This window comes from Mustela erminea, chromosome 19 (assembly GCF_009829155.1).
Source record: "Mustela erminea isolate mMusErm1 chromosome 19, mMusErm1.Pri, whole genome shotgun sequence".
NCBI lineage: Eukaryota > Metazoa > Chordata > Mammalia > Carnivora > Mustelidae > Mustela > Mustela erminea.
In genome coordinates this window covers 28993566-29065446 of record NC_045632.1, presented here as the reverse complement: position 1 = coordinate 29065446, position 71881 = coordinate 28993566, and the positions used below count along the sequence as shown (strand labels likewise).

General features: G+C 46.3%; 1 long non-coding RNA gene across 7 annotated transcripts; it reads left to right on the top strand.

The window, feature by feature from the left end:
• Window positions 1-23273: 23273 nt before the first annotated feature.
• LOC116579794 lies at window positions 23274-41793 on the top strand. Of its 7 annotated transcripts, none has more exons than XR_004281421.1 (8): window positions 23274-23360; window positions 26063-26186; window positions 35972-36033; window positions 36845-36948; window positions 39172-39250; window positions 39444-39707; window positions 40782-40885; window positions 41518-41793. It is a non-coding gene; the product is annotated as an uncharacterized LOC116579794 (long non-coding RNA). The 7 variants fall into 7 exon arrangements; XR_004281420.1 differs by having other exon boundaries at window positions 39158-39250; XR_004281424.1 differs by lacking the exon at window positions 23274-23360 and adding an exon at window positions 25248-25311 and having other exon boundaries at window positions 39158-39250.
• Window positions 41794-71881: the final 30088 nt, after the last annotated feature.

Below are 71881 nucleotides of genomic sequence, written 5' to 3'. Positions count from 1 at the left end.
AGAGCTTCTATTTTCAGAAGTCAGTTCTGAGGATGAACTTTGTGGTCCGGGCGTTGGTCCTCGTTTGGGTCCTTACTCTCCTGTAGGTGCTGAGGACCAGAGAGTAGACAGTCCCAGGCTGATCGATGGGCTCAGTAGAAAACATTTTCTAAGGAAGAGAAGGAATTTGGCTAATCTAGAAAGAGTTACTTAGTTTCATGTGGATCTTCGGAATCCGCTTCTCTGAGCCTTTCCCTGAATGAAGGTTTTTCTCCTTTGCAGCTTTTGGAACATGTGCACTTGCGGAGGAATTCCACATTTAGTAAGCCAAATCCCTGAAACCGCCCCCACTTCCCTTCTGTTGAGAAATGCGTACGTCCCTTTCATCCCGATTGCGATCTTTGGGACTTTACCCGACCTTCACAGGGACAATTGGGGTAGAGACAATTTGTTATGACACATCACAGATGATCCAACTGCCATCGGTTCAATGCAGAACAAAGGGAATGTTTGCTGCTCCTTTTCCTCGGCCCACATTCTTTCTGGGGTTTACTGTGAATGGGAGAGAGGTCTCACTTGGAAATGTTTGGAATTGTGGCTCGGATATCCCAAAGATTAAACAGAAAAAAACCTTCCCAAGCAGGGGCTCGGTAAGAGATACTCAGGAATCACTTTCTGAACCGTAACAATGGAAATGCGATCTTTAGTTAACACGGACTCAGAATTTAGAGCGGGCGAGCAGAGACCAAGGTCAGTGGTTCGCGCCTGGAGATCGATGCGCGCGACGGACCGAGATCATTTCCGTGTGCTGCGCTTGTTGGTAACTTTGCCTCCTGCAGTAATTTATGTGACTCATCTGCGGAGCCTCAGAGCTGCGGAGAGGGGGACAGGGGAGTTTCACTTGCCGGCAACTCATCTTCCAGGAGGAAGACATCTTCCCTCCTCTTCTCTGCGCGGCGTTGGCTACAAGACATGCAGCAGCTCCGGGCTCTAAATCGGCTACATCAGCCAGACTGTATCATTTGGGAGGCCTGGGAGAAGGGACGGGGTGGGGGGGGATAGGAAAGACAGAGCCTGGAGACTGGAAGACAGTTTAAAATAAGCAATCATGGGCTGGAGGAGACGTTGTTGGCTATAAAAGAAGTACAGGAATAAAAGAGATGGATGGGAAGTCAATTCTCGGGTCTCTCTGTTGTAGGTGATGTACGGTCTTTCATTTTTCTGCTCTTGGTCGGCAACCTGTGGTTTCCGACTACTCATTTTCTTTGTAATCTGCCATTAAAATATTGCTTCGACTGCTGAAAGTGATACAGCCGCTGTTTTCCAGATTCACAGGCTGTGGAAGGACACTCCAGGCTGGCAAGAGATACACACCTGCAGACACAAATGCACCCAAACACGCACGTGGCGACACAGAACGCGCATCCACACTCATGTGCCATGGAGACGCATGTAAACACAGGCGATGCGGCAAAGGGGATGTGTTCATCCTCAGCTGAACCCAGGGTTCAAAGCCTTCGGATTGGAATGGGTCTCGGAGCAGGGAGTGGAGGGAGGGGTAGTCAGATGGGAGGGGGAAAGGAATGAACTTCACCTCCTACTGCACAATCCCTACCAATATTTTTCAACTCAAGTCAAAGCCCTCAGGTCAGGTCTTGACTGATATTTCCAACAGTTACATCTTTGAGTGAGCCAACACTTCGGCAGCATCTGTCCGCCTGCTGGAAACCACAGCAATAGCCATGAATAGAATACCGGAGTTGCCCTCCAGAATTAGAATCCTGGTGGGTTCTTACCAGGATCTTACCCAGAGTGGTAGCCTAAGTTATCATGCCTGGGTTCAAACTGACCTTTCCTTTTTTTTTCTTTTCTTTTCTTTTTTTTCCTTCTTTTTTAAAAAATTAATTCATTCATTTCGAGAAGGCTCTACGTTCAAAACGGGGCTTGAATTCACAATCCCCAAATCAAGAGTCACATGCTCTACTGATTGAACCAGCAGGCACCCCTGGCTTTTCAGTTCTAGGTAAGAGTATTGGAATTGGCACCTAAGATTTCTTTCAAGTAATTCCTGTCAGTGCAACCGGGCCTCCCAATGGACTGTGGGTGACACTGTTTTATTACATGGACCATGAGACCTGTGAGTTGGATTCTTCATTAAAGCGAAGGGAGCCTCCTTATCCGCAGAGTTGATGATACTACAATTCTAGCCTTTTTAACCCCAGAATAATTTTGCTTGATACTATAAGTAAACCAAGGGCAAGCGATGCAAACAAGGACCCACAGAGCTCATTATTTGAAAGAGCTGGGAGTGGAACACAGGGACGGACATTTTTTGCCCATTTTCTAGGTTCTTCCTGCAATAGCACATTTTATTCACGCCCAGGAAATAAGTAAAACCAGGATTTTTCACTGTATTAGGTGTATGAGCCTAAGACTGTGTTTGGATCTGGGCAGGAGAGCTGGAAGAGGCTTCCATTAAGATCAACAGTGGAAGGCAGCTGGCAAAATGCCCACTATGTGACAGCTCTGGGACACAGAAGGCCCCCTCATCGCCGTCATGCTCCGTGTCTTATCATTGTATTCTATGCCAACCCCTACTTCGAAAACTGGTAAATTCACTTTTCAAAAAGATTCCACACCTTACAAAGCCATCTTCAATAGTATTCATTTAAATGTTGGGTGCCTGGGTGGCTCAGTGGGTTAAAGCCTCTGCCTTCAGCTCAGGTCATGATCTCAGGGTCCTGGGATCGGGTCCCCCGTCGGGCTCTCTGCTCAGCGGGGAGTCTGCTTCCCCTTCTTTCTCTGCCTACTTGTGATCTCTTGCTGTCAAAATAAATAAAATATTAAAAAAAAAATAAATAAATGTTGACCTGCCCTTCAAAAAATTTACACGCATGGAGTACATTATTATGTAAAGAAGGATCTATTCACCTTTAAGTGGAACACATATTTGCATCACTTAAGAAATATTAAGTAGCTTCTCATTTGTACTGTCTACCAGACAGTGATGATAAAGGATATGGACGGTGATGTCTATAAAGTCTGGAAATAGAGTTACTAGTTCTTGACCACATTATTTATATCCACCTATGTTTCCAGACATTATGGACATCCTGTAGATCATAAACATAGTAAGCAAGAATAAATTGCTTGACATTTTGGAGAAACTCCTAATGTCTGGCATGCTTGGCTTAAAAAAAAAAAAAAAGTACATTTTACGGTGGAATCTCTGTGTTTATAAACAAAGCCCCCAAAAAATGTCCAGAGAAAGAAATCATTTTGACGTTCTTACTCAACATTGGTTTCATAAACCATGACGGAATTATGGCAAATCCTAACTTAAAGGATGATTGAGTTATTTTGTTTAAGTGAGTTTAATATGTTTGGGACTGGGCAATTCTGTTGTTGTTCTCCCTAAATTTCATCCTTCTCTGAAGTTTGACAATTCAGTCATCTGGGTTAATTTCTCTTAGGCATTTCTGAGCCTGACAATATGGAAAATTTTGTTATGCAGGATTTTTCTTTTTTAGTCTCGTTCCCCAGGCACGTCCTGGAAGCGAAAACAATTTAATTTTCAAAAACATTTTTTTTTAACCTGAAAACTACAGAACAGATTACTTTTTAGTGTGGTTCTTTAAATTAGCAGATTCTCTGTGGCTATCAGGCGAACTAGAAAATACGAGGCCACTTCCTAGTTCGCTGTACCCAAATGAAACTGGTTTTTAGTTTCTGCGATGACAAAAATCATAGCCTGGGTGACCATCTGTCTAGTCAATAAGTGGCCAGTGGTGGCCTGAGTCAGCTAATTGTGCATAATTGGGATTATGTAGTAGAGATGACACTCCCCCTCTCCAAACAAAGAAAATCACATTTGTGCTGTTTCATGTGACCACTGATCTCTTCTGGCCAGCAAAAGCAGAAATTTGGGTCAATGTAAAGTCTGTGTCTACAAATGGCCAAGATGGTCAGAATGATCAATTCTGGGATAAGCACGAGACAATAGGCAGTGGGGGAGGGGAAAAAAGGAAACAGGGACAGGGGAATCAGATCAAATGGGGGGAGGTGGGATTTTGTGGGGAAAATTATTGTCACCCATCTTTTAGATTCTGAAATGTAGGCTCATTCAGTGTCGAAGACCAAAAACAGTTATCCAAGTAGCTTCCGAGGTCAGGTGTGTTGTGGGATCCGTGGTGGGGACAAGGGGAGGGGACTTGTGTGGGAGGAGGTGTTGGAGGTTTGGGGAGGGGTGTGAGGAGTGTGTTGGGTATGCATGGTTGGCGGGTGTGGAGAGCAGAAACGATGCCACTGATTTCAAGATTGATGATTTGTTGGTTAAGCCCTTCTGATGGGTCAGGTACCTTGGAAGCCAGGCAGGAGCTGAGACAGCCCACCTTCTGTGAGAGGGTGAATGGTTGGTGTGTTGGAAGAAGTCAGAAGGAGATCTTGTTCTCCAGGGACCCTGGAGCAAAGGCCCAGAGCTATAGCAGCACTGCAGACAATGGCAGTCAGTGGTTGCGGAGTGGGTGGCTGGAATGAAGCCCTGTTTCCGAGCCATGATATCAAGAGAGGGGCATGGGCTCTCACGCTCCCTATCCCCCTTCTCCTAGAGAGAGTGGCAAAGGCACTGTGATTGAAACAGTGCCAGCAGCACTGTTAATTCTAGCCAGAAGGCCTTGGTGCAGGCTTAGTCCAGAATTTCTCAGCCTTGGCCCCTGGTCATTTGGAGTTGGACAATCCTGTGTCATGGGGCTGTCCTGTGCCTTATGGAATGTTTAGCAGCAGCCCAACTTCTACCTACTAGAAGCCACAGCATCACTTGTTCCCTGCCCTCCTATCCTCTCCTCTCCCCAGGTCATAACGACCAAACATGCTTTCAAGATGGTGCCAAGTGTCCCCTGGTTGGAGGGACAGCATATCGCCGCTCTGAGCCCTTAGGCTCTGCTCTGCTAGTATCTCCTGAGGCAGGGTCTTTCCCAAAACTCAGATCCTCTGAGGAGTTGTGCCTTCATAATCCGGCCGAGTGTGTACATTGGTTCAGGTGTGAAGCTTTGCATCTGTGCCTGCGGATACATTTACATGGGGCCGTCCATGTTTTACTGACCACTTGAGAATGCTCTGGGAGTCAACAAGCCCTTGTTGGAACGTGGGTCCAAATTCCAAATGCCCGGCGCGAGGGGCACGGGGCAACCTCAGGGAGGAGGAGACTGAGACAGGAGCCCGCCGCTCCATGGCGGACCCCACAGGGCAGACCACTTCCGGATCCCCCTATTCACAGGGCCCCTGTTACGTACCAGGCTCTGTGCTCTGAAGACACAGAGGGAAGAAAGTCAGGCAAGGCCAGAGTCCTGGGGCGGGGGGGGGGGGGGGGGGGGGGGGGGGGGGGGGGGGGGGGTACTTACGTTCCAGAAGGTGGAGGCAGCGTGGAAATGCGAGGGTCAGATGATTTCAGGGCCCTGGCTTTCCTCTGGGTCAGACTCTTCCAGAAGCTTCGACGCTTCAGTTAGGGGCTCCCACCTCTCAGGCCTCTCCAAGTCCAGAAGGGGCCTTGGCAACGCGTTCACCTATTTCTATAAAATGGGCAAAAAGTTAAGAGAGCTTTTCTCCACAAGGGCCCTCAGGTTGCACAAACCTCAGACCCCCGGAAAACTGGGATCTGTCCCTGATTTTTTGCTTCCATACATCACAGAATCAGGTCCTCTTTTCCCAAAATGTATCCGGAAGGAGAAGGAGAAAAATGCATCCAGTTTTAATTCACCGACAGCAGGGCAAGAAAGAAAACAACATCCCTCGGGAAAAACTAAGCAGCGACAAAAGAATCAGATCGCTCATGGGGGTGGTTGCTGGGGTGCTCCCTTCAGAGACAGGGGTCCTCAGATTGGCACACACCAGGGTGGAGTTTGGATCCAGGATCCTTCTCCCGGGCGCCCCCCGCCCCAGCCCGAGGCTGGGGAGGGAAGCTGCCATTTCTGGCCTGGCTAGCCGGAGCAGCTGGCCAAACCCTAGCTAGAAGCCCGCCATGGGGCTCCGGGCAGGAGCCCCCGGCGCTCTCCCGGCCATTGTGAGCCCGTATTGATCAGGCAGGGCCACAGGGCTGCAGCAGCTGAAGCTCTGGGGTGGGCAGCATTGATCCTCTCCCCTGGTTATTTATAGGATGCGCCGGCCTGGCAAGTAACCGGGGGAGAGCCTGTTTAACGAGGGTTCAGGGCGCTCTTCGCTAGCTGGTTAACTTTAAGTATTGGAAATGGGATTGATGCGCACATAATAATATTATGATTCATACAAACCACTTCTCAGGCAACTCAATATATTTCATTACCTCCTTTCTAGCAAATGTATTGATTTCTGTTTTGCGGTCTTATAACACAATTTCAAGGCTGTTGTGGGCTTAATGAGCCGTGTTCTTATGATGTTTAAAAAGATTTGAAGCTATTGTTGAAATAAATATTATGGATCACCCCCTCCCGAGGTCCATCCCCCTCCCTCTCTCCCTGCCCCCGCCCTCCTCCTTGCCCCCACCCCCACCCCCAGCCCGCCCCTCCCCTGCCCGGGCGGTGCCGCCAGCAGAAAGCAGGGGGCTGCAGCTCTGAGGCCCTTTGTGGCCCAGATCAAAGGACCCGAGCGTCACAAAGGCCGCCCCACTCAGGCCCGCGCGGCCACACACAGCCGCACCTGCAGCGCGGCCAAATGTCATTGTCGCTTCTGCGGGGCGAGCGCGGGGGACGCACCTCCGAGGCGACAGATGACTCTAATAACGCTTGATGAGAATTGATGGGGAAGGAGGCGCGCGGTGTCCAGGGCATTTTATTAGCTGCCCCGACTGCCCGAGCCCGAGCCCGAGCGCCTGCACCTGTGGACCCCCTTCCTCTCAGCCTTTATGGAAGTTGACAGATTTTATTAACTTTAAGGAAGAACTTTCCAGCGTGCGGAGGGCCGCAGTTTATTTTGTATTCATGCGAAACGGAAACCGAAAAAGCCATGTTTACATATTTACCGGCCCCGGTGACTTCCCTCTGGGGCTCCATAAGTCACGTTCCAAATTAATTTTGTCATAAAATTGACTAGTGCGCTAAGGGATCTTGGGAGTTTGGGGTCTGTCCTTGGATGTGTGATTTTTTTTTTTCAATGGGAGAAAGCTATATTCAATTATCTAATATCTCAAAGGAACCCCCAAAGACTTCCCAAATCATGCAGAAATTGGAATTCTTTTTAAAAGCGTTTGCTCCTGGGGAGAGAGCATTTGCAGGAACTCAAGAAGCTTTTGCTCACAGCAAGGCTTCCCCAGTCTTCTGGATAAACTAGAAACAAAGACAAGGACCAGAAGCATCTTCAGACTTTGTGAGAGTGGCTCTCCCTGGGGGTTTTGGGTTGAGGAGCTCATGCAGGTGTCTGTGCTCAGACTTTGGAGGCTAAGTCCCAACACATTTTGAAGGAACAAATTTTAGTTTTGGTAAAATGATATGATTGTTGGACAAACTATTGTTTCATAATCCAACGTGCTTTTACAGAACTTCTCCACTCTATTAGAAAGGTCCTCACTGGAGGGAACAAAGTAGTAGGATTTTGCCTTATACTCCTAGTTGTCCACTGCTCTCACGATATTTTTAGAGTTTACGTCTCATGATGGGTGGACGTCTCCGACTATGAAAATTCATGTTCTATTAATGGCCCAGTGTTGAAAATTCAGCCACAGAGTCAGCTGGGTATATTGCTTATTAGCTTAAAAGCATAAAGCCTTCTAGAGCTTCCTTTTGTGTGCCAAATAAACTTCAAATGAACCGAGGATCATTTCGCAGGAAACTCTTAAGTTGAGCGGTAATAGAAAGTAGTTAGTAGAATATTACACTTTTCATTTGGGCAAACAGATGGGATGCCTGCTTTTAGATTTAATCAGGGGCTGACAGACAGGTAGGACGCCGGCATATTTTAGTTGGAGTCTCTTTCTTTCCAGGAAAGAATGAAACTACTTAATATGCAGTATATCCAGCCCCCATCTATTGCACTATGCCCCGTGATCTCGAATGCTTAACTTTTTCTCATTTCTGATGACATTTACAAAGGGCATCTAACTGCAAGTGAATCCGTTTATTAACACATCTTTTAGTCTAGTCTTCCCTTGCACAAAAAAGTTATGAGTGTGTGGTGTGTGTGTGTGTGTGTGTGTGTACACAGTTAAAAAATGAAACAAAGGCTGTTTAAATCACCAAGAGCACACCCAAGTCTCCATTTACATAGACACAGACGTAAATAAATGATTTAACAATTTGGGAGTCATGAGTCTCTGACCTCATGCTTTCTCAACTAACCTTTTTAAAAGATTTTGATATCAATTGTTTCTCTTTTTTCCCCAGAAGCACATAATACACGGTAACCTTAGCATGCACAATCTGTTTAAACAGAAGCATAACAGACAAGTGCAGCCAATGGTGGATTTTAATATCGTGGTAGAGGTTCTATTACCTTGCTGGAAACCCAATCTCCCCCCACCTCCTTCAAATGCAAGTCCCTGGATACCCCCCCCCACCCCGCATCAGAGATCATTTGTTATGCAGAGTTTTGTGAGGCAATCAAAATTAATTCACAGCGATCTTTTCACCCAGAACCTCCAGCCTCTAATAATGGCCTTTCTCAACAGGTGTTCACTGTGGCGATCTGACTTCAAATTGCCAGACTAAAGGTTTTATTCTTTCGTCATTTCTTTTTTAATCTCAAACTTGTAATTTACTAATCTGTAGCAGCTGCCAAGGAAGGCCCAGCTGCTTACTACCAAGAGGGGAAGGGTACCTCCTAGGAGGCCGGGGCAGGAGAACCTCACCTCTGGACAACCAGGAGGGAAAACTTGAGATCCACAACCTGGGCGGGACCGGGACGGACATAGTCCCCGGGGCCTCTTCCTCCAAGGCTGACCCCAAATTGGTGATATCTGACTGGTGATAGCAGACCCCTCCAGAAGGGCTTCAGAAACGTCCTGGGTTCGGCACAAGGGAGTAGAGATGGGACAGTGGTGGCAGCGACACCAATCGCCAGAAAAATACCATGCAGAAGAGTTTTTAAAAAACCGGCCTCTTTCACCTCTGCCAGTTGAACTCGCCCAGGCTAATGTACTGTCCATCGGCTCTCAGATCTGCCTCCTTTTAAGGGAAAACTAGAGTGGGAAAGCAGGAATTAAGTTTTACTGCCGAGATTCTTAGCCTTCATGGCTCATCAGAAGCAAGTTGGCTGAGTGTGTGTGAGAGAACAAGGGACCAGACTTGCCATTTCCAGATTGCCAGAACTCTAAGTGCCTGGGTTCCGGCCCTAGACAGTCTGATGTAGTAGGCTGGCATGGGGCCTGGGATTAGATGTTTTAACAAGTATCACAGGGACCTGATGTGAGGAGCCTTGAATCCCTTCCATCAGGGCTAGTTGTTCCACTGCCTCAGTAATCTGATCTCTATAATGGGTCCCCCTCTTCAGTCTCCACAATCACATGGTTCCCAACATAGACTCATATCGTTCCTCCTTTGAGCGGGTATCCCTGGGAAGCCACTTGACTGGCTGACAGGTGGTTTTCTTCCTACGGAGATGACGTCATGGAAAGACATAGACATTGTTGTTAAGAGGTAACCAACTTTGCCAGGTAGTAATCCTTGGCCTCCTGGTTTTGTGGGTAAATGATGCCTGCAGCTTGTTTATTACCTCTGGCTTGATGTCTGAAAGGAGGCATCCTAGGCTGAGGTGGGGACTTTGTGCAAAGACTGGAACTAGAGACAAATCCCCCCGGACATGGGGGGACCAGAGGCTCCCCGAGGGTTAGGAAGACATTGGAAGATGTCTGTGACAGGCCTTGACTTTGTCCTAAGCTGGGAGCCAGCGTTCTGCAAGGGGTCAGAAAGGAGGCAGGGTGACGTGTCTGGCCTGACTTACTGGGAAGAGGATTTGGATTCCTTTGGTCTGTGCTGGAAGGAGCAGACATAGAACCAGGCAGCTTCAGAGAGGCAAACCGGAAGTCTTAGGTGAATCCAAAATAATGATAGAGAATCTGGAAATGTCAGACCATCAATGATGTATTGAGGATCCCATTGTCTTGGTGGCCCCCCTCCCTAAGGCCACTCCTCTGCAGACTAATCCCGCCTTGGGAGGCAGGAGAAACCTTCCCATCCCCTTCCCAGAGACCATTGCCCCTTACCATTTTAGCTTGGTTGTTTCCTTGTGAAGGCTCCCCTGGATCCATTCAAAACTTAATTATGGCTATAAAAACCATGCCAGGGCAGAGTGGGGATGTGCATGTGCACAGCTGCTCCTCCAACACACTCTTCCACGCATGGGGCCATGTAGGGGCTCAGAACGCTGATGGGCGTTGATTTTGTAATACACTAATGACTCTGTTCTGCGCTTGCAAGACTCTTACATTTCATGGGGGAGTGGAAAGCTGTCTTGGGCCCCAGATGCCAAGGAGCACCCCCTCACCAGCAACCTATCTATGTACGAAAAATCCTATCTAAGACCCTCATTTCATTTCTATGTTGCACAAAGCACACACACCCCACCCCCCGTAAGGGAGGGGAGACGTTCAATAGCCTCTTTAGGAAAATGTGCTTTATTCTCCCCCCCTTGACCTTGCTGTAGGTCCAGCAGACGTGGCTGAAAGGCACCCCAAAGAGTTTTCTAAGCAGGAACCGCCATCTCGGTTTGACAACAGACTCGTCCAGAGCTGGTGGCTGCTGTCAGCCTGGAGAAGGACGCCTATGGATGGTATTACACGCTTAAGAGCCTGCGTAACATAAGGCTTTTATATACTTTATAAATACATAAACGTATATGTCTATGGAGCCACAGCCCACCTATGGAGGGTCCTGAAAAAGATTACCTTCATTTGGCAGATGAGAATGTCAAGAACCAGAGAGGGGAAGACTCTCGCTCAAGGTCACACAGCAGGTTTGGTAGGAATCTTTTGACCAGCCTTTCAGAGATTTTGAGCTCTACACCCTTGGTAGAGTTGTTATTTTTTTTGTTTTGTTTTGTTTTGTTTTGTTGTTGTTGTTTTGTCTAATGTTTCCCAAGTGCTTATATTTATGTTATTGTATGTTCATTGGAATCATCCCTTCTTTCATTCGTTCAACAAATATTGAGCATCTAAGATACGTCGGAGCTGGGGATACAGTGGTGAGCCAGGCAGACATGGTTAGGGTCCTCATGGAACTTTTGGTCCCATGGGAGAAACAGACATGAAACAGATAATTACACATAAGTAAGTGATCAGAAGGGGAGAGTTTGTGATGTCCTGCAGAGACCTGACCACGTGTGGCAGTGAGGCTGGGTGTGTCTGCCTAGTCTGGGTTGTCCTGCTGCAGAACAAATAGCCCCCAGATGCCAGGGGTTAATTACGGGACCTATCTGTCTCTCTCGTGCAGGCCTGCTCCTTGGGCTCAATCAGGAACTGAGTCACAGAGGCGCTATCTCAGCCCAGCCTGCCATCTCAGGAGAAGGGAATGCGTTTCAGTGTTTCTTCCTGGAGGCGGCCATGTCACTTCTGCTCCTATTTCATTGGCCCATTGAGGTCATACGGCCACGGGGGCCCTAGAAGGGGGTGGGAGGGGCATCCTCCTCCAGGCGCCCAGAGAATGATCCAGAATGGCTACCGCGCAGGCATTGGAGGTGGCTTCTCTGGTTTCGGCAGGAATCTGAACCGTGTGTGACTGTTAAGCAGGGACAGGTTAGCACATTGGAAGTGTGGGGAGCAGCTGTGACTACCAGTGGCCTGTGCTCAGGTCCTGAGGTAGGAAGGATCATAGCCCATGTGAACAACAGAAAGAAGTAGCTAGAACCCAGTGAGCCAGGGGAACGTGGCTCTCATGCACACAGGTCATGTGGGGACTTAGACCCCACCTCCCAATGGGAGATGGTTAGTCAATACCGCAGAGAGAGGGGAGTGGCCAAAGCTTCTCCCTTGAACTTGAATGCTACCTGGTCCCCCACAGCCCACAAGGGCCTCCACCTGTCATGGGAAGAGCATATAGCCCATCTTCCCTCAGCACCTTGGAGGGCAGCTCCTCTGTTTCCCAAGCCTCACAGTTTACTGAACAGAATTTCTGGTCAAAGCGGTACTCTGATGTTCCTGTTTCCAATTGCTAAGAGGCTCCTCTGTGTCAGGCTTCTGAGAAAACTTCCAAAAGGCGATATTTGCCTATCAACCAGGGTGACATGTTGGGGGCATCAAAGAGGTGGTTTCAGAAATGGCTGCAGGGAGAAGCAGGGAAGTCTTTTCCATGCTGGGCCCCCATCTCCCAATTAGCATACAAAAACATTTTTAAAGGAATAACCTTTCCTAATAAAGTCTTATAATCTCAATAAGACATTTCAGCAGGGGAATTATTAGATATTAATTCATGCCTAGTTGCACTGACAGCTCTCGGCCGTCCATGCAGTCCTAATAGCACGCTAGGTGAGAATTAATATACCATAATTCACGCTCTGTCATGCATTATTGCTTAAATAAGATACATGAAGAATAACCTATTCTGTCGAAATAACTGGGATGCTCAGAGTTCTCCCGGCCAAGTTATAAATAGTTACGTTAGGATCCAGAATTTTTTTGTATTACTAAATTTGAAATAAATTGCATATATGTATCCTCATCTGTAATTACTGTGAACATTTTTCTTAAGTACTAACATTAAGTTCAGTCATATTCCATGTTTTAAAATTGAACTTAAGCAAAATCACATAATTTTCTTGAGACCAAAATAGAAATTTCTTTCCTCTGTATATAATTGTATCTGGTGCGATGGCATGCTAGAGGGTATCCGGACAAATGCTCAGGAAAGATGAAATGGGTATGACCCAGAGGGGGACGACATAGAAGCAGGGGGATGTCAGGGGGCCCTAGAGGATACTCTGTTTATGTTTATTAAGAGTTTGAGTCTCACTGGACTCATGAGCTTGACTCATGATTCCTGTTTCCCTAGCAATGGAGTGCAGTAGGAGGCAGTCCCCGTCCTCCAGAAGCTTCTAGCCTCCTGAGAAAGACAGTATTGATGTAGGTGATAAACTAACCATGTCCGTATTGGGTAATTCTGAAGAAAATGCCAAGGTGTGATGAGGAAGACCATGGAGTCCTTTGGAAGAGCTCTGCCGGCAGAGCCATAGGCTCCCAGAGTAATAAGATGAATAGCTGATAAATCAGTTATGTGTTTATCATATCGTTGTTGGGCACCTTATTCTGTGCCTGTCTCGGATGGGCACTGAGCATAGGAAGAATTTGGTGGTCTGATGAGGGAGTGGGCACTTACAGATAGAGATAATCACGATGCCATGTGGCAACAGCCAAAAACCAGGATAACGCAAAGTCTCAGAAGGGAGCAGTGCCTCTCTCAGCCTGGTCGTGGGGAATCTAATCAAGGAAAACTTCATGGAGGAGGTGACCCCTGAGATGGGTCTTCCAAGAAAGGAATTAGCCAGATAACATATTGAGAGTGAGGTCAAGGGTAGGCAGAAAGGAGATGGTGGTAGGAAAGGCCGAGGAGGTCAAAGGGTGGGACAGGTGGCCAAGTGTGGAGAAGAGCTCATGTGTTGTCCTGATGTGACTAGATTTACTTTGAAGTCCCACCATCGGAGTGATCAGTGAAGTCTGTATCCAGGAAGAAAAGGGGGGGAAGCAAGGAGAGCAGGTAGGAAGCTGTTGCTTGTGTCCAGGAGAGGGGGCGGATGCCAGGACTAGCCCAGAGGGGCAGTGGAGGTGGGACAAGGAGGAAGCAGAGTGACAACATGGAGAGATGAACAGGAGAAAGGATGAGTTAAATCAGGGATGTGCTGTGTTCTAGGCCTTGAGCTCGTTAGGAGAAAAGTCTGGGCTGCGGGTCAGGTCTTGGGGACCCCCCCATTCACAAACCTGGAACACCAGAGTTGAGAGAGCCCCTGGAGATCATCTACCCATCCCACCACCCATTTCAAAGACAGGGAAACTGCGTTCCAGAAAGTGGGGGGACCTTGTCAGGTGCACAACAAATCTCTGAATCCTTTTCCAGACTGATGACTTCCTTTCAACCGAATGTTTTCCACTTTAATTGCCAAATTAGAGAACTAACTGGGGGCTGAGGGAGACAGAAATCCTAAGTGGAATGATGGCTTATAACAGCGTTCCCTAAACTCAGGTGGCTCTCAAATGGCACTTGTAAATTTCACCATGGTCGGTTACCTTGTATTTTAATTAACTCCATTTTTTTTTTTTTTTTTTTGCTTTAATGATCTTTTTCAAAAGAGAAAGCTTATATCACATCCATACATGGACGCTGACTTTTCTCTTCCTAGGAAAAAAAAAAAAAAAAAAGTAAATCTGAAAATTAACTCCATGAAAATAAAGCAATCATAAAGTGTTAGCCAGATACTATTTTCTGCCTGAAGCCTACTCTCTCTTCGTGAGAGAGAGAGAGAGATTGAGAGATTACTGGATTTTGGAGAGGGGTGAAAGACCTAGTGGCACCAAACTGAGCCTTTTTGCTTGTCTCTGTGGAATTAGAAGAATATTGAAAAGAGAAGTTTTGTCTTGCTGTGTGGTTCAAGGTTCTGAAGAGGTATGGCCCTATACTTCCTAAAGCATGCCACACCTTGAGAAATACTGCGATAGTTAAAAAAACAACTACAAAAAAAACCCCAAACAACAACAACAACAAAGTATCACTTCCACATATCCCAAAGTTGGGCTGTTTTATTGATCTATCAAAGCAAAAGAATGAGAAGCACCAAGTTGGCATGCGTCTGTTGAATGACTATCAAAGATGCCATCAAACCTCTTTCAAAGAACTCTTCTTGAGAATGCTTTTGGTTTTGCCATTTCGGTTCAAAGGAGGATGATTCCCTGTCTTGCCCCTACCTCCTGGTGTAGTCATAGCTCAATGAGAATTTACCTCCAAGGATTGTGCTGGGTAACACAGTCGGTTAAGCGTTTGCCTTTGGCTCAGGTTGTATCCTTGGGGTCCTGGAATCAAGCCCTACACTGGGCTACCTACTCAAAGGGAAGCCTGCTTCTCCCTCTCCCTCTGCTGCTCCCCCACCCCCACTCCGCTTGTACTCTCTGTCACTTTCTGTCAAATAAACTAATTTTTAAAAAGAGAGAGAGAGTTGTGCTTGTGCCGATGAACTGTCTGTCAAGATGTCTAGATCATTCCTTGAGGCTACCCCCAACCGCCAAAAGGAAGCAAGGGCATGATGTTGGAATAACACCTCCTGGGGAATTAAGTCTTCACCCACTAGGGGTAGGGGTATGCCGAGGACACAGCACACAACCTGGCTTAGTCTGGAGCAAACTAGGCATCTGTTGCTTTGCAAATGTATGTCCTGGCTGCGCTCTGTATCTTTTGTCTCTCATGCTTCCTAAGTTTGGATTCTCCCAAAAGCAGAGCCTGAGAAAAGGACTTGGGTGCAGATAGCTAATTTGAAAAAATGTCCCAGAAGGCAGGAGTTGAAGGAGCAGGGACAGTGACAGAAGAAAGGAATAGAAGCCAGAAAGCATGGTGGGGCTGGTTACTGCTACGGGACTGGCTGGGGACCAGACACGTGGACATTGGATGGAGAAATGTCTACCATGCCCGTGCCAAGATCAACTGGGCCACCGGGATGTGGCTTGGGCCCCAGAAAGGCTGTGTTCACCACGTCCTCCCCTGCTCCCAGAAACGTGGGTAGTGTGGAAGCTGCCGGTAAGAGGCATCCCGAAGAGTGCCATTTCTTCTCTGTATCTTTCCTCCCGAGGCGGTGGGAGAGAAGGGGGCTGTGGAGGAGGGCAGAGTCCTGCCTCGAATCCCTCTCACCTCTCCCCACCCACCCCACCTTTCTCAAGGGAGATGCCTCACCTTGTCTTCTGGGACACGTTCCAGGGGGAGAAACCCTGCTTTGGCCTCCCTCCCAGAGCTCCACTGTCTGTTTCAAGTTGACCTTGATTTTCCGTTTCCTTTGCTGTACTGCTGGCTGGAGGGGGCTTCTCAGGGCCCCTGGTTTTCAGGACCCAGCAGCCTCTTCACAGGTGTGATGTGCAGTTTGAGCAAGCTGGTCTGGCTGGGAGGAGGAAGAGAAGCAGGAGGGGGAGCAGCAAGAACCATTCTCTGGACTCAAGGAGGAGCTGCGCCTACATCAACCTCAGAGCCCCGTGCCTTTGACCCTCCCCCAGACCATGGCCGGTGACCTGTCCCCCTTGCCAGAATGGAGGCACAGGTGGAATCTGCAGTTGTGGAGGGTGAACTCCCCTCCCCAGCCTCCCTGCCCGCCCCCCTCCCCAGCTTGTCTGCAAGGGATGCTGAAATGTCGATTGTCTCCTAGCCTGTTCCTTGGCTAACCCAATCAATCCATATGAAAAGAACGGATTAAATTGACGGATCCGCATATATTTAATGATTGCTGCTCTTTGACCAAGACGAGTTTCTCAGGAAGCACTTGTCACAAGCTATTGATAGAGTCTTTCAATCCCGTCTCGCTGCGCGTAGGGCTTTCTGGGTCCCCAAAATGGCCAATCTCGGGTGACCCCAGAGCTCGCGCTGCAAGAAAATGAGTTGCTCATCTTCACTGGTGGGCAAGTGGGTTTAACTCTCCGCTTCTGGATCTTTTGGCAGACAGGGCTTCCCACACAGATGATAACATGGCTTCCCACCCCACCTTTGTAATTTCTCAGGAGGTCTCTGCCAATCGCAAGGAGTGTCACAAAATGCTTAGATGAAATACTTCTCCAGTCCAATTTGTCATGACTGGCGATACGTTATGTATGGTGATAATATTAGATACCAACTCTTGAGAGTTGGTCTTACATACTTACTGGATTTTATAGTCACAGAAACCCAGAATGGTTGATATTTTTAAATATCCCTCCTTTGTGATGAGGACACTGAGGTACAGAGAGGTTAAGGAACATGTCCGACGTCACACAGCAATAGCAGAGCTGGGAGGCTAGCCCATCCCGTTAGACTGCACATACTGAACCATTCACCACTGCACAATGGTAATAATACTTATGCGCGCCATCGAATTTTGTGTGTGTGTTGGATCTATGCCTTGTGATGATGTGTGGCTTAGATGCCAGGCTTAAAAAGATGGCAGCACAGTCTTCCTCTTCCCTGGGGTTACACTGTCTCTGCAGCCTCAAGGATGGAAAGTCTACAAGACAGCCCAATTCCAGGCGAATGTCTCACCTTGAAATATTGTCCAAACACTTCCTCTACTCTCTATGTTTTTGTCTCTCTCTGTGTCTCTGCCTCTATCTCTGTCTCTCTACCTCTCTGCAGCTGAAAGTCTGGGCCTTCTAACTCAACACACACCATAACTACCCGTGTTTTAAAGACCTGTTCCATAGCTTCCCTAAACGACCATCTACCACGTATATACCAGGGGCCAGCCGCTATGCTAGGAAAAAGAAAACACAGTTCCTGCTCTCAGAAAAGGCACACTCCTTTCTGCAAACGCATGAAGACAATTGCAATATAGTGTAAGTCCTGTGACAGGTACCTGGGGCACTGTGGTGGCCCAGAGAAAGCGTGCCCCCTTAACCAAGGCCACATGCAGAGGGCTTCCTGGAGGAGGCAATATTTGCACTAAGCCTTGAAGAGTACATGTTAATAGTCGGTTGAAAGAGCTTGCATTCAAGGACGGAGACCCAGAGGAGCAGGTGTTAAAGAGCAGAGATGTTAAAGAGGTCACGTTGGCAGGCAGCAATTCGACGGGGATGAGGGAGAGGGAGGACTTCCCAGTCTCCCGTTTGCTAGTGGGGCAGACAGTGGTGTCACTCCCCAGGACAGATGTTACAGGAAATTCCACAGGCTTGGGAGGGAATGGAGAGCTCAGACTGGGAGGTGTTGGGTTTGAGGAACTGATGGACCATCATGGACACCGCCTGGAAGGTGGGTCTAGACTCCTGGCAACGTCCTCCTCTGCAGAGGACTGAAAGCTCTTTGCAGCCTGGGGTGTGATTTGCTCTTTTGTATCTTCCAGTGAAGGGCCCTCAGGGCAGGGTCTACAGAATCCTATCCATCTCTCAAGGAGACCCCAGAACAGATGACCACCACCTCCTGGAAGCTTCTGGGACCACTCCTTGCCCAGAACGCTCTCTCCTCTTCATTCTTACCACGTGACCTCTTCTCTAGGGGGTCACTTTATAATTGTGGCTGTTTAACTGACACATATGTACCTTGCCACCCTAAGTAATAAACTCCTGGAGGGAGTTGGCCACCCATCCCTGTCTGGCTCAGGGTTGGGGTCTCTTGCTGGCTCACTGGTGGATGAAAGAAAGCTGTCCACGGAGGGAGCTCTGGGATGTTCTGGCTTGGTCTTCTGGTGTCCATAAATACAGGGACCTTGATCAGCCCTCTTGAGAAGGGGACATCTGATCCGGGAGGTGAGCCACTGAGGGGACCCTGAGATGTCTCTTCAGAGCTCACAGGGCTGGCCTGGGACCTCGGGGAAGCTGGCTGTTGGGGTCCTCCCCACCTCAACTCAAGGGGCTCGGCAAGGCAAATGCATTTTTAGCTCAGCCCCAACTCCCCGGTGTGGAAACACAGCATCAGAGTCCCAGGCTCTGAGAAGGCAGAGCCCACAGAGGGGCTGACTCCTTTTATGGCATCCTCCGTCCCTCTCCCCCAAGCATCCTGACCCTCCATACTTCATGCCTGACTCTCCCGCCCCACCGCATTCCTGAGCATTTGATCTATAAGTAGATGTAATAAAATGCCAAGTTTCTTTAAAAAGAAAATCACAACCCCCCCGCCCCCCTCCGAAGATCAACCTGGGGATCGTCCAATAACAAACAACAGGGCTTTGCTCCCTGATGTGGGGCTGGGCCATGTCGCCCGCCTGAAGTCTCGACATCCCGGGGTCCCTGCCTGCGGCTCGGTTTTTGCCCATTATTTCTCTCTTAACCTGTATTTATTTTCGTTTTGCTAAAGGAAGCCACACATAATTTAAGAGTAACATGAAGAGCCTGAGCTAAAGGGCTCTCTTCTCCCCCCTCTTTCCGCAGACGGGCAGAGGTAGAGTTGGAGGGGATGTTGGATTTGGTCCTTTTTGGCTTGTGAGTGTGCCCAGACCAGGCAGCATGCACAACTCTGGTCCTTTACTTGGAGGGAAAGCGGGTGAGGAGGCACCCCAGATGCAGCGCCAGCTCAGGCGGTCTTCCCCTCTCTCACCAGACACTGTAACCGCCTTCACTACCAGATGGTTACTAGGTAATCTTCCTGTCTGTTCCCTTGTCAGACCTCAACCTCTCCTTCTGTAAAATGATGGATTCCATTGAGAGTCCTGGCAGAAGGGGTCACGTATCCAAGCCGATGAGAGAGGAGGGTTAGCAGACATCTAGAACCCTCGTACTTCTGGCTTGATGGAGACGTGACTTCAGGGGTCAAGGGTGTGCATTGCATGCCACACCTTCTGTGAGGCCTGCCCAGACCAGGAACCCCAGGACCTCCCTCCTCCCTACCTTTGCCTCCATGATTAATCCTAGATACAATTCTTTGTCTACAACAGAGCTTCTCAAACTGAGTATAACTGACATTCTGAACCAAAGACTTTTTTCATTCATGGCTTAATTCCTTGTGCATTACAAGATGCTTAGCACCGTTGGCCTCTCTGCACTGGGTGGCCAGTGACACCTTCCCCTAGTTGTGACAGCCAAGAAGATCTCCAGACACAGCCCAGGATCTTGGAGTAGGGGGCTGGAAAGTCACCCTCAGTTGAGTACCATGGTCTATGTGATCATACTGGCCTGTATTGTTTTATTTTAAGGCATGCCAATTTATTTATTCATTCACTCATTCATTCATTTATTTAGGTTTTATTTGAGAAAGAGAGACAGAGATAGAGAGAGCACAAGCAAGGGAAATAGCAGGCAGAGGGAGAGGCAGACTCCCCACTGAGCAGAGAACCCGATGCAGGGTTCAATTCCAGGACCCTGAGATCATGACCTGAGCTGAAGGCAGATGCCTAACTGACTGAGCCACCCAGGCACCCCGTACACAGGGCTGTATTTTATTATTTGTCTTTTGCACTCACTCTGAGCTCCCTCCTGGTCAAAGCTGCGTTTTATTCATTTCTCTGGCACATAGTTAAGTGTGTAGAATTGGTAGGAGATACAGTAGGTCTTGGAGCCCAGTGGAGTTTTTGCGCTTTTTAATACTGTAGTTGTCCTCTTAAGAGAACTATTCATTGCTGGTGAGTGTCAGGCATCTTTGTTCTGGGGATACACCGGGGATCGTCAAGAAGGGGACCTTCCGTGGTGCTTGCATTCTCGTGGGAGCGGGCTGGTGAGGAGAGATGGGCAATAAATGAATGGACAAGTGAGCAAGATCATTTCCAGCAACGATGAGCTCAATGAGGAGAATATTAAAAGGGCTGGGGGCAGAGAGTGCATTAGAGTGCCTTAGACAGGTGGTAGGATATCTCTCTTGTGAAGGCGACCTCTGAGCTGTCCTTGACACTTAGAGGGAGGGCAGAAGTACTTCTCTAAATTATTCATCTTTGCTTTCCCATCAATCTCCTAGTGGTCGGCACTTAGTAGGTACTCCATAAAATTTGTCGGTAGAGTGAATTCTCTCCCCTGTCAGTGCAAGGAGAGTCGGGGTTGCAAATGTTCACCACCCTTTGTGTTCTGGCGTCAGTTCTAGAATTATCAACTAGTGGGGTGTGAGCGCTGCAATGTTCGTGGACAAAGCCTGAATCAACCCCCCCCCAAATCATCCTGTCTCCATGCAGTTCTGTTTATACAAAGCAAGTTTCTTTAAAATAGAGGAGACAAGAATCTCCTCTCCAAATCAATCATTTAATCACACATCAATCATCATGGGCATTTAAAACCTGAAACCACATCTATACACTCTGGCCACTTCCCGGACCAGGTGTGAACCCCAGGACAGACCGCGGGGGGAATATGTGAGCTTCCCACATAGATCTACCTTGCCGATCAAGTGTGCTCCGAGGACTGGGTAACGTTACCATTGTGCTCGGATAAGAAGGTCCCATTCCGGCCCCCACCCCGCAGCAGGGGGGATGGAAAAAGAGCTTAATCATTAATAACACTAACTTGCATTTCTAGAGCCTTGAAAATGAGAATTTTGCCCTTTTTTCCCTGGGAGTAAATTGGGTCAGAGTGTCCCCAGAATTTACATTTCAATTAAAAATACAATAATAACACATTGTGCTAATAGTGAATGATTCCGACTCAGGGGAAGATGACACCGCCCGCTACTTTGTTAATGAAAAGCCCCCTTCATTCGGACGGGCCACACATCAGCGGTCACAAATCTCCTGTCTTGTTCTGGGTCTGGCGGGTGGAATGGGCAGGGAGGGGTGCGGCTGGGGGATGCGAGGGAGGCACCGGGACCTTGTCCTGCAGGCCTTCCTGAGGAGGAAGTCTGGCCTCACTGCCCAGTGCCGGTGGCTCCCATTGGGCACCCAGTCCACCTCTCAAAACCCAACCTGACTTGGCCTTTAAAGCCAGCCTTTAAAAAAGTAAATAAAGCAGGATTGTTGTTGGGGTTTTGTTTGTTTGTTTGTTTTCCCCTTTGTGGTTTTTGTTGTTGTTTGGTAGGTTTTATGTGTTTGTTTTTGCCTTTTTTTTTTTTTTTTTTTGCTTTTCTAGGCAATAGCTGGTGGCATCAGAGAACTTGCCACAGGCAACCTCATGCTCCAAGGCCTTTGTGAGTGGGTTGAACTTTTTAAAAATATCCCCCATCAGCCTCTGGAGTTGGAATCTGAAAGAAGCTTCATTCAGCTCAGGGTTGCCCCTGAACTTGTGGGCCTGGTATTGTTGCTGCTGAGAGCAAAAGCGATTTTCAGGCCAAGGGAATGGTGGCTGCCTTGGAGGGGGTTGCCTTGGAGGGGGTCTTCTGCCTCACTGATCTTCAGACCTGGTCTAAAACTCACCCACACCGATCCCTTTATCTAGATGCAGGACACATGGGAAAGGGAAGGGAAAAGTCATCCTGGCAGGCCTGGGCTTCGGGAGAGCCTGCTCCCAGGACACCACAAGAAGAGGGCCTTGCTTCCCAGACACAGGGTAAAGAGGTTTGCTCACACATTTGTTTCTGAAAGTAAATAACCACGTTCGATCCTATTTTCATTGGAAAACGACCTTTATATGTGGTGAGAGAATATCACGCAGCACTCTTTCTCAGGAGGGAAACTTCAAAAGCAGTTATGGGATCAGTGTGCAGGCAGGCGGCAGTTGGGAACCATGGCTATCTGGACACATACCACCCCAATCACGAGTTCTCGATGGACCCCTCATGGACCCCGTTACTCCCATCTGTGCAAGGCCAGCACAGGTGACTGGGAAACATCTGGGGATGTAGTAATCACAGCCAGTAAATGTGGGTCATTGCCTTCCATTGGGTGTTATTCAAAATCTTTTAGTGGATTTAATAAATAATATAATATAGTATAAAATAATGTAGTACAATAATGATATAATATGAAATATAATAATAAGATATAATATAATATATAACATAATAATAAAATAAAATAACAATATAATACCATATTAATATTTTTGAGCATATACTGAAATGAAATGCCTCAAATATTCAAATTCCAAGAACTCTGGAACCTTGAAAAAGATAAAAAAGCAAGTGCCTCAGACATGTCATCCTGCAACCAGGCTGCGATACTAAGGGATCTGGCTCGAGACTAGGCTTCTCTCTCTCTCTCTCTCACTGTTTCTAAATCACTGAAGGAAGAGAAAGATCATCATAGATTCAGGCCCTCAAGTTTTGAAGTCTAATAATCACCAAGAGTATAAGTAGCATTTTTGATCATAACACTTTGTTTATCATGATACTCATTTTGTCCCAAAATGTGAGCCAAGGAACATTGGGTGCAGATGATCCACAAAGGTGACATTCATTAATATTGGTCAATTATTCCTTTCTTGTTTTCTTTAAGAACTCAGTCCATCTGCCCTTACACTCAGCCTGACACTGAGAACAGGCCCCCCACTGCCCAAGGTAACCTGCCTTCGCTACTCATGTGAGCCTGACCGTATTCAGGTCTTTGTGAGCCTGACCACGTTCCAAGACCATCCTGCTCAGGCCAAGTGTCTGACTTCTGTGAAGACCCATCCACTCCAGGGAACACACCAGCAGACATTTTATGCCTTAAGATTCCTTTGACCCTGTCCTCTCAAAATCTTTCCTTGCTGTTTCCACCAATCCTGAATTGAGACACCCTCCTGAAACATGTTTTCTCAGCTGATTCTGGCCTGGTGTCATATGCCCTGAGACACCATCAGAACTCTGCCAGAGTCATAATCTCCTTTGCTGCATTAACAATGAACTTGGGTTGGTCTGGGCAACAGGTTGTGTGGGTCAGGTTTTAGGAGCCCCTGTGTGGCCTCTTTCTATCTTTCTGATTACCTGCATTGGAGGAATCTCTAACAGGTACTAGCTTGTCTCTGTCTCCTCTCAGATTTTTCCCAATCTCCTTTTTAAAATAGACCATGGACCTTGGGATGCAGAGTTTTTCAACTGGCAATGATAGCTAGCAAAAATGTAAACAGGGTGGTTTTTTTAGTTGTGTTAGTTTTTGATTCTTTTAAAAAGTTGGGTCAAAATTGTACAGCAACACTACTTAATCCATAACTGAAGAGTATCAGGCTTGTAATAAACAGCAAGGCCCTTGGTCCACCCTTACCCCTAGCCCCCAAATTCAAATTCCCTGAAACAAACACTATTGATTCTTACAGAAATTTCTTTTGGGTTTTTTTCTCTCTGTAATTTTAAATGACATGTGTATGCTACTGTCTCCTGATTTTTCTCACACATCGGGTAGATATTATTAATTTCCACATAAATAAACAATGAGCTGTTTCTTAGACCACTTCTTACTTAGACTGATTCTCTCCTCCTTCAAACTTCCTGCCATGGGTTTGTAGTATTTTTTTTTTCTTTAATTGAATCCAGATTTAGTGTTTTCATGATGAATGGGTAAATATTATTCACAAGCTTAGTTGGGTAGTGTCTTAGGATGTCATTCTCTCCTGGCCTTTGCCTCCTTTGGCTTGGTGCTCTTTGAATGTCTGGGTGACTCTTCCCACACCCTCCAGTAGCTCTGTACAAAGGCCCTCAATCCAATTTTACACCCGGCCACACCTGTCAGTTAATCTGTCAGTTCCATTTATTCCTGGAGACATCCCTCCTGGAGCCATCCATCCTCCTGCCCCATCTGATCCTGTGGCTTCCCAGGCCTACAGCACAGCTGTCACCAGGGCTTTCTTTGCTGTTGTCCTAAGCATAAGCTCCTGTGCCCTGGGTATCATGTCTTCATCTTTCTTGATTTACCCCCTTGTTTTGGTGGAGCACATCCCTGATACTTTCCTGAGAAAGGGTGCATATTTTGGACACCATTAAGTACCTTTGAAAAAAATGTCTATTATTTCCCTTCCCTTTTGGATTGATAGTTTGGCTGTGTATAAAATTTAAGGGTTGGAGTAATTTTCCTTCGGAATTGTAAAGGTACTATTATTCCTGGGCTTCTAGAGTTGCTGAGAAAGACTACCGCCTCACTCATTCTTACTTCTTTATATACCTGGTTATGTTGTTATTTTCTTTTTAAATTTTCTCTCTGGAAGATTTTAGGCCCTTCTATTTCTGTTGCTCTGAAATTTCATGATGATATCCTTTGGTGAGGTTATTTGTCCATTACTTCTGAGGGGTTCACAGTGGAGCCATTCAACCAGAAAACCAAAGTCTTGGGGCACCTGGGTGGCTCAGGTGATTGAGCAGCCCCTCAATGGGCTCCTTGGTCAGCATGGAGTCTTCTCGAGTTTGTCTCCCTGAGCCCCTGCCCCCACTCGTGCTCTCTCTCTCTAAAAAGTAAATTAAAATATCTTTCAAAAAAGAAAGAAGGAAGGAAGGAAGGAAGGAAAGAAGGAAAGAAGGAAGGAAGGAAGGAAGGAAGGTAGGAAACCAAAGTCTTTAGTTTCTGGGAGATTTTCTTGTATTATTTCTTTGATAATTTCCTCCCCTCTGTATCCTCTGGGATTTTTGTTGGTTTGTTTGTTTTTGTTTTTCTTTGGCTTTTCTGTTTGTTTGTTTGTTTTGGTTTTTTTTTTTTCCTTTGGAATGTCTATTATCTAAACGACAAACCTGAAATGATTCACTTTTATTCTTATCCTTTATTTGTTCTCCTCTAACTGGTTTTTCTTTTTTCTTTTTTTTTTTTTTTTAACTTTCCCTGAATGTTCCTTCTTATACTTCTGTTTCTATGTTGTGGATGTAATACCTTTTCTTATCTGATTATAACAGAAGCTGAAGATCCCACAAGGTCCCTCTCAGGCCTTACCATTTTAGCACAAGCAGGCCAGGTGCCTAAGAAGAGTGTGTCCTCCAGGTAGTAAAACACTAAGGATTTGTGTATGTTGCTAACTGCCTTTTTAACTTTTAGAATATGTGTCATAAAGGTCCTTTAATGATGGAAGGACTGATTTTATTACCAACCTTGCCAAATAATAAACTGTCCATCTTCCCCTGGGGTGGAATTGGGGTCTCCCGGCAGGAAGTTGGTGGGAGAGGGAATCTAGGGCTCTGATAGATTCTAATTCAGGCTTTCCATTCATTTTACTGACTGTAGCCCTACCTGAATTCCCACCTTTCCAGGAGATTTTTAGAGGCACTCCTGGTCAGAACAGCTTACCTCTTTGCTTTCTTCCTCACTGACCCAATTAATCTATTTTCTCATTAGTCTCCAAAATTTGGTTGACAGCTGTCATTTGCTAGCTACCTTCTGGTTTTTTGTTTTTTGGTCCTGTGGATTTATGCCTTTTTGTTTTTGATCCCTTAAGTGTCATTTTATTAGGGTTTTAGCAATGAGCAGAGTAAGACATTTGTGTTTAATCTGCCGTGAACTCCCATTGTGCTAATTTTTATAGTCATAGTCTATTTATGGTATGTAGTATTGGTTTTCCAGTTTGGGCAGTGATAAAAAGTTTTCCTTAAAAATAAATATTCTTTTCTTTTCCTATAAAAGTGAGTTCAATATAAAGAAAAATAAATAAAATGCGGGGCATGGCCAAAATGGTGATTGTAATATGAAAATGGTAGAAATTTGACATTTACTGAATCTTGTTCTCTTGTTGCAACAGATAAGACAGCATTATTTGTGAGCCGTTCTTCCTGGCTACCCTGGGAGGGAAGGCTGACATTGATACTGAGCTGCTCACTGATTTCATAATCAGAGATGACACCACTGCAAAAGTCAAGGTTGAGGTAGGTATGAGAATGTGTGTTCCATGGAATCTTCCCTGAGACAAACTTCAGAATGGGCCTGTGGGGACAGATGCTGGCTTGGGAGCACAACTCAAGTGAAAGAAGGTAGTTTCTGACCACTCACTGTGGCTCACTACCTGATCATTTGGCTCAAGGGTCAACATGGTTCCTGTCCCACTGGGATCCATTCACTGGGAAAAGGAAGGTTGTGCTCTGGACACATTCAAGGAACACAGAGTAGATTCTAGAAGTTGGTGATGGAAGATGATCCCTGTGTTTTCTCACAGAACCTCCAATGTCCAAGATCCTGTTCATACTTCATTTTTCCCTCAGTCTCAGCACACTGGACCGTATCTACTGCCTTACCCAGCAGAGAGCCCCAGGTGCATGTGATGGGGCTGGTCTTCTCCTTTAATTATTGCCCTTCCCTACTTTGGGGCATGGAAAAGAGGGGTCTCAGCCCCACTCTGTGTGGAGTAGATGTCTGCAAGTGGAGAGTTGGCTGGGGCTGCACGGGCTGTTTGTGCATGTGGTGTTGCGATTAAGGAGCATTGATTGGTCTTGGCTTCTAGTGAAAGGAAATCATTCCTGCAGCCTCTGAGGTTCTGGCTGCTGATTGCCTGGGGGTTATTTGTTTATTTAAGTGAAGAAAGTAATGGGCAGTGGCCATGTCTGAAAATTGCCTGGGTTTGTTCCCTTTTTGCTTACCTGTCCCTCCCAGGTACCATTACTCTCAAGCACCTATTGCGAGGGTAATTTTGCCAATCTATCTCTGTTGGGTTAAGTCAATCAGCTCGCAGCCTGGGTAATGGGAGTGGCAGCAGAAGGGGGTTTATTTGATCTGTAGGCACAAGCTGAGGAGCCAGAAAGCCCAGTCCTTCCTGGGACCTGGGTTCTCCCCTGAGGCTATGCAATTGTCAAAGCTGGGAAGGTTCCAAGCTGAAGCCAGCTTAGAGCCTTAGTGCAGAAAGAGGAAGCTATAATGGTTGGGGGTTTTGTGGCATTTGTATTCCAAGGTAACAACTTCATCCTTACTGGCTCTTTATTTTGAGTTTAAGAAAAAGATTTGTTAGATGAAAGTTACTATAAATAAATCTTAAAACCACTGGCCTCCCCAGTTGGCTCATTGTTCAGACAGGGCAACCAAGACACTGTCATACCTTCAGTCTGGTTTTGGGGTTTGAAGATACAAGCTGGAGGCAATTGTATTTTCCCAAAATAGTCATAGTAATGTTTCAAAATTCCAAAGCGTTTTCCAAATCTTTCTGGTCTCTGTCAAGATGTGAGGTCTATTTCTCCTCCCCCTGAACCTGGGTGGGTCTTTGCCCCAATGAACAGAGATGCTGGAGACACTGCCACATAACTCCTGAGGCCAGGTCAGCAAGGTGGAATGGCTTCCTCCTGCTTTGCTTGCTCATTTCCTCCAACTCCTCAGACCCATGCCTTTAAAGCCCTGTGGAGCCATGTGAGAAGTTTGGCTACCAATAGCCACCAAGATGGCAAGACCTCACAGACAGAACACCTTAAGGGATGGTCGAGTGGCCCAGTTGGTCAAGCCCATGGACCAGACATATGAGTGAAGAAGGCCTCCAGATGATTCCAGCTAGAGCCATAGTCTAACTGTAATGGTTGTCCAACTCCACTCCCAAGCAAGAACTGACCAGTGGAGCCCAGTCACCCCCCAGAACTGGGAGAGGCAATCATAGATCACCACCACAGCTTTAAGGACAAATCGGTGGCAGATCACCCACAATAATCAATAACCAGAAGACAGAAGGTACACCATTGTGAAATAGGATGATCTTCACCCCTTGATGGAAAGATCTAGTACTTTCTTTGTTCCCCATGTTCTCCTCTCACATCTGTCTTTCCTATAGAGACCTGTTGAGTCTGCAGCCTTGGATTTACTGAACAAATTCCTTCCATGCCTTCACCTACTCCAAAGGAGAAGGTTCTAGCTGGATTTTACATTGGACTTTTCTTTAAATGTCAGCACATTTCAATGGGGCATGCAAATGCTGGCTGAAGACTAGCTTATTTTTCAGGCTGTACACTTTCTTAAAAAGATCTATTTAATATGTTCAATAGGAACTTACCAATTCCTTGCTGTCTGCCTGTCACTGTGAAGCTCACCTGGGAATAGCAAGGCAGGTGGAGTTCAAGTCCCACCTTCAACGGACTTTTAATCTCACAGTGGAGATGGAGATCACAATGACTAACTTCAGGAGGTATGGGATGCTGAATTGATATGCAAGCAAGGTGATGTGCAAAGTTGGAACAAAAGAAAAGAATCTGGGTGGGGGTTGCCTGGGTGGCTCAGTCACTTAAATATCTGATTCTTGATTTCAACTCAGGTTGGGATTGTGAGATCGAGCCCCACATTGGGATCCACACAGGGCTAGGAGTCTGCTTAAGATTCTCTCTCTCCCTCTGCACCCCACCCCAGTTCACACTCTATCTCTTTAAAAAAAAAAAAAATCTGGGTAGGGATTGAACTGGTGGAGCCCATGGGAAGAGGGTATGCCTGACAGAGAGAAAACCAGAGTAAGACTCAGACGTGGAATTCAGTTTTGGGGGATTAGGGGAAAAATATGGAAAGGACTTTAAAGTGACAGGTGAGATTACTAGGGAAGAGAAAAGGACCTACAATAATAGGAAGGAATTTATTTTCTACACCAAAATTAAGCATTTTAGTTCCCTAAGAGTCACGAAAGACAGTCAGCAGGGGGTGGTTAGCCTGGGAAAACAGTGACTAGGTAAAGGGATGATGGCTGACACACCTACAGAGAGGTGTTCAACCTTCTAATAATCAGCAAAATCAAAAGTAAAGCATGTAGGTAACATTCTGTACCCATTATGATTGGTTAAAACAAATTAAGTAAACATTTTTCCAAAGAAGACATCCAGATGGCCAATGGACACATGAAAAGATGCTCAACATCACTCATCAGCAGGGAAATGCAAAGAAAAACCACAGTGAGATGTCTCCTCTTACTGGTCAGAATGGCTCAAATCAACAACACAAGAAACAGTAAGTGTTGACGAAGATACAGAGAAAGAGGAGCCTGCGTGCACTGTTGGTGGGAATGCCAGCTGGTGCAACTATTCTGGAAAACAGCATAGAGGTTCCTCAAAAAACTGGAAATCAAATTACTACCCCATCAAGTAATTTCACTGCTGGGTATTAACCCAAAGCAAACAAAAACACTAACGCAAGAAGATACGGGCACGCCTATGTTTATAGCCGCGTTATTTACAAGAGCCCAAATATGGAAACAACCCAAGTGTTCATCCATAGATGAATGGACAAAGAGGTGGTATATATGTAGCATAAAAAAGAAGGAGAGCTTGCCATTTGCAACAGCATGGATGGACTTTGTGGGTATAACGCTAAGTGGAATAAGTCAGTCAGAGAAAGACTAATACCATAAGATTTCCCTCATGTGTGGAATTTAAGAAACAGAACAGATGAACATACAAAGAAGAAAAGAGACAAATAAAAAAGGTAGACAAATACAGAGAACCAACTAGAGATAGGTGGGGCATGGATAGAATAGGTAAAGGGGATTTTAAGAGCACACTCACCTCAGTGAGCACGGAAGAATGTATAGAAATGGCGAATGATTATATAGCACACTTGAAACCCAAAGAACAATGTATGTTAATTATCCTCCAATCAAGCAGAAGAAAAGAATGATACCAAACATCGATGATGATGTGGGCACACAGGGCCCCTCAGGAAATGCCGGGGGCATATAAACCAACATGGCCATTCTGGAGAAGACTCTGTTAGCTCTTCTGAAATGGAGTATGGATAGACTTCAAGATCTTGTCGTCCCCACCCTGGCCTCTCACAGCCCCCCTCAGAGAAAGTGTCCTTCTCGGGTAGGTGCGAAAGGATGTTCTTTGCCGTGCAGTTCTGTGGCTGGGAGGTAGAGGTGACCTGGTTGTCCATCCTAGGACAGTCCCATGGATAAAACATGGCTGCCTGTGGAATACGAGACAGTGTTCAAAAGCAGGATAGGTCCTTCTTAAAGTCATGGAGTTTGGTGGGAGAAGTAGAACTACATGGGACCATACCATTTATATGAATATAGAACATCGACACACAAAACAGCACAACGCATTTTACTAAGACACAGGCATGAATGATTGGGTATCTAACAGGTGAGCAGGGAGGCCTAAGGGGAAGTGAGGGGCCAGTAAGGGGATCAGAGATTTAAACAACCAAATGGAAAGGCTGATGATACAGTGAGCTGCTTGCTTAGAAGTAACCGATCTCAATTCTTTGTCCCCAAAGTTAGAAAGAACAACAGGAAGAAAGCCATGAAAACCACCCCCTTGCAGAAGTAGGGGGTCAATGGATGTGTTTTGAATGCAAAAAGGCTGCCCCGCAGAGGGGGGGTCATCTGGGCCACTGTTGTTTCGGAGACCTGCAGGATAACCGCTGTCTGAAAGCTCATCTTCCTCCAAGAAAGGCGAAGCCACCTGCCATGTGCTCTTTTGTGGGTTTCTGGGCCCTGGCAATTCGTCTGGGTAAGAGCTCTGTCCAGCCTGGTGAAAAGGGCTTGGTGCCTCTAGAGGGAAGCAAGCATTATCTGAAAAATTCACTCCGTTCAACTCTCTTCCCCTGACAGGGGCGGATAAATGAAGCATTCCTGTAATTGTATGTAAATTGTGCTTCTAAAGTGCTTGAAAAGTTTGGTGTCTGGAACTGGCTGAATGTCACCCTCTGCAAGTTTCTTCACCCTCTTAATTTGCCTAGTAAATCCCTTTTTTTCAGAGTGTGAATTACAGTAAAAGAGGTTTATCTCTTTGGCATTCTGTCAACCAGCCCTGGGGTGCCGGACCAGCGAAATGATAATGGATGCCCGCTGGTGGTGACCCCCTCCTCCTCACTGCCAGCTTCTGAGTCATCTGAGAAGGTTGAAGTGAATTTCTGCAGACTTGCAGCATTAAGCACATGGAATTGCCAAGCCTTTGAATGTTGGCCACTTGCGCAGTAGTGTACTTAGAAACCCTGTTGGGTCAAGGATTTGGTTGACCAGAAGGCCCATGCCTATTGCCGTGGAATCCTGATGGTCTCAGGGTTTTGGGACCTGGAAATTGTGACGTTCTGGGTCATGGAGCTTTCTTTCCCAAGGGAGATCTTCTTGTAACTCATGCCACAGAATGAAAATCAAGTCAGAACGTTCTTGCTTGCTGTCACTGCTCAGTCACCTTAGGGTGGCTTCGAGAAGGCTACCGATTCTTGTCCCTCTCCCATTTGAAAAGCGGAGTCCATTTTCCTGGCCCTACAAGGAGGCCTGCCTTGGTGTGCTTCAATGCTAGACTGAGACAGAAGGGACGAGGTGCAGGCCCGGCCCCAGGCACAGAAGAGAAGCTCTCTGACATGGTTGAGCCTCAACCACTGCCTTGACTGACTCTTTGTGAGGGATCCCAAGCCAAAATAACAACAACAACATAGTAATAAGTTGTCACTGTTTGAAGTCCCTCTATTTGGTGTGATTTATTAGGAAACACCAGGTAAAGGAAACAATCTTTGTTTATTTTTTTGACTAAGAAATTATGGAAATATTAATTAATGCGTTGACAACTCCATTACCTAATTTTTTGTTCGTTTTTTTTTCTACTTAACTACTTATATTTTAACTTTCAGTGCGTTAAAATATACATGACTAAAATCAATCATTTTCACCGTTTTCGAGACCTACGGTTCAGTGGTGTTCAAGACATTCACAGTGCTGGGCGCCTGGGTGGCTCAGTGGGTTAGGCCGTTGCCTTCGGCTCAGGTCATGATCTCAGGGTCCTGGGATCGAGTCCCGCATCGGGCTCTCTGCTCAGCAGGGAGCCTGCTTCTCTCTCTCTCTCTCTGCCTGCCTCTCCATCTACTTGTGATTTCTCTCTGTCAAATAAATAAATAAAATCTTAAAAAAAAAAAAAAAAAGACATTCACAGTGCTGTGCAACCCAGCCTTCACCACCGTCCATCTCCAGAACTTTTTCCTTGTCCCAACTTGAAACTCTGTCCCCATTAAATAACTCTCCATTAATAAATCCCCATTCCATCTCCCTCCAACACCTGCTAACAGAGATTCTGCTTTCTCTCTATGGATTTGACTACTCTACGTACCTCCTATAAGTGGAATCATCCTTGTGATTCAACTTTTATGTTTTATAAAACCTCTCACCCCCTGGGATGGTTAATTTCATGGGTCAACTTGACTGGCCCAGATGTTTGGTCGAACATTATTCTCGGTGTTTCTGTGAAGATGATTTTGGATGAGGCTGACATTTAATTTGGTAAACTGAGTAAAGCAGACACCCCTGCATAATGTGGGTGGGCCTCATCCCATCAGTGGAAGGTATGAATAGAACAAAATGCTGACCTTCCTCCCAGGAAGAGAGCATTCTTCTGCCTGATGACCTTCAACCTGGACTAGCAGACCTTCCTGCCTGATGGTTTTTGAACTGGGACATCAGCTCTTCCAGGTCCTTCAGCAGCTCTTAGACTCAAACTGAAACACTGTTTCTGTAGACTTTGGACTCACCAAGCCTCCATAATTGTGTGAACCTGTTCCTTGTAATTGATCTCTGCGTGTATGTCCAATAAGTTCTGTTTCTTTGGAGAACAATGACTAATACACACAACATGTCCTGAATTGAGATTTTTGCCCCAACACAGACTGTGCAGAAACCAAGCGGTGTAATGTCTCTGGTTAAGACTTGCTACTGTAATTCACTTATGCCCTAACCAGACAGAGACATCTCCCAGGGGCTTCCTTGGTGGGAAAAGAAGCAGCTGCGTTTTCAGGGGGTGCCCAGGGAAAGACTATGGATATTGTCCTGTGTCCAGCTGAAACTTGGACCTCCCAGTGAGCCTTACAAATCCTCCTTATTCAGTCCCGTTTTCAGTTCAATAGGAACAGACATAGAGCAAGGGTAGGGGACCCAAAATCAGGTATGGACGCATAGATTCAGATTTAGAATTATTACATTTGTCTGATTGTGGTCAACAGACTTGTGCCCAGTCTTGCTATACTTTGTAGTTAATTAAAGAAGTCATGAGTTGGACACAGAGTCCAGGAGGGCATTCTTACCCTTCAAGGAACTAGAAAAAGGTGCATGTTGAAATACATGGAAATATTTTATCTTCATATCTGCCTATAGGTAGAGTGTTTTCTCCCTCCTTGCCTGCATTCACTCTTGGTGAAGTCCTCCTTGGGAGTGTGAGAAATGCAGTCAACAACCCACCACAGACACGAGCAGGCAACCAACCACCAAACCACCCAACAAACACGGGAGGCTCCATACCATTTTAGCTGTGACGTTTCTTATGGTTTTCTCAAATGATCTCAGGTGTGTGTATTCATCTCTGCATTGTCCTGTTCAGACCAGAAAGGCAGAGTCTAGTTAGTCTAAGTGTTATGAACAGAAGGTATTTAATATAGGGGTATGGTGACATGGTCGATAGAAGAGGTAAGAAGCCCAAAGGGGTAGTGGGCCAATCTGAGATTAAAGATAGCAGGAACCCACTGCCCACTCCCAGGAGTAAGGGACAGGTGTCAAAGAGAGGGTATAGGTTGCTGGAATCCAAGGCAGAAGCTGTCGGGTAGGCTCTGAAGGCATCCAGGGCATCTCCATTGGCTGAACTCAGTTGGAAACCAATGCCTATGGAAATCTGGGGTGCATCGTGCAGGGATGAGTCCTCCCACAATCCAGAGCAGAGCCAGAGCAGAGGATGGGTGAGGGATGCCCTGAGGGCAAACAGCCACCTGTGATGTGATTGAGCCCCAAACAGGTATCCTAGTCACTGCGTGACCAAATCCAGACCCGGAACCACAAAAAAAACCTTTGTAAAAATCAACATCTCATGGGAAATTCAGAAAAGAATTGGACTTAGGGGTAACCTCGGCTTTACCATTTCCTGGCCACGTAACATGGTGTGACTTGTTTCATCTCTCGGAATCCTAGCTGTGAACCGGGATAATTACAGTACATTTCTCAAAAAATGTCATGAGATATTGTGGGAAAAAAAGAAAAGCCTTGAAGTATGGCTTTTCACATTTACTCAAGATCAGCAGGCAGGAGGAATAAGGGGCCCTCCCCCGCCCTCCCCTTCCCTCCCCCCACCCCCCAGGGATTGAGCTGGGGGACTTCCCCACCTCAGTTCTCAACATATCCATCTCATCGGTCCTCCTTTATATAAATGCAAGTGTTTGTACATGATACCTAGCACGTAATACTTAATCCGTCATACAGGTATTTATTCATAAATAAAAGTAATTTTAGACATAAAGACAATACATAAATATGATATCTTCCACCTCCCGCCCCACTTAGCAGCTTCCAGAAAAAGTGGTGGAATTCCTAAGAAAAGAAGGCCTGGTACTCCCGAGTAAACAAACTTCAAAAGGCTATTAAATTTGAAAAGACATTCAAATATACATTTTGGGAAAATAAAGGAAGTCGCACTAAATGGGGTCAGATATGCATTTGAAAAGAAATTCAAATGTCCCTTTAGAAAAAAAAGGAGTCACCGGCCCGTTTGCAAGAACAAAGAGAAGCAAAACCTTGAGGGTTGGTAAGGGTTCTGAGGATTTTTCTGAGAGGTAAAACTGTAAGCATGGTTTTTATTTTTTAAACGTTCCCACTTTCTAACGTGTGACACGGAGCTCGGTTCATTTTGAAGGGGCTGATTTGAATAACACAGGATCAAATAAGATCATGCAAAAAGCACACTTAGCACAGGGTCTGGAATGCAAAAAAGTGCTTAAAAGGCGAGAGCAGCATCATTACCCTGTGTGTGTGCACACACACACATTCCCGCACGTGTGATTTTAAGGAGTGTAAATTGGTGGCTTTTTGTCCTCTGTCCTTTTCTCCTGTTGCCTCTGAAGTGCTAGGAGAACTGGGGCAGCAGGGGGAAGAGGGAGGAAATGGATGGATGAAAAAATTTTGGCAGCCCAGGATCATGACATATTTTTATGCGGCGATCAGTAGGAGGTGTGAGCAAGTGAGTTTGGTTTTTAAACTTTAAGAGGTAAAATGCCAACATTTGCTAATACTGATCACACAGGAGAGCTAGTCAAGTCTATGCACACACAGTCACCACTTATTTGCATGCCGGGCTCTTGACAGGATGGGTGAGAAGAGGTGGCCCCATCTCCCAGGGAATGTCACCTCTGCCTGGTTCACCTAAGGTCATACGTCACTCATGGACAATCATTCAGGTCTTTGTTCTTTGTGGACATTGTCCTCTGTGAACATCTCAGGCACCCGATTGGGAACCTTAAGGGTCAATGTTACAAAAATATCTTTGGAGCTTGTCTCTGGTGACTTTTCCTCACTGCATTCTCGTTTCCAAGATAAACCTCCGCTCTGAGTGCTCTAGACTCCTTTCTTTGGTAGAGGTCTGGCAAAATTCTCTAGGGTGCTACTCTACTCTCTTTGCTGAGGGAGGATGAAGTGGGAAGAGACCAGAAGTAGTTAAGCCCCTTTGTGATCCACAGATAAATCCTTCCTTGTGAAGTTTCTGCCCTTGGGGTGGCCCAGTCACCCAAACTCCAGTCAAGCCAACCAAGGTCTAAAGGTTCAAGTCAACCAAGCTGGAGCTCTTGGTTGTGCATGACAACTGGAATATTCGGGGTTGATGCTCACAGATGTCTTTGATGCCCATCAATTCTTGACAGGTGCAGCTGGGGGAACCCCATGGAAACAGCTGCCTGGTATTTTCCCTTATTTACATATTTGTTTTTTCAATCAATGCCATCTTTTCTCTGACAGTATTGCTCTTCTGTGCCTGTTACCCAGCTTGCCTGGAGAGTTCGAGAAGCTCAGCGGTCAAGGTCAGAAGATGAAACACCTTGTCCAGAGAAGAAAGGGATAGTTGAAGTTCTAAGATTTTAGCCAAAGATAGATAATCCCAGGTTCTGTGGTGGAGGAATCTAAGAATTAGAAGATTTGGCTTTGAGTCTCCCACCGTTCATCCGCCTGGGTGGCTGGTGCCATCTCGAACGGGTCACGTGTCTCCCAGACCTGTTTCCTCATCTGTCACATGTGAATAATCACAACACCCCTCCCACCATCTATGCCTGAGTCCAGCAAGGATTTGGCGAGAATTTCAACGTGGTTTGTAAACTTGAAAGGATGGCCACGTAAAAGGGATTATTGTCTTGTAATTAGTATTATTAGGCATTGTTCCTGCCCAGGCTGTTTTCATTGTCATGGGGAAGGTAGGACAACGTGTGCAACAGTTAGCACACAAGATGGTATCTAATCCACAGCAGGATCATTTGGGGCTCACTGTCGGCAGGAGTAAGATGGAGAAGAATATTTGAGGAATGCCTCAGGACAGTGGCAGTCCTTGAGGTGGGCAGGGAAGTGCAAACTGGCTGCGATAAAAAGTTTGAAATGGTGGGAAAGTCTTTCTGCTGAATGACTTTCTCCAAGGGTAACGGTCAAGGGGATCCCGAGGCCACTTCCATGATGCTCAGTCTTCCAGACTAATGCACCTCTACCTGACCTTGCGTGTCCCAGAGGAGTCTGAAGGAGTTCCCTCTGACTCACACCATGGTTTCCTGGGGGCAGCCAAGCCTGGCAAAATTATTACGTGGCCATCAACACCTGGATTCAGGTGCACGTTTGGTGTATTTCCAGATATGTGACTTTCAGGACATCTCTCATTCCCTGCTCTGAAGTCCACTTAATGCCGCTGTCCATGTGTTTTGACTTTGGAAGGTTTCAGTGATATAGTAACAGAGGTAATGGACATAAACGAACTTCAACACCAGGAAAGGGTTCATCATCCTGCGAAAGATTTATTTTCCTTAAAGCGAGTGTAATTCTCTCCAAAGTTGAGATGGTGACTAACATTTTTCAATTCTACAGTCACCTGGCCCTGAGCTCTGCATCCAGCAAACAGGTGGGGAAGCTATAGACACCAAAGGAAGTTAAGAAGGGTTGGACATAGGGGTGCCATCTTGTGTTCCATGGTGAGGCTGTGTTCAGCCAGGAGAGAAGAAAGCCTCATGGACCTCTTTCTAGGGCTCAGTCTCAATCAAGTTCTGATATTTCCCTGCTCATCCTTTGGGTTCACCTAGCCCCTGAAAAATGAGGTAAATCAGACAACAGACATATTTTGTCATCTTGGATATAGAAGGTGTCATTCTGGAGAGCCATAAATGAAGAATCCCACCCAATGCCATGATCCAAACTGAAAATAAGACATCATTTTTCTTCCTTATCTTTTGCCTGGCAATTCCTAGAGTCTCAACTTCAAGAACTCCTGAGTCATTTATTCATTGTTTTTTCTTGTATACAACAACTGTTAGTGAGTCCTTGCTCTATGCCAGGCTTGGGGCTAGGTGTGCTAGATTTCGTGATAATTAAAGTTGACCATGTCCTTGACTTCCTATAATGTAGACTCTAGGGAGGGATGGAGACATCACTTAAATGAGTAAATATTTAATATTTCAGGTGACTAAAGGGTTTAGAAAGAAATAAACTGGGGATATCTCAGATTTGAAGGTTACTTTTGAAAGTATAGTTAAGAAGACTTTTCCATAAGGCGGAGGCCTTTGAGCTGAGAACTAAAGTGTAAGGAGGAAAAATTAGTTTGAAGAGTTTGGAGAGAGAGGCATTGAGCAAAGCAGGCACAAAGGCACTGAGGCATCAGAGAGAATTTAGAATGTTTAAAGAGTTCAGAGAAACCAGTGTGGGGAAAGAGGGAAAAGAAAGTAAAGATAGGAAGGTGGGAGGGGGAGAGAGGCCCAGATCATCATGGAACCCTCGAGGTCTTGTCAAAGGTGCAGACTGTGTTCCATATCTAATGGGAAATGAATCAAGGGTATGAAGTTCAAGTTGGGAGTTTCTGCCTCACAGATAGCAGTCATGGGCACTTAGGCTAATGGCCTAGTTCCTTGTCTCTCCCTCACCCCACCCACTAGAACATGAGTTTCTTGAAGGCATGAAGTTTGTGACCCTTTCATTGTTGAATCTCTAGGAACCTGACCTTCGCTAGATACTCAAGAAATATTTATTGAATTCAATCAAAGTGGAAAAGATAACTAAAATGTTGGGGGAGCTGGTGGCAAACACCAAAGGAATCAGGTGCTCAGGGTTGAAGGGTTTCAGGACAGAAGCCCATCACATCCAGTCAGGGTAGCCAGGGGAGGCTGCCTGGGAGAGAGGGCCTTGAGTCAGAGACTTGAAAGATGAGTAGGTTGCAAGTAGGCGTAGGGGAGGAGAATCTAGGCAGATGATGCCACGTGTCCAAAGATTGCCAGGCCCTTAAGGAATTAAAACTGGTGAGTGCTCATTTCACCAAGCTTCCAAAGCTAAGTGGATTGGAAATAGACACAGCAGAGGATTCTGGGAGAACGGGACAAACACAAGCTCTCTCCAGCGGGTAGATTCACCCTCTGGGTTTATGCAGTTGATTGCCTATGCCCTGGGGGGTTCAAAAAAACAGTCTCCCATTCCATCATCTGGTAAATCTCATCCTCAGCCTTGACAGCAAAACCCCAGACCAGTCCCATCCCTCAAAACGTCCCAATATTTCTTGATAGACACTTTTGTTGTCTTACGTGCAATAGAATTGTAATCACCTGTATTTAAAACTAATGGATTTGAAATAACCTGCAGGCTTCCACTTTAATGAGAGTTAGATTAATGAAAAAGGACCTTTTGCCTCGGATTGCATGACAACATTTTCAAATTACATTCCTGGAACAGAGAATTCACTTATTCAGAGTAATTGGATGCTGACTTGGGTTAATACGTACAATGTCCTTAAATGAAAATGTTCTATTGTAAGTGGAACTGTATGATACCTGAGGCTTTCTCAATAGATTTGGTTGGACTCTGAGTTAATTATACTGCATGCTATTTTTTGAATGAATTCAAGCATGAATTCTACACGGTAGAGATTGGGATAATTATATTCAATTCTGCTTGGTGCCCCGCTGAAAGAATTGACCTTTTAGATAAAACGAGTCTCCCGAGCAAGAAACCTGAAGAAAGTCTACACAAAGCCGGCAGATGGAAGAGCAGAGAAAGTCTTAAGTAAGAGGGTAAATGGCGGCGGGGGTGGGGATGGGAATGGGGGGCGGGGAGGCAAGCTCAAGAAACAGTAGCATCAGCAAGATTGATTTTTTTGTCACGGGAAAGTATTTCTGTTTTGTAGCTTGTTTTGTATCCTTGGTACATAAAGGTATAATTTAAAACCATTGATTTTACTAAGCTGTTTTCTCATCAGTAACACGGCTCAGAAGTAGCAGCATGAAGAATGAGACGCAGACCAAAAGCAGCCTCTGGAAGATCTCTGGGTGTGAGCACCCCCCCACCCCCACCCCAGGAAGGACCAGAGGGATGTGAGAGCCGCCATCTTGGGCTGGACCACTGGGCTGTCCTGCCTCCCGCTGTGGCTTGGGGCCTAAGGATCATGGGTTTAGAGGTCAGATCCTGCCAGCAAGCCCCACCCCGGATTCTCACGGCTGAAAGCCCGGCCACTGTGTACTAGGTGTGTGGCTTTAGATGAGAAGCTAACCCTATCTGAACCTCAGTTTCCGCATCTGCCAAATGGGGTTAAGCTCACAGCTTTGCAAGGAGGATTCCACAGCTCTGAAACATTTAGCCCGGTGTGAGTGCCCAGTAACCATTAGCTGCTTTCACGTATATAATTCTGCTTGTTTGTGAAATCTCTCTCTCCCCCCAAACGTGGGAAAAAAAGGCAACCCATTAAGAGAGTTAAACCCATCAGGAGGATTAAAAATAATTCTCCTCTTGGGGAGAGGAGGAAACTGGAAGGAAGGGGACCTTCTGGACACTGGGTGTCAAGGACGTGTCCTTTGAAGGCTGCCACAGGACAGGGAAAAAGATCACTAAGCCTCCCTGGCCAGCCTAGATAGAGGGCAGCCCAGTGCACCCGGCCAAAGGGAGGTTCCCTGCTCCGGCAGCTTTCCTGAAAGCAGAAGACTGTACGTTGCCTCTTTGGCCCAGCTCCCCAGTTAATAAGCACACTCATTATTCCACGTGTAGGAACAGGCCGCATAGGACACACAGTATCTGTCTTTACGCAAGTCCTGGGCTCTGACCACCACTAGGGGCAGAAAAATGACTTAATCTGTTCAAGGGACTCTTTCAGTGTTGGCGAAACTTGCTTTCCTGACAACTGTGGCCACAATCCCCGGCCTGGCCGTGTCTACAGTCCCCTCCCCAGGCGATCCTTTGACGACCCCTTCTGTCCCAGCCTAACCATCCTGCTATAAGATAATGCTTCCCTCATGCTGTCCCTCTTTGCTTCCCAGGGGCTGTTAAAACAAACCGTTGTAAACTTGGTGGCTTAGAGCAAAAGAAACTTATTCTCTTGCAGGGTAGGGGGCCAGAAGTCTGAATCACCAGACAAAATCAAGGTGTCGGCTACAATCCCTCCAGAGGCGTTAAGAGAGAAACTGTCTCTTGCCTCTTCCAGATTCCAGGGGCTGCTGGCATTCCTTGACTTGCGGCCACATCACTCCGACTGACGTCTGCCTCCAGGGTCCCTTTGCCTCCTCTTCTGTCTGCGTCGTATCTCCCCTTGCCTCTCTCTTAAAAGGTCACTTGTGATGTCATTCGGAGCCTACCGAGATAACCAAGGACAGCCTTCTCATCTCAAGATCACATCTACACAAAGGTCCCCATTGAAGACAACATGCACAGGTGATAGGGTTGGGACTCAGTGTCTAAAAAGGCCACCATTCGGCCCACTACACCAGCTCACAGTTTTACTGCTGTCTCTCTCCCTTCTATTTATCAGGGGACATTAACCTGGTCAGGACCCCGCTTTCTTTTCCCTCTACAGGGAAGCATTCATTGACCACTGAGTTGGTGTGGGTTTCAAGACCCCCACCCTGTGGGGTGGAACCTTCTTCCTGGGGGTTAATCTTCTAACCACCTTTGAGGGCTACACAGGAAGTTCCCGAGTTCTCCCTTATCGCTACCCCCACTGACAACACCTGTCATTTGGAGTTGTAAAATCCTGAATTTCCTTTGGGGACCGTTGTCCCATGGAAAGGAATGTAGCTCTGTCCATGTGGTTTGAAGGCAGTTAGCTTCCCCCAACCCCACAACCCCAAAGTACCTTGAACAATGTATACTACTTAAAACTTGCCAGTGACTTAGTACATCTTGGTAAGAATATATGGGGACTGATGGGCGATCCATCAGGACCAGTCAGAACGCTTCACTGGCCCTGTCCATGGTGAGTGCTTCCGGGCTGGGCATGTGACCCGGGTCCTGCTGAGACTCAGACCTGGACTTCTACTAACCCAGTCTCTTTTTCTCTCTGATAGACTTGAAACTGGAAGGATATAAGCCTACAGCTGCTTGGCTCTGCTCCATGAGGAATCTGCCCTAAAATGGAGCCCATAAGAGGAAAGAAGAACCAAAATATGAAGGACAAATCTAAGATCCAATGACCAACTTTTGACTTCCTGGATCCAGCTGTGCCTGAAATCATCTCTATCCTGGAACATTTCAGTTGCTTGAACCACATCACCTTTTTTTCCCCCTTAAATTAATGTCAGTTGGATTTCTGTCATTTACTATTGGGAGAGTTCTCATTAACACTTTTGCCATGCAGCTGCCTGCTAGTAGTTGACTTCTTTAGTCTAAGCAGGAGACACTCAATATCACACAGGGCCTAGAGCCCACCTGTTCTGTGCTGGGTACTATGCCTGGGCTTCATACATGAAAAGAGCAAGCCTCCATTCCTCCTATCACAGATTTTTTTTCATTAACCTGATGACTCAGGAAATAAGTGAAGTCATGCTTCTAGCTGATCTAATTTATGAGGGTTTCCCTCATAGCTTTATCAGCCCATTCACTCTGACCTTCAGATCTTTTTCTATTGTGCGTGAGATATTCAGTCCTACCTTTGATATCCTAACAGTTGGATTTTTCCTTTGTATGTCTGGGTGTTCAACACCGAAACAATCTCTCTGATTGATTGAAGTCAGTGGAGCTTCATTTATGGCCTAAAGAAGGCTGGCTTTGGCCTGGAGAAGCTCCGGACCTGTGAGGATATACTTCTTCCCTGCTAGTATTTTACGCAGAACAGAACTGCGTTGTCCCTTTTTGCCTTTTAGAATGGTCAGAATTGCTGCAGAGTGCTGGGGAACTCTCAGGGGCACTTTGTAAGAAAAGCTCAGCTTCTTCGAATCTCTTCCCAGTTCTGACCACTAAAAACACCTTCTCACTTTAGGCACCTTTGGCCCTCCCCTTTTGGGGTTTGACTCCTTATTTTCTTTATTTTCTTAAAGTTAACTTCCATGCCCCATGAGGGGCTTGAACTCGCAACCCTGAAATCAAAAGTGGCATTCTCCACCGACTGAGCCACCCAGCTCCCCCTGACTCCTCATTTCTTTCCTCCTCCTCTACCATCTCCTCCTCCTCCTCCTCCTCCTTCTTCTTTCTACTTCCTCTTCTTTTTAAAGATTTACTTATTTTGGGACCCCTGGTTGGCTCAGTCAGTTAAGCACCTGCCTTCAGCTCAGGTCATGATCCCGGGGTCCTGGGATCGAATCCCACGTCAGGCTCCCTGCTCAGTGGGGAGTCTGCTTCTCCCTCTCCTGACTGCACCTCTCCGTGCTTCTGCTCTCTCTCTCTCTCTCTGACAAATGAATTAATAAAATCTTTTTTAAAATTTTACCCATTTTATTTGAGAGAGAGAGAGCAAGAGAAAACACACAGCACCTAAGCAGGGGGTGGGGCAGCAGGAGAGGGAGGGAGCGGGACAAGCGGACTCTGCACTGAGCGCAACCTCAGCCAGAACCATGAGTCGGGAGCTTAACCAACTGCAGCCCCCACGCACCCTCCCCCCGCCCGTACTCCTTATCTCTTAAATGAAGGAACTGACCTTGGTCAGGTTTGGCATCTGTGTCCTATTGCTCCCAAGTCCATGCCACACATTTCTGGCCCATCGCTGTGTTCTTGCTCATTGAGCCTAAACACAGCCTCAGAATCCTTCTCAACACTGAGCTGGGTGATCTTAAAGTTTCTTCAAAACCTTACTTAACTGGGGCACCTGGGTGGCTCAGTGGGTTAAGCCGCTGCCTTCGGCTCAGGTCATGATCTCAGGGACCTGGGATCGAGTCCCGCATCGGGCTCTCTGCGCAGCAGGGAGCCTGCTTCCCTCTCTCTCTCTCTGCCTGCCTCTCCAACTACTTGTGATTTCTCTCTGTCAAATAAATAAATAAAATCTTTAAAAAAAAAAAAAACAAAACCTTACTTAACTTTATATGATCCTGAGGCTTTCAGACATTTTCACTACGTATTGTTTAAACTTTACCTCTTTTTATCAATAGCTGGGGTTCATGCAGTTCCTGTCCCCCCACACCCCCCAGACATGGGGCAGGGTTGGAGATCTTGTGTCCCTCCCCTCAGATCCAGGAACATCAGCAACGTAGCTCAGTATCGTGAGATGGTGCCCAGCAGCAGAAGGTCCTATTTCCATAGGTCTGTGCAGATTTGGAGGCAAACATACCCTAATTAATTCCATTATACAGATAATGTAATTAGTCAGATTTACGTGTAAGGACCAACACTTGTGACTCAAGTATTTCCATTGTTTTTTGTTTTCCTCTTCTTCGAAAGGTTCCAGCCCCTTAAATTTGTACATTATCTGTGCCTGCTATATCTAGAGAATACAGTTGTCATTCACTTCATTTAATTAGCTTATGGATTCTAAATTATCTGCTACCATAAAATGTGATTTTATACTGCAGATTACAAAGGTTTTCAGAAATTTAATATGCCACTTTTAATTGGTGAAAAGTACCCTAAAGGATTCATAATATTTTTTTTACTGCACTTGCATTTAGGCTCAAGAGAGAGAGAAAGAGAGATTGAAGATGTTTAGTTATAAATGGGATTTGGGTCAGTGAGATTGGAGATGATTTATTTGAAATAAGGCAAATCTGGAGGGATGAAGTCATAAATACAACCATCAGAGGATTGTGTCTGAGCAGTGAGATCAGTGAGTTGAAAACGGAGCATCTCCTGGTTTTCATACTCCCAGCTCGTCATTTTGATGGACTAACCATGTATTTATGGCATACAGCGCCGAGTTTGCCACGATGACTAAAAATGATCTATTTTCTGCTCTGCTTTTCCAGCTATTAAATCCATAATCTTCTGTGTATATGGCATGACCACACCTTCTAACTGCATTCTTGGCCTTAATGATGGCTAAGCTCAGTTGTATAGCTGGGCAGCCATTGTTCCGGCCAAAGCAAACGGCTTCTTTTTGATCCTTGGACTATGGAAATGCCCTACACGCTGGTCATAATAAAGGGGCTGGCTTATTGGGAGCAACTTCAAGGATTTCCAGGCTCATCTCTCTTCATGGGTTGCAAATAAAAGTTTATAAAACATGACAATGGGCATAAGAAATCTAGAGCCTTAAAGAGAAGGTTTGGAAAGAGTCAGAGGTCAGGAAATGTGGGTGAGGCTGTGAGGTGTCCGTGCCCCTCTGGGACCCTCCCTATTTTGAAAACCAGGTCCTGATTATCCTCTAAAATCAGCAAGGTACAGTGCCTGCTCTTTTGAGTGAAGGCATTGAAGGTCTCTGTTAGAAGCAAATGTGGAGCTAGGGTTAACTCTTAGTACTTTCATGGTAATTAATTTTATAGGCTGAGTTTGGCTATGAGAAACTGGCTCTAGTCTGAAAGGTTTTCCAGGGGGAAAAGACAACAGTACAGACTTTGGTAGTAGGCTGGGGAAAGATGGGAATTTGAGAAGCACAAGCTTGCGTGAGAGTCTGAAAGGGGGCAGTGTGCAAAATTAATAATCGTTATTATGAATAGGTCATAATGCCTAATCCTAGTGTTACGTTTTATTGAGTACCTACTATGTGCCAGGCACCATGCTGGACTCTTGGTTCTATTGGCCCCAGAATGCAAGAGATCAGTTATAATACAGTGTAGATTTCACAGAAAGAAAGACAACCGTGGGCTGAGACACCTGGAATGACTTATCTGCAATCTCACCGTCCACAGAATTAGGTTGTGCACGAAAGTCTGTCTACTCCCTAGGCCAGCTGGGATGGCAGAGTGCCGAGGAGAAGCCTTAGAGACGTGCTGGGGGAAGCTTCTTGCTCAGGCCAGCAACTTCCAGAGGGCTCTCCCAGGTCAGTCCCCTGATGAAGCACCTCCTCTGGAGAGAACAGATCCTGGTCTGCAAGAGGGAGGTCAAAAGGAATAAGATTCTGCCTCAGGCAACTGGCCAGGAATCTCTTTCCAGACTCAATCTTCTAGCTTCTTCTGATTCTCCTTCTCTGGAATATACCCACCCTTTGTTTTCTAGGTACACGTGGAGTGTGGATCCTCCACAGCAAACTTTCTTCTCCAACCTTGAAATACTTCTGCCTTTCCTAGTAAAAAGTCGCCGGATGACCTCATTTTGGAAAAACTAGAGACAAGCAAAGGGAAAACATAAAGATGCTTCTGGAACCTCTCACGCAAGCGTGGAAAGCAGCGATGTACACATCTGTCCATGCGTGCACACACACACACACACACACGTGCATGCACACAAACGAGTTTTCCTTTCACATTTCACAGGAGGGGAAATGCCAACGCACAGGGTTTCGCTCTCAGCCTCCCTGACCCTCAGATTTCCCGCTGAGTAAAGGGGACAGATCACAGTGCCTTCCTCACGTTAATCTCTGTGAGGACAGGCGGAAGGAAGCTGGTAGAGAATTGAGAAGAATCCTACACAAAAACGCGCTTAATAAGCTATACCTGCAATCCCGACTATTAGCAAAACTCTAACATGGTCACACTTCCGTGCTATTAAGCATCATTGGATAGTATCTCTTTACAACAATTTTACTGTTTTTTCATTATGCGAGTAAATATGCGTATTTATAAAACCAGGGATAAAATGATAAACCGTAAAGCCATCCATAATCCCATTGATAAGGAGATGACTACCATTGCATTTTAGTTTACACATTTGCAACTTCATTTAATATATACACGTGTCTGAGCCTCTACAGCCCTTGTGATTTTATAACCCCCTCTTCTCCCCCTCTTAAAAAAAGTGGTTGTGCCCATTATCTCGGGTAATTACGGGATTTGCCCCCCCACCCTGAAATCAAGAGAGCTCAACGATAGTCCATAGACAAGATTGGACATAATCTACTGAGTCCATTCTCTACAGCAAACATTTAGTCCTTTCCCCAAATTTTGCATTTGTCCACAGTGTTGCCACATCCTTGGGTCCTGGGAGAATACATTCCCAGGATGGGGATTTCTGGGTCAAAGAGTTTGCGGTCTTTAAGGCTATCGATAAACGGTGGCTGCGTGCCCTCGGGGCTTTGTGCAGACCGGCAAGGCAGTCTTGTTAGTGCACGACAACTGAGTTGTTGCTACCGCTGGCGACAGATTTTGAATCCCAGCCTGGTGACTGTATTAGGCATTGTGCTTCTGGGCCGCCAACCCTCCTGGTCCGTTGAAGAATAATCGGCAAATGCCTGTTCCTTTTGTGTGTGTGTTAGCCTAAGGATAGCAGGAGGCATACTTGAAAGAAATAAATGATTAGGTTCGACAATGGAAAGGTAAACAGAATCATAATTCACAAGATTTCCCATTGTTCTTTGCTGACTTTAATTCTATAGCCATAAAGCAGACATAATCAGCGATTCAATGCAAGACCCTTATTGAACACGTACTTTGTACAAAGCTGGCAGGTAGGTGCGAATAATAATACTGGATATTTGTACAGTTTTCACACTTGACAAAGTGCTTTCATATGCTTTAAGGGAAAAAAAAAAAAAACCCTGAGCCGGGACTCAGGAGACCTGATTTCTAGAGTCGCCTCTACCATATAATTGAAGTGTGACCTCGGGCTGAATTTCTCTGCTCCTTGTGTAAATTCAGGCTAAGAATCCAAGCCTTTTCTGCCTTAGAGGGTTTGTGCGATGCTCAGGTGAGATGTTGTAAGGATCCTATGGATTTACAGAGTCAAGCACATTACAGAAATGGGCTGCGATATTATAATATTTTTTAATTAGCTCTAAATTGAAAATGTCCTTGGAGATCATTTAGGGCAGTGACTTCTCCAGCCATCTTCCAGGGAGCCCAAAGGTTTCTGTGGGCCACCTTGGGGAGACAGGGCTTGTTTCCCCACTGTTCATTCCAACTCCTCATTTCCGCCTCTGGAATCAGATTGCTCACATGGGACCCTGGGCAAGTTACTCAAACCCCTTTGGAGTCTCATCAGTTTTCTCATCTGTAAAATGGGCATCTGGATTGCTGTGAAGTTTAATAAGTGAATAAGTCTCCAGTGTTCAGAATCACAGTAGGCACATAACTCATTATTGCTATTATTTTTATCGTCCACCTTGGGGGTTTTCCTAGGGCCAGATTCCACTGAAAATAACATTTGAAAACAAAAACCGTTGTTGTCTCTTACTCCTTTATTCTGCAGATGGAAAATTTACAGCTTAGAGAAGCCAGCGTCCATATACTTACTGAGAATCTGCCACACCAGAACATACCTGTGTCTTAAACATCGCCATGACCATGGTCCGTGAGCGGAAGCACTGTGAGCCCCTTTCCCGCTGTTCACCCGCTGGGGGTGAGACGGCCCTGTGAAGGGAGTTGTGTGCCATCTCTGGGACTTGGGCGCTTTCTCAGAAAATCTTGCCATCCAGGTTCTTCTAATAAGAAACCAGTAAGTTGGGGGTGCCTGGATGGCTCAGTCGGTGAAGCCTCTGACCCTTGGCTTCGGCTCAGGTCATGATCTCTGTTGTCGCGAATTGGAGCCCTGCGTCAGGCTCTTTGTTCAGTGTGGAGTCCGTTTGAGATTCTCTCTCTCTTCCCTCTGCCTCTCAAATAAATAAAAATGAAAAGACTTTATTTTTAAGTAATCTCTACACCCAACATGGGACTTGAACTCACAATGCCAGCACCCCGAGGACTTTTTAATTACAAAAGTAATTCATGGGAACAAATTTACATAGAAGGGGATAGGGCAAGAGATGAGACACACTTACCTCTCAGATTCTCAATCCTGATCAGTGTTCTCTTTGAATCTTTTACTGCAAGTATAATAAATGAATATCTTTTTTCCTTTTAAACAAATGGAGCCAAACCAAACATTTGTTGCTACCCACTCTTGCAAAAAAGGTAGCAATTTAAATTTTTAAAAAAAATTGTCGACCTTTTTCTGTTTTAATGCAAATAGCTCCTTGCCCTTATATTTAAGTGTTCCATCGTGGTTCATTATCAGGACATACCTTAAATATTCTACTACCCCTTTCTTAACAGCTAGTTACATTGTTTCCAGTGGTTTTATTATTATCATTTCATTAAAAACACCACAATTGTTTTCATATCCTTCTGGAGTGACTCCCTTTTGCAAGGATGCCTGTGGGAATTATAGCTGGAAGTGGACTGGTTGAGTCACGAGATGCGTGCTTTTAAATTTTTGACCGTTACCACCAGGTGACTCTCCAAAGAGACGGTACCAGGTTTACAGTTCCGTCCGTGGTGGGTGAGGATGTAAAGAGACTGGGCTCTGGAATTGATCAGCCTGAAATGAATCATCCTTCTACCACCCGGTGGCTGCAGGACCCTGGGAAAGTTATTTAATAAAGCCTTTCTTGCCTCTGCTCACTTGAAAATGGAGATGAAATTTGTCTCTCTATCCTGAGTGGTTATATTCCGAGGCCGTGAGACAAATCCACGCTTACTCAGTGCCTGGCACACTGTGACCCCCGAACGCAGGTCACGTTCTGTATTGCACCTGTTCCTGCCCTGACCGTCCATCGCTTTACCCTTTATCATTGGGGTCCTTGTCCACCTGCTCAAGGGCTCTCCACAGGACAGAAGGGAAGCCCCTCCTAGCAACCTTCCAGCGGAGGGAGTATGTGAGCCCCCCAGATCACTCACCTCTTGGTCCAGGGAACACTGAAGGCCCCCTGTGCCTCACCACAGCTCCCCCCACTTCCTCGGTGGCCTTCGGTTCCAGTCACGGGGGCAACACTCTTCTGCCTTCACTCCCCCTCGGAGACCCCAACCCTGATGCTCTCAACGGCCCCTCCCAGATCAGCTGCTTGTGCTCAAACCTGTCTCAGGGACTGCTTCAGGGGGCTCCAAATTAGGATGAATTTTAAGCCTTGCCAATTTTTTTTTTTAAAGATAATGTTTTATTTTTATTTAATTATGAGGGAGATTGGACTTCTTTTCATATTACTGGCCAAATATCTTGTTTTTCTCTGCTATTGGCCTGTTCTTGTACTCTGCTCATGTAGCTGTTGGGCTGTTTGTCTTTTCCTTATTGATTTGTAAGAGCTCTTTGTAAATAATAAAAATTAGCCCTTTGTCTATTATGTGATGCTGTTTCCCACATGGTTGCTTAGCTTCTGACTTGGTGTAGGGCTCATTTGTTTCTTTTCTTCTCTTCTACTTCTTCTTCTTCTTTTTCTTCTTTCTTTTCTTTTTGGCCATATAGATGTTTGAAATTGTAATGTAACCAACAAGAAGCTCAGATTTTAAAATCACTGTTTCTTTCCACTCGTTTACTGCTTTGGTTTTAGTTCTTCCCATAAAAGAGGCAAATATGATGGATGGCACACTTAGCCAAGAAGAAACCTTATCTATTCACGGGTGAGTTTATATATAAACACATATAGTTATAAATTACAAAAGAATTATAGATACTATATTACACACACACACACACACACACACACGGTCAAGTTCTAGAATTAACTTCTCATCTCGCCGCTCTGGAGATGATCCATGTGTGACTGTAGAATTCTGTGTTCTCGGTGGATTTCTCTCTCGTTTTACACACCGAGTTTGCGAGACAAACCCGCTTCTCTGGGGTCCAGACCCGGCCGAGGCAGAAGTCACGTCCTGCGTGGAACACCCATCGTGGAGAATTTTTGATTTCTCTGTGTGTAACTTTGCTATGTACTGACAGTTATAACTGCATGTTTAAAAGTTCCATCAATAGCTCTTCTTTTTATTTTACTTTTTAATTTTTTTAATTTTTAATTTTAATTTTGTAAAAGATTTTATTTATTTGTTGGAGGGAGGGAGAGAGAGCCAGAGTGTGTGAGACCCCGCGCGGGGCAGAGGGAGTTGAGTTATGTGTGGCTTTGGTGGGGATGACTCCCCAGTGGGAGGTGTCTTGACACCTTCTCACTGGCTTCGTGGTCATGGTGCCCGCGGACTAGATCCCTCTCAGTTTACAGAGAGAACGGAGCACTCGGCTCAGACACTGTGCAGGGCCTTGCTTGTGTTTAAAGTCCCCAAATGGATGGGACTCTCCCTGCTGTGTCCCCTGGAACTTGGAATCTGCTCTAGAAGAACAGGAGAGCCATTTCGAGAGGAGACCAGAGCCTAAAAAGTCACGGTCAAGTAGAAGGGATTGGTGGAGCGGAAAGATGTCCCTGCCTTGGTAAGGGCCCCAGGAATCCCAGGAAGTAGGAGTAAACGGTCTTATAGTTACCAGCGAACTTTCCAGCGGGTGGATGTGCCTGCACAGGACAAGGAGATGGCCCGCAGGACTGAAAGAAAACTGGCGTAAGGTTAAACTACATGATTTCAAAGGCAGCCCAGGAGGTTAAGTGCCCTGTGTCCTTCTCATCCTCTCCCTCTGCCTTTCTCCATCTTCCTCTGCCTCCGTCCCTGTCTGTCTGTCTGTCTTACCCTTCCTCTCGATCCCTCTTTCATGCCCTGTGCATGTATTCAAACATCTGTCTCTCTCTCTCCCTCTGTGCTCCTTGGATGGTGCACGTGTAAGCGGACGGTCTAGCATGTGAGCTCATCGGCAGCCATTTGAACGGATTCCATAAAACCTTTCTGAAACCAAATCCAATGAAAACCGACCCATAAACCGGGTAGAACAAAAGGGCTCTTTGGACTTGAAAAGGTTAGAGAAGACTGCAGGGGCCGTGCACACCGTTCGATCACGTTCGAAGCTGGGGTTTTAATTTAGTTTTCCCATTTCCCCCGTAGAAGTTCCTCACTGCTCAGCTGCTAATGCATTTCCAACTGAAATTTTGTAAATTATATTGGGAAACATTCTCAGCTAGAATAGATTGTGCAAGCTCTCATAATGGCTTCCCGCTGCTGCTTCTGGCAACCTGGGCTCTTCAGGAACACCGCATGGGCACGCATGTCCTTAAGAACCTTCTCCATCTTATCCTTGGGGCCCATGGCTCTGTGTTCTTCATGTTGGCTGCAAGCAGAGCAGGCTTCCCAGCAGCCTGAAAAGCTGGGCCATCTTACGAGGACATCCCCTCAACACTTCTGTTCATCTTAAATAAAATCACTTCCTCCCACCAGGTCTATGAAAGGATATGATTCTTCTCAAGTATAGTTCAGTCTGACCGTGTTGTTCCTTGTCTTTAAAATCTCCTGCAAAATAAATCCACCCCCCCTCTTTTTTCCCAGCCAGGCATGTAAGGCTATCTGAAATTTTTGACCCTGATCCATTTTCTCCTCCTCATGGATAAACTCAGTCTCATCAAGTTCTTTCCCCTCTCCACTTACAACGTGACTACCCATCCTTCACCTGGACTGGTGTGCGGCTTCCCACCTGGCCCACTGCTCGACCCCCTGTCCCACTTCCTCCCCCCACCCCCCACAGACACAAGCTTCACCCTCAGAATAAAAGCCAACCCCTACCTATGGTCCGCCATGCCCTTCATGTCATTCTCTAGCTGCTTTTCTCGAACACCTAACCTCATTTCCACATCCCACCCCTACCCCAATCCACCTAAGGCCTTATATTTGCTGTTCCCTCTGCCTGATGCCCTCGTCCCTTGGACAGCACATGACTGGTGACCTTAATTCATTCAGACTCAAATGTCATTTCTAGAGGTCATCCCTGTACATCTGACTTATACTACTAAAGTACTTATTAACTGTTGTCTGTTTCTGCATGGCACAGTGCCCCCCAATCTATCCTTCTCCTCTTCCTCTTAGTAATATAACCCACAAGTTTTATCTGGGTGGAGGGCCGTCCAGCTGGAGACTACATTTCCCAGCTTCCCTTGCAGCTAGACACGCCCATGTGACCAAGATCAGCCCAGTGGGATATGAGCTGGAGTGATGTCTGTGACCCTCAGGTCAGGCCCTTCAAGGTCGCTGCCTGCCCTACACTTCCAGGTGAAAGATAACACCATGCTGGGTGCTGGCAGGGCAGGTGGGAGGAAATTGGGCCTCCCATGACTGCCTACTGGACTTCGCCTTTCAGTGAGAGAGAATAAACCTGTTTTGCTAAAGCCTTTGTTGCTTGGTTTCTGTTCATGCAGCTGAGTCAACGCATGCACAGAATGCACCAATCAACCATCAGCTCCGAGAGGACAAGAATCTGTATCCCAGCACGTGGACCAGTGACTGGTCCACAGATGGACCCAGATAAGTATTTGGTGGCTGAAGTTGTGAAGGTCGGAATGGGGAAGTTTCTGCAGGCTCTGGAATAATAGAGAGTAAGGCAGCAACTCAAAGGCAAGCGTTCCTCTGCATAACTGGCCACCCGACCCCGGATGTCGGTGGTTGGGACAGAAGCTCCCTGGATCGGGGGCCAGGAGGCTGACCTGGGCACTGCAGCCTCCTGGCCTGGGCAGCCTCCACCAGGCTTGGTCACCCTCTGATTCTCGGTGTTTCCTATGGTGAAACAGAACCCAATTCTCATCGCGAAGGTGCAGAGACAGAGAAGTGTGGGTACTATTTGGGGAAAGCCCACCAACGCCCCTCTGGGGAAGGCTTTCCCTATGTCACCAGGACTTGGACACCTGACCCAGAGCTCTGCGTGCCATCGAGGGAGGGAGGTCCCATCCAGCTACTGCCTTCCCTGTAGACTTAGCCTCTAACCCACAGAGTAACAATGGTCTGGCAGCTAGCGGCTGGCCAGGCTCAATCCACCAGGAAAGGAAGAGGGATCTGGTGGAACTCAGGGCAGTTTCCTCTTTGCTTCACTTTGGAGGCAGGGAAGAAAGCGGTGGTGAGCCAACACAAGGGATGAGTGAATTCCCCATGCCTTGTTGCCAAAAGCAATCGAGCCAGTAAGCCGGTAGAAGGAGTACCTATCCTTGGGGCCGGAACATAGGGGAGCCATGTTCTGACCTCTGAGCCAGCAGACCATCCACATCTGGGTGAGAAACAGGAGAATTTCATTGATTTATTCATTTGTGGATCCCAGAGATGCGTCTGCTGGGAAGACAGACAAGTGACTTTTCAAAAACTTTACTTAGCCATTCAGGAGGCACTTATATTGTACCTACTGCATACCCTGCATGGCGCTAGGTGCTCTAAAAGGCAAGGAAGAAAGGAAGAGGACGAGATCTCCTGGAGTGTCCATCACGATCCTTCCGCATATAGGGCCAGTCCCTAGTGCATCTTCTTATGTCCTCAGAGCACCCTCGTGAGGTACATGGTATTTTTACAGAAGATAAGGCTAAAACTCAGAGGGGTTAAGCAATGTGCCCAAGGCCACACAGCCAGGAAGAGGTGGAGTGAGGAGGGGCAGGGCCCTGCACTACCTGGCCCCGAAGACTGTCTTTTTTCCCACAGCAGTTCAGGGAGGCTGGGAACTGCTCCCTGACCTCTAACAGCACCCTCCCTGAACTTGCTATTAGCCACTTGGTATTAATAATTATTGTTATTAGATTGTCTATTTTAAAGACCCTTATTGGGGGTGCCTGGGTGGCTCAGTCGGTTAAGCATCTGCCTTCAGCTCAGGTCACGATCCCAGGGTCCTGTTATAGAGTCCTGTGTCGGGCTCGCAGGGGAGCCTGCTTCTCCTTCTAGCCCTCCCCCGGCTTGTGCGCATACTCTCTCTCTCTCTCTCTCTCAAATAAATAAACAGAATCTTAAAAAAATAAAAAATAGAATAAAAATTCTTATTGGAATATATCATATATACAGACAAGTACATATATTCATTAGGAGTTAGGAGGCTATCCAATAGATATTCACAAATACTCCTATGAAACCAGCATAAGACTAAGAAATGGAGCATGGAAGCCTCCAGAAAACTCTCTCGAGTTCCCTGTCCATCCCTACCCCACCCGTCCCGAGAACCGCCCTCCGCACCTCACCCCCGACCTCTGACAGCACAGATGCGTATCTGATGGCTTTCACTCAACATAAAACCTTGTTCTCCTGGCTGCATAGTATTTCCTTGTGGGAACATACCAAGTCGTTCAGCTGTGTCCTGCTGATGGGCCTGCGGGCACTTTCCAGGGGTGCTCCTATGAACACGAACATCCCCAGGCACATCTATTGGGGGACCCGTGAATCTATCCCTGGGGGATATCCACCTAGGAGGGATGTGCTAGGTATCTTTCAGGCAATCTCTCGCTGCATTCCCCCAGGGACCCTATAAGCTGGTACAATTATTAGCCTCATTTTACAGCTGAGCGAGTTTAGGCTTGAAGCGATACTCCCAACGTCCCCCAGGTAGACGGCAGCAGACCATATATAACCCCACTTCTCTGACTTGAGAGCCCAAGCCCTTAACCCCTGCATTTTACTACAACATTCTATGCCTCTACCTCTTCATTTAGGAGCTTAAAAAAAACCCGAAGAGACAGACAAGACCCTCTTTGAGACAGGAGGCATCACTGAGAGCTGGCCAAGAGCATAGACGCTGGAGTGGGACTGCGTGGGAGCAGACCACCACTTAGGAGCCTAGGGACTTTGGACAAGGGCTTTACTTTTCCGTGTCAGTTTCCTCCTCTGTAAATTAGGGGTGGCTGTGAAAATTAGATGGGTTTAAAAATGAGATTTAAAATAGCTAGAGCAGGGGCACCTGGGTGGCTCAGTTGGTTAAGCCTCTGCCTTCAGCTCAGGTCATGATCCCAGGGTCTTGGAGTTGAGCCCCACATCAGGGTCCCTGCTCAGCAGGAAGCCTGCTTCTCCTTCTCCCTCCGCTGCGGCCCCTAGTCATTCTCTCTCTCTCTCTCTCTCTCTCTCTCTCAAATAAATAGGTAGAATCTTTTATTTTATTTTATTTTTTTAAGATTTTATTTATTTGACAAAGAGAGAGAGAGAGAGATCACAAGTAGGCAGAGAGGCAGGCAGAGAGAGGAGAAAGCAGGCTCCCTGCTGAGCAGAGAGCCCAATGCGGGGCTCGATCCCAGGACCCTGAGACCATGACCTGAGCTGAAGGCTTAACCCACTGAACCACCCAGGCGCCCCAGGTAAAATCTTTTTTTTAAAAAAGATAAATAAAAATAAAAGCGCTGTAGCATTCCTAGCAGGGGCAAACACACAAGAAATGTTAGTTAGTGGTTAGTAATACCGTGCAATGAGTAACACTGCATGGTTACAAAGTAAGATAGTCGGTTACAAAGTAAGATAGCAGGTTTCACCTGTGTGGTTTGCACCTGATGCTTACAGCTGGAGGGGAGCTCAGCCCTCTTTGAGTCCAAGATGCTCATTTTACAAAGGGGAAAGCGGAAGCAAAAGGAGAGGAAACCCTCCGTCCCGGCCACCCAGCCCGCTCATGGAAGGGTGACAACGCCCCGACCACCCCCGCGTGCTCTCCTTCATGACCACCACGCTGCTGCAGGAGGAAGGAAAGTGCCCCATTTGTTGCTTGTGCTCCATGAAAAGGCTTTTCACATCAACAGCGGCAATCCACAGCCTCGTTTCCCCCTGCAGCTGCTGATCTTGGTCCCTCTTTCAGGTCTCCTTGTCGAGAGAAGCCTTCCAGCGAAGGTGAGCCCTTCGTTCCGGTTTCCTTTGGGTTTTTCTGAGTTTTGAGCCTACAAATCTCACTTGGCTTCAGAGAGGAGGGTCCCAGCTCCCAGCCCACCGGCCAGCGGTTATGCTCCGTGTCCCCCGAGTTAGCCAGCCCATGAGCCCACGTGTTTCCCAGCGATGCCTCCACGAAGCTGCAGAACAGGAACACGAGGAGCCAAGACTTCCAGGTGAGCAGTTACTTTCCGCAAAAGACACGCTGGCTACAGTTTCAGAGTAGAGTGGACAAAAAGTCAAACCATCTCCGGAAATAGGCAGACAGACATCTGAGTTTCTGGGGCTGGTTTGATATTTCCCAGATTACAGCGAGCTCCCGGGTGGAACATCAGACGATGCTCACACCAAAACCTTGGGAATAATCGTATATGTTGATGTGTTTATATGCGTGTGTGCACACACTCGCACACGCGCACACACACACACACCCAGATACCCATTTTGTTCACCACCATCCTCAAGCTACACATAAAGGACACTCAGTATCTATTTGTCAAGTGGCTGAAAACACAGGTGCCTGATATGTTTGGGACTGTGTCGTGGTCCAGTGGAAAAGCAGCAGAATTAGAATCAGTTGGATCCGACTTTGAGTCTCAAGTCTGCTGATTTAAGGGAGCTCAAATGTAAATGCCAGGAGGAAACTGTAGGTCATATAGGGAGATGAAACCATTGGAAATGGACCTTCCCTCTCTCTCCAAAGAGGGCAGGTTCTGCTCATTTCCAGTGTCCCCTGCCTAATAGCAAATCTGGATATTTTTTTAGAGGGGGAGGGGGAGAATGAGGGTCAAGTGTTCTGATTTTTTTAAATGTTGGGAGCTAATAAAAAACACAAACCAAACCAGACCCAAAATACCATGTGTGCCAAGTAAAATAGAACCGAGGCCTGGGCTGGGTTCTCAGGCCCCTGTGCAGGCAACCTCTGTAGCACATTGGTGTCTCCCTGTGCCTTAGTTTCTTCAGCTAGAAAACAAAGAGGCCGGTGCCTGCCCTGCTTTCTTCTCCATGAGGCCCTTGTGTGAGTGCCCCCGTCAGCTGTTATGACTCTGTGTCGCCCAGGACAGAGCTTCCTTTTCTTAAGGAAGCGATACTCTGACCTTTTCCAAATATGTTTGAATATTGTTGTGCTTTTCCCACAAATTCCGTTTGTACATATATTTGTCTCCTTTTCTGCCTTCTCTTAGAAATGAGGAGCATCGTGTTAGGTAGTCAATCTATCCCAGGCTTCCAAGAGTTGTTTTGCAGAAGTCACGTTGCTCTGAATGTCTAGTAAATCCAGCCAGTTGCTGAATAAAGGAAACGTCTTCGTAGTGGGGTCCAGCTTCCCAGATCAGGTGTGGCAGGAGAGCCAGGGATTGGCAGACCTATCAGTCAGGGTTCAAGCAGAGGAGAGAACCCACTGGGAGATATGTCCTTTCCAGGGATTTGAACTTACAGGGAGGGGAGCTGGTTAAGCAATCCCTGGAAGGCTGTTCTTCCATGTCCGAGGCTGGGACGTATCAGGGCAAAAGCAAGAACAAGCATGAGTTTGGGTCCATGACGGACAGAACCCTGTGTTGCTTCCCGTCTCTGATCTTGGCGGTGTGGGTCCTATAGGACCCGGGGGCCCCTCACTGGGTTCTAAGATGCTGAAGGAAGATCTAGGGGAAGATCCAACTCCAGCTTAGTGAGCCAGCAGAAATGTGACCAGTGGCGTGCGTCAGTTGCCCCATGTTGTCCCCTTCTGTCCTCCCGATGTCCCCCTTGGACCTCCCTGGTGTTCACTCTTACCAGAACTCCACAGCGAGGGGGATTTGGGGGAATGGTTTAGCCCAGCAAAGTCAGCACCTCGTAAGTCCAGCAGCGTAGAACAAGAAAGAATTGTTCTTCCTGGTGATGGCACTGGAAGGTTGGGGTCCAATGCTGATGGCTGCCTATTTTAATGGCAATGGGTTTGGGCCAGTTGGCCACGTACAGTGGGTCCCCAGATAGGCATAGGCACAGAGCAGAGCAGGGGTGGGGTGAGAAGGTGGCTGAAGGCTTCCACAGAGCTAGAATCCAGATGTTCTTGTCTCCCCGCGTTCATATATAGAAATTCGAATGCCTAAAATGATGGTATCAGGAGGCGAGGCCTTTGGAAGGTGCTTAGGCCTGGAGAGCCCTCATGAACTGCATTAGTACCCTCATACAAGAGACCCCACAGAGCTCCCTAGCTCTCCCACTATGTGAGGACAGAGTGAGAAGTCTGCAACCCAGAAGAGACTCCTCACAAGAACCTGACCATGCTGGCAGCTTAGTCTCGGACGTCTGGCCTCCACAACTGTGGGAGCTGAATGTCTGCTGTTTAGAAGCCACCAAGTCTGTGGGATTTTGTCACAGCAGCCTGAACAGAGTAGGACACACGGTGTAACCCATCAGTCCAGAGGCTTTGGGGAGCTCATAAAGGACGGGGCATGGTTCCTGCCCCAGAGGTGTGTGAGGCAGGAAGGAGAGCCTTGCTCAAAGGGACAGCTGGGGCGTCATGTCTGATCCCTCCTCATGGACTTTCAGTGGAAACACAAAGACGTCTTGACAAATGGGCACCCTTGGTGGGAGGCAAACTCTCTAGAAAGACTTTGAAGAAAAGTGTCATTGGGGTGACTTAGTCGTACGTGTAACATTCACTTCCTGACGGTGTGTCAGGCCCAAGGGGAGGAGAGATAGTGTCTAAAACTTGGTTACCACCCCCAAAAGCTGGTGGCATGTGTGAGAGAAAGACCAAATCTTGGTTGGTAGATAACAGCCCATTTCAGAGATAAGATCAGTCGATCTAGAAAAACAAAACAGAACACAACAAAGTCACCTTTGTGTAGCCTTTTGTCATAATCCCCTCCCTCTCAGAACTCACCATGATCACCCCACCCAATGTCCAGCCTCCCTCGCCTCCTCAACTTCCCCAGGGGGTTGAGCACCTGCCCGAAGGTCCTCTTGCCCGCAGGCTACACGCTGAGCCCACCATATTCCCCCCTCTCTGAGGAGCTTGAATCAAGAGACACTGAGAGGAAATTGGGTGTTTGCCATGGGGCTTGAAGCAGAAAGGCTGGCAAACGGGGGAGACAGGTTGTTAGAGCAAGCGGCCACCTTGGGCCATGCACAGACTGATGCGTGACGGGAGAAAGTACACACGGATGGGCCCGAGACCTCTTGAACAAGCCCCCTTCCCAGCCCCCCGGCCCCATAGATAAACCCACCTTTAGGACCCTCCGAGCCCAATAAGGTAGTTCTTTACAGATCTCTCCAGGACCCTGTACCCTCATACTCATTCCCACTCCACCCCATCCCCTTTCCTTGGCTAACTGAGGAGAAGTTCTGTTACCTGAGCAACAACTCCTTGTCTAGAACAAGGCCACGCTTCAGCCTCACTCTGTTCCCCCATCAGCCCTGTCAAAAGGGATCCTTCCTCTTTCTGAGACTCAGAAAAGTCCAGTGCTACGGCCAATGTGAGGCAGTGTGTGGGAGAGCCTGGATGCAAACCCAGGCCCTAGGACCCGGACTCTCCATTCTCCCTCTCTACCAATGGCTCCCCTCCCACTCCTGCTCTGGGCTTGGTAAGCTTATAGCCTCTAGGTCTGCTCTTAGAAGGTGCATCTCTTCTCCCAGGGCTGCAGAGGAGAGGCGAGGAGAGCAGATGCCCCATCTGAGATGCGGGAAGCCAGGACTTCTCTTGGCGTCTGCTTCTGGAAGCGTGGTGGGGACCGACTTCCCGTTCAGGAGTGTGTGTGAACCGGGCCCAGAGGACTCGCACAATGAGGTGACAATTCTGAACCGACGTTCTGAGCTCTTGGTTTGTGCTCCACTTTTATACTTCTTTCCTCGGTCTTCTCATCCGCTGAGGGGCTGTGGAGAGAGAGTGACATTCCAGGGAGAGAGTGATGTGGTCAAATTGCTTCTGAAAGATGGAGAAAACAAATGACCCAGAGGAAAGCCTCATGCCCTTATTATCTCCCCACCCGGGACTTCTTCCAAGGAAGAAATCCTTAAGAGGAAGGAAAAGAAATTCTGCGTGCAAAAAGATGTCCAGTGTTGCGGGGGGCAGTGTGTGATCTGTAAAAAGAGCCATGTGTCCCCAAGTAAATCACAGTGCTAGGCTGAGACCCAAGAGTTGTGGCCTCCCACCCATGGGTCTCACCCTCCCTCCCCAGTCTCTGTTCAGGAAGACCGCCTCAGCCTCCCCAGACCCGAGGCTTCCTCCTAAGCTGCACCCAGGCACTGCGGCCCACAGGGCCCCTTACGAGGCCACCGCCTCCCCCACTACGTCAGGTCCTACCTGTCCACCTGCTTCGCCCAGATCCAACCCCACTGGCAGACTTTCTGGTCTTTAAACCCCCCAAATACTTCCCTGCCTCGGGGCCTCCCCATTTGCCAGGAAGCTGGATGGCTCCCTCCAACATACCTCAGACTGGGTAGCTTACACTATCGACATGTATTTTCTCCCAGCTCTGGAGGCTGGAAGCCGAGATCAGGGGTCAGCAGGCTTGGGTTCTCGTGGGGCCTCTACCCTTGACTTGTAGACGGCCACCTTCTCGCTGCATCCTCTGTGGGTCTCTGCATCCTCCGGTGTCTCTCCAGGTGTCCAGACTCCCTCCTCCCATAAGGACCCCAGTCAAGTTCAATTACGGCTCTCCCTCAGCCCTCATTTTTACTTTCTCACCTCTTTAGAGGGTCTACCTCCCAATAAGGTCACCTCCTGAGGAACCAGGGGACAGGGCTTTCACAGGAATTTAGGGGAGACACCACTCAGCCTATCACAGTGCTCTTTAAGGGTCTCCTTGAATTGTTTTTTCCAGAAGTATCTCTAGGGCCTCTCCACAGACATGTGCCAGCAGCTAATGGGGTGACGCCTGGCCGAAGGGATATGTTGGCCTGGCTCTGCCTGCCAAGCCACACGCACTACATGGGGCTGTGTCCATCTGGGGGAGGGGGACACCTTCCTTTGCCAAAAGCACTGTCTGCTCCTGGAGCCACACACACCCCTGGGCTGAGGCTGCCCGCAGGGGACCCCCACCACACAGGCAGGTGGGAGCCCTCCTCCCCACCCTCTACCTTCTCTCCTTATCGCTCTGTTTTGTGTGACCTTTGACCTTTTGCCCCTCTAGAAGAGCCCTTGCCTCAGCCAGGGTCGCCTCCTCGGCCCCTAGCGCAGAGCCTGGTGCAAGAGTAAATCTTCACAGAAGGAAGGAAAGTGCTTTGCCGCCCCTCCCGAGCGCTCCCTGGCAGATGCTGGGCCCGTCTCGCCTCCCTTTGGCTCCCGGGTCCGATGAGCTCACCCAGGAGGCCAAGGAGAAAGAAGCAGGAGGCTTTCGAAGGAGCGAGTATGGAGGAGAGTTCACCAGAGGTCAGGCGGCTGCTGGCCGGGCCTGAACCCCAGTGGCGAGTGGAAATGCTGAGTGAGTTGGAAAAAGCGTCTGGAGCCGAGAGGAAGGAGCTGAGTGAGCCTTGGAGACACATAAGGTGCACTGACGGGGCAGAGCGAAAGCCAGCCCAGCTGCTGTGTCAAAGAGCCCACAGTCTGCAGGAAGCCGGCGGCCCAGGCAGACCCGGCCTCAGGCTGGCGGGAGGCAGCGAGGCCCAGACGAGCTCGGGGAGGACAGCCCGTCAGACCTGCAAGGCCGGCCCGTAAATCACTCCCCAGGCTGGCGTGTTGCAGAAGACATTACCCTCCGAGGGAAATCGTTTCCTGACCCATTGGCTCATCTATTTCAGGGTGTTGTTTTTGGAATAATTGCAGGCGTATAACTTGCAAGAGCATCATTTGGATGTTTTTCTTGAGGCGTGGGGAAAACCCGAGTCTCCCAGGTGCCCGTTTCAGCCAAGGACTGCCCAGCTGGGTCATTGCCCAGACGATCGTCCTTGGGATTTCCTTCTCTTGGCTCAGTGGGCCATTGTAAAGCCAGGGTCATAGTTTTCCTTGCAGGTGAACGTACTCCCTTTCGGAGGTGGGGTTAGGCCACACAGAGTCCAACCAAGTGGCCCTATTGTTCCAAGTCAGAAGGCCAAGCACCGAAGTCCGGACGTTCTTATTAGAGGTCTGACGGATGGACGACAATGAAGTTTCTTGTGTTCTTGCCCGTGGGACCCGCCACTGTTCATCTATAACTTGTCATATGGATTCAAACTTACTAATCATTTGAAAGCCAAATTCTATGCAACGATTAAAATCGAAAATGAAGACTTGGTAAAAGGAAGTGTCACCTGGCACCGCTTTCCCTCCTGGTGGACACCAAAGGGCAGATTCTTGAGTTATCACTCTGCCCCTCCAACAGAGGGTGCGGGACAGCCGATCTATGAGCCAGACTGGGGAAGACTGGAATGCTCCTGGAGGTAGGGGAGAGGGTGTCATGTCTGCCCCACGCACAGGTGTGGACAAGGCCATAAGGCCCATAAGGGTCCAGATGAGAACTTTGGTTTGGCCACAGTGGTATTGGCGGCCACCTCCCGGGTTTGCTGCCAGGACTAGGAAGCTGGGCTGGCAAGGGTTCATCTTTTCTGGCCAGAGCTCATCATGAGAGTTCTAAGTTCTCATACCTGGGCAACACTCTCGGATTCATGAACCGCTTCACATCCACGGTCCCGTTTATCCTCCCGGCATGCTTGAGAAGTGACAGGACTGGATTTATTGTCCCCATTATACAGGTGAGTGAATTGAGGAGCAGAGAGAAAAAGTGACCAGGTCAGATTTCGGAGCAAGCAAGATTAGATTACCCACCCCTCCCCCACGGCACCCCACTGTGTGAGGGCCCCAGGCTGGGCCCCTCCAGGGTGTCTGAGACTTGGGGCAGAATGTCCAGGGTTGGGTCCTAGGAAGGGAAAAGGACCTGTTTCTCTTTCCAGTAGGATTATGCAGTTGACGAATTCCCAACCCTGGCAGTATTAAGGGAGAGGAGATGACTTTTTAAAAAATTATTAGCTATTAAAACAAAAATTTTAATTGAACTCTATGCCCAACGTGGGGCTTAAACTCACTATCAAGAGTCTTCCACCACTCATCATTTATAGGAAACCAGAAACAAATCACACTCCGATTCACCGATCAGGCAAATCTCTCTCTTGGCAATTCGTGACCTGTAGGACACTCTGTTTCGAAGGAAGATTCAGTGGCACACGCTTTGATGGTGCGGGAGGAAGGGTTTGTCGGAGGGTAGGTAATTTGGGGGCACAAGACCCCCTGTCTCAGTCCTCCTCAGCCTCTCCATGATTCCTATCTGCTCTCAATGTCCGTAACTATTCAGCAAAAGGCAAGAGAACCATTTCCTTGATCCTTGTGGCAACAGACAGGATCACTATGGCACTGGACAGAAGGCTCACCTGCCTGGAGAGCCTTTTCCTGCCCTGAGCCCGCACGGCTCTGGGACATGGCCTGGTGGAGGCACAGAGCCAATAGGCCGGTCAGAATCGGATGAAAGACAGGGTGAGAAATAATGATCCACACAGAAGCTCTCTGGAGGTTTTCTTTAGGGTTCTCAGTCTTTTCTCTAATCTCCCCAATGACAGAGCAGAAATCAAGTTCAATGAGATAAAATGTTGCAGTGTCAGGGAAGGAAATGGGTTTTGATGTCGACTCTCTAGCTGTGTGGCTTGGGGAAATTCACTGAACCTCTCTGATTCTCAGTTTCTGTTTCTACAACGGATGTGCTGTGATCCTTCCCTTTTAAGATTCTTGTGAGAATTAGCTGAGACGATCTCAGTAAATAACACCACTCCTTTGCCTCAGATTAAACATGGCCACAGCATTTTTTCATTAAGTTTTTATTTTAATTCTAGTATAGTTAACACAGAGGGCTGTATCCGTTTCCGGTGTACGGTACAGTGACGCAACCCTGTCATACATGACCCAGGGCTCATCACAACAAGTGCCCTCCTTCATCCCCATCACCTGTTTCCCCCATTCCTCACCCACATCCCTTCTGGTAACCATCAGTTTGTTCTCTAGAGTAAGAGTCTGTTTCTTGGCTCCTCTCTCTCTCTCTGTCCCTACCCCTCACCCCATTTATTTGTGTTATTGCTTAAATTCTACACATGAGTGAAATCATATGGTATTTGTCTTTCTCTGACTGACTATCTTCACTTAGCATTATTCTCCCTAGCTCCATCCATGTCAATGCAAATGGCAAGATTTCATTCTTTTTGATGGCTGAGTAATATTCCATTGTGTATATATACCACATCTTCTTTATCTGCTCGTCAGTTGATGGACACTTGGGCTGCCTCCATAATGTAGCTAATGTTGATAATGCTCTGTAAACACAGGGGTACATGGATCCCTTTGAATTAGTGTTTTTGTATTTGGGTGGTAGACATCCAGTAGTGTGATTCCTGGATCATAGGGTAGTTCTATTTTTAACTTTTAAAGGAAACTCCACACTGTTTTCCAGAGTGGCTGCACCAGTTTGCATTTCCACCAACAGAGCAAGAGGGTTCCTTTCCCTCCACATCCTTACCAATACTTGCTGTTCCTTATTTTTCCGATTTTAGCCATTCTGACAAGCGTGAGGGGATATATCATTATAGTTTTGATCTGCATTTCCCTGATGATGAGTGATGTTCAGCATCTTTTCTTGGGTCTGTTGGCCATCTGGATGTCTTCTTTTTAGAAATGTCTGTTTTTGTCTAGGCCCATTTTTAAATTGGATTGTTTGTTTTTTGGGTGTTGATTTGTATCAATTCTTTATATACTTTGGATACTAACCCTTTAGCAGATACAGCATTTGCAAATGTCTTCTCTCATTCCATAGGTTGCCTTTTAGTTTTGTTGATGGTTTCCTTTGCTCTGCAGAAGCTTTTCATTTTGATGTCTTCCCTATAGTTTATCTTCCCTTTTATTTCCCTTGCCCGAGGAGACATATCTAGAAAAATGCTACTACGGTCAACTTCAGAGAAGTTACTCTCTGTGTTCTCTTCTAAGATTTTCATGGTTTCAGGTCTCACATTTAGGTCTTTAATCCATTTTCAGTTTATTTTGGTGTATGGTATAAGAATGTGGTCCAGTTTCATTCTTTGCATGTGGCTGTCCAGTTTTCCCAATACCATTTGTTGAAAAGACTGTCTTTCTCAACAATATTCGTTCTTCATTTGTTGAAGATGAGTTGATCATAGGTTGTGGGTCCATTTATGGGTTTCTATTCTGTTCCATTGACCTATGTGTCTGTTTTTGTGTCAGTACCATACTGTCTTGATCACTCTAGCTTTGTAATAGAGATTGAAGTCCAGAATTGTGATGCCTCCAGCTTTGCTTTTCTCTCTTAAGATTGCTTTGGCTATTTGTGGTGCCCTAAATGATTTTGTAGGATTTTTGGTTCCAGTTCTGTGAAAGATGTTGTTGGTATTTGGAAGGTGATTACATTGAACATCTAGACTGCTTTGGGTGGTATAAACATTTTAACAATATTTGTTCTTCCAATCTATGAGCATGGAATGTCTTTCTGTCATTTCTTTGTGTCATCTTCACTCTCTTTCATCAGTGTTTTATAGATTTCAGGGAACAGATCTCTCACCTCTTTAGTTAAGTTTATTCCTACGTATATTATTATTTTTGATGCAATTATAAATGGGATTGTTTTCTTAATTTCCTTCCTGATGTCTTATTATCAGTATATAAAAATGCCACAGATTTCTGTATATTGATTTTGAATCCTGATACTGTACTGAATTGATTCATCTGTTCTAGTAGACTTTTGGTGGAATCTTTGGGGTTTTCTATATATAGTATCACGTCACCCACAAATAATGAAAGTTTTACTTCTTCCTTATCATTTTGGATGGCTTTTATTTCTTTTTATTGTCCAATCACTGGGGAGGACTTTGGTACTACGTTAAATAAAAGTGATGAGAGTGGACATCCTTGTCTTGTTCCTAACATCAGGGGAGAATCTCTCAGTTTTCCCCCATTGAGTGTGAAGTTGGCTGTGGTTTTTCATAAAAGGCCTTTATTATGGTAAGGCGTGAGTGATTATTTTAATATACTATTGGGTTCCATTTGCAGTATTTTGTTTAGGATTTTTGCATATATGCTCACCAAAGATTTTGGCCTATAGTTCTTTTTATTGTTGGTATCTTTATCTGGCTTTGCATTGGAATAATGCTGGCCTTATAGAATGAGTTGGAAGTTTTCCTTCCTTTTCCTTTTTTTTTTTTTTTTTGAATAGTTTAAGGAGAATAGATAATAACTTCTTCTTTAAATGTTTGGTGGAATTCCCCTGTGAAGCCATCTTGTCCTGGACTTTTGTGGTTTTTTTGAGATTTTGACTACTGATTCCATTTCTTTGCTGGTTATCAGTCTGTTCAAATTTACTCTTTCTTCCTTATTCGGTTTTGGCAGTTTGTATGTTTCTAAGAATTTATCTGTTCTTCTAGGTTGTCTGTTCGTTGGCATATAATTTTCCATAATATTATCTCACAGTTGTTCGGATTTCTGTAGGATTCATTGTTATTCCTCCTCTCTCGTTTGTGATTTTGTTTATTTAAGGCCTTTCTCTTTCTTTTTCTTGATGAGTCTAGCTAGAGGTTGATCAATTCTGTTGATGTTTTCAAAGAACTGGCTTCTGGTTTCATTGCTCTGTTCAATTTTTTTTTTTAAGTTTCTATATCATTTATTTTTGCTCTAGTCTTTATTAATTCCTTCCTTCTGCTGGCTTTGGATTTTGTCTGTTGTTCTTTTTCTAGCTCCTTATAAGGTTACGTTGTTTGAGATTTTTCTTAGTCGTCGAAGTAGGTGTGACCCTAACACATTGCTGCTCCTTCTGTGGAGCCAGAATCCATCTCCCCATTTCTGAAAGTGGACTGGCCTTGCCACTGGCCTTGACCAGTAGAACGTAGCAGAAGTGACATCACAGACTTTGGAAGCTAGACCTTAAGGCGCACTACAGCTTCTGCCTTGACCCTTGTGGGACTCTGCCCTGAGACTACCAGGTCAGAAAGCTGCTCTAGCCTTCAGCAGGATGGGAGGCCCCACAGAGGGCCACCAGAGTGCCACAAAATGTTCCTACACAGCTCCTCGTCCTGTGAACAAGCCTACCCTGGAGGCTTCCAGTACAAAAAACCTTCCAGCTGAAACAAGTGAGAAGAACTGCCAGGCCAACATCAAGATATGTGAGAAACAATAAGTCATTGCAGCTTTAAGTCATCAAGTTTGGGGAGGGATGGGGTTGTTCATGTAGCAAAGGCTACCCAAAATGGTCCCCAAAACTGGCTGAATTGAGTAACAGTAGAGGTGAGAGCCTCTGTATTCGGAAAATACAGCCTGTGCTTTCGAACCCGAGCTGCTAATATCATTATTATCCACACTGATAGGTTCTGAGAATAAAATAAAGGAACACAATGGAATAATCATTCCTGGTTGATGACTTCTTCTTCCCCCTCCCCGGGGAAAGACCACAATCAGGTGGAAGAGCTTCGACAGGCTCAGGCGAGCAGCAACCTTCTTTGCACACGAGCATTTAAAATCTCTCTCTTTTCGTGTCCGCGATAACTGCGTCGCCTCATCTAGCCGCCTGGGCTGGTGCCACAACTCCCATTAATATTGCCGTACGTGGCAGCATTGTGCCTGAGTGCCGTGCTCTCGGCTGCCTGTGTGGGGCACAGAGCCTATTTTTAGTGTTTTACATCTATAATTATGTATGTTTCACTGCCTCTCAAATGCATATTTGTTCTGGGGAGAGGTTACCGTTATGTAATCTAGGTTATTTTTGATAGGGCAAATGTGTTATACCAACCTGCTAAGTCTCCTTCAACCAGAGAAAAATGTCCAGCTGTTTCTTCCTCACTCAGACTCCCATGGAATCGGGGGTAAATTTAAAAATATTGAAGTCCTAAAAAATCAGATTCAAACCAGCCATGACCTCACCCGATATGTAGGGAGTGGATCTCAGTCTTGCTGGTAGGGACCCATCCAGCCTATGACTCCGTTTGTGATCTTTGCAAATTTCAGTTCCCTTCAACGGAGCCAGTCCCGCTGGTCTTAACAAGTTGGTATTAGCCTTGTTGACTGCCTGGACTGGTTGCCCAGGGTGTCACGAGCTTGGGCAAAAAGTTTCCTCCCGGGGTGGGGGGGTTCCTACCCCAAAAGGACGAGTTGGCAAAGCCAAAGCTAAGAGGGTGGGTCCCAGGGAGGGAGATCTGGAGTCTGGACTAACCGATGCAGCAGGGGAGCTGGGGAGCCCCCCAGTGGGACAGACCAGAGGGAGTCTGGGCAGCCTCTCCGGAGCTTGGAGCAGCAGGGTAAGATGGGTAGGGGTTAAGGTAAGGTAAGCAGCTGGAATCAGGAAGCAAGCAGCTATGGGTCGGGGTCCCAGACCTGCAGAAACCAGGCCAGCAAAAGATGCCCCCCCCCAAAAAAAGTCCATTTTGCTTGGGTAAAATGCATATCATTTAAAAAAATATATTTATTTATTTGTTTTTAAATTCCAGCATAATTAACCTACAGTGTCGTATTAGTCTCGCATATATAATAGAGTGATTCAACAATTGTACATGCTATTCAATGCTCATTGATAAGTGCACTCCTTATCCCTATCACCTATTTCAGTGATTCCCCCACCCACCTCCCTCTGGTAACCCCGAGGTCGATCTGTATAGAATAGTCTGTTTTTTTGTTTGTTTGTTTTTCTCTGTTTTTCTTTGTTCATTTGTAGTGTTTCTTAAATTCCACATATGAGTGAAATCACAGGGCATTCATATTTCTCTGACTGACTTTTTTCAGTTAGCATTATACCCTCTAGACCCGTCTATGCTGTTATATATGGCAAAACCACCTTCTTTTTGATGGCTGAGTAATATTCCATTGTAGATATATTTCACGTCTTCTTTATCCATTCATCAATCAGTGGACACTTGGGTTGCTTCTGTATCTTGGCTCTTGTAAATAATACTGCAGTAAACAGAGGCATGCATATATCTTTTTGAATTAGTGTCTTCATTTTCTTTGGGTAAATACCCAGTAGTGTGATTGCTGGATCATAGGCTAGTTCTATTTTTAATTTTTTGAGGAACCTCCATACTGTTTCCCAGTGTGGCTGCACCAATTTGCATTCCCGCCAATAATGCAAGAATGTTCCTTTCTCTCCGCGTCTTTGCCAGCACCTGGTATTTCTTGCAAAAAACACACCATCTCTTATTCACTCACTCATTCAACAAACATTGACAAAATATGCACCGTGAACAAGATACTGTCCTAGTTACTAAGGAAACATAAAAATTACCTTAAGCATCCAGCTTGCCTTAAGAGGTATCTGTTTTCCGGGGCACCTGGGTGGCTCAGTGGGTTAAAGCCTCTGCTTTCAGCTCTGGTCATGGTCCCAGGGTCTTGGGATCAATCCCCACATCGGGCTCTCCACTCAGCAGGGAGACTGCTTCTGTCTCTCTTTTTACCTGCCTCTCTGCCTACCTGTGATTTCTGTCTGTCAAATAAATAAATAAAATCTTAAAAAAAAAAAAGAGGTATATTTTTTCCCTGTGTATCAAAATAGTTCTAAGTTGTCTTAGAAAACAAAGAAAAGCATAAGGAAGACAGTTCATCTTCTGGATTCCCATCTCTTAGCGAGAATCCTGAGATATATCCTTCTTACTGTTCACACATAATATATATTTTTTTTTCCTTAAGTTTATTTAAGTAATCTCTACACCAAACTGGGGCTCGAACTCATGGCTCCAAGATAAAGAGCTGCACGCTCCTTCCACTGAGCCAGCCAGGTGCCCCCAGAATACATATTTTTTTAATCTCAGAATTAGGAACATCATATAAACTCTTTTTTCACTTGATATTATATTGTGAGAAGTCTCTTATTCCTCCAATATCCTTTATAAATACGACTTTTAGAAGATGTAGAAAATTCCATCTCAGGAACATGCCAGTCCCCAGTTGTTGGTCATAAATGTTATCTCCAAATAAGGAATTTTTCATCTCCCTCAATGTGTCATTTAAATGCTGTGAAAAAAAAAATGCCACCTACTGCATATTTTTCAGGAAAAAATGAAAAGCATCTAAATAAAGAGTGGAGGTCTCTCCCATTTGAGAATTGCACCAGTGAAAATTATAGAATTAGAGCAAATAACCTTCAATTTGCTCTAATTTGTACAAAATTTTTCAAACTTCTGTACTTCTGATACATTATTTTCACTATTATTGCTTGCGGAATGATAATCACCAGTGTCGGCAAGGGCGGAGAGAAAGGAATACTTCTATATTTCTGGTAAGATTCAAACTTCCATTGTGTTGAAAGATTTAAAAATACTCAGACCCAGCATTTTACCTTCTAAGAATTTATGTTAAGGAATTAGTATTAGAGATGTGTCCAAAGATTTATGAAAAACAATATTTATATCAGCATTATTTTTTTGTGCTTCATACACAGTAACTTCTAAAAATGGAAGCTATAATTACCAGTATTACCATCAATTCCTTTTCCAGCCCCATCTGGCTTTTAGAATAAGAATATTATAATTAATATATTTTTACATTGTGTGTCATCTCTTTCCAGAATTATTTTTTGACACTTACATTGTTTTATAATCATGTTAACTGCAATTATTAAGAAATTAGCTTTAAGTTTTTTGATTCTCTGCTTGGCAATCTTTCTTTATACTGCTTTTCCTTCAATCTGAATTACTTATTTTGCTTCATTTTTTAGCCACCTGGGATATTTCTTTGATCTTTTTTTTTCAAGAAAGTAATAGCCATGGCATATATTCTGAGTCCTTCCACGTAAGATTTCCAAATACAAGAATGACAGCTTGGCTGCATATACAATCCTCAGTTCCTAGTCTCATTCTTCCAGAAGTCTTTCCATTTTGAAACATTTTATCCTAGAATTTGCTGAGAAGCTTGGCCTAATATAATTTCTTCCTCCCCTTTTCTTTTCCTTTCTTTCTTCCTTCCTTCCTTCCTTCCTTTCTTTTGAGAGAGAATTTGGGATTTTCTTTCCCAGAGGACTAAATCCTTATAGGAGTAAAAAAAAAAAAAAATGTATACTTAAAATTCAAATATTTTACCCACATGTGTCTCAAAGAATTCTTACACGGTTGGCAAACCTTTTCTTAGAGGTCCATGTGGCTTTGTGTGTCCCAGGTTGGCCTCAACTATGCCATTCTGTTGTTGTAACCCAGATGCAGCCATGGAGAATATACTAATGAACAAGTATGGTTGTGTTCAAATAAAACTTTATTTACAAAACTGTTTGGAAGGCCCACAGGATGTACTTTGCCTTTAGATCCTCAAGGTGCAAGTCTTTCTTCAGCTCAGAGGAATTCTCTATCAAATCTTCACTGAATGTTTTTCACCCTCATTTGTGGTCACCATTTCAAATCTCTCCTATATGGATATTTGATCCCCAGCGTCTAGTTTCTCCCACAACCCCTTTCTTTTCCTCTTTCCCTCTTTTCTCATTATCTCCATTTGTTTTCTCTTTTACTGATTTCTGGGAGAGTTCCTTGAGCTCATTCGTTAACTCACCGATACAGTTTTCTGCTCTATTAAATCTGCTCTTCATTGCCTTAATGGCATTAGCAAATTTCCAGGGTTCTTTTTCACTGGGGAGCTATCTTTCTGAATTTCAGGGTTTTCCATTAAAAGAAGCAAAATCTAAGCTTATGGGGAAATACTCAAATTAGAGATTTTTTTTTTCTTACTTCTTGGTATATTTCCTTCGATGTCTCAGAATAAGCCCCGTTTTTTAAATTACAGGAACTTTGTTAAATTGTATCGTATATCCTTGCAGAGCGAAAACTGTTGACCCACAATTGGAAATTGAGATTCCGGTAGCATCCTTATTTCAGTATGTTACTCACAGAGGAGGAAAAGAACATCTTTGTCCTTCCTACAGTTTTATTTCTCAGTTTGGGAGTTCAGTTGCCTGCGAGGAGCCGGAAGTGAACTCGTGGGGAAGGTCAACAAGCAGCCCAGAGGTCAACTCGCCAGCTTGCTAGT